The sequence below is a fragment of the Aegilops tauschii genome, chromosome 7 (assembly GCF_002575655.3).
Source record: "Aegilops tauschii subsp. strangulata cultivar AL8/78 chromosome 7, Aet v6.0, whole genome shotgun sequence".
In the NCBI taxonomy this organism is placed as follows: Eukaryota; Viridiplantae; Streptophyta; class Magnoliopsida; order Poales; family Poaceae; genus Aegilops; species Aegilops tauschii.
The window spans coordinates 78388331-78460419 of NC_053041.3; the positions used below are offsets into that span (position 1 = coordinate 78388331).

Genomic DNA, 72089 nt, shown 5'->3' on the forward strand with positions numbered 1-72089 from the left:
ACTTTCTCACTCGTAGCGATGCTAAGAGTCTGTTAGAATTATATTAGCAGTTACTGCATTATTTATGAAATCTTGCAGATAGGATGTCAAAACATTGTTTCCTCGACGATTTTCTTGAGGAAAGGTTGTATGTGATACAACCAGAAGGTTTTGTCAATCTTGAAAGATGCTCACAAGTATGCAAAGCTCCAGCAATCCTTCTAAGGATTGGAGTAAGCATCTCGGAGTTGGAATGAACGCTTTGATGAGATGATCAAAGATTTTGGGTTTATACAAAGTTCATGAGAAACTTGTATTTCCAAAGAAGTGAGTGGGAGCACTATAGAATTTTTGATGAGTATATGTTGTTAACATATTGTTGATCAGAAATGATGTAGAATTTCTGGAAAGCATCCAGGGTTATTTGAAAAGTGCTTTTAATGGAAAACCTGGATTAAGCTACTTGAACATTGAGCATCAAGATCTATAACGATAGATCAAAAATGCTTAATAGTACTTTCAAATGAATACATACCGTGATAAGATTTTGAAGGAGTTCCAAATAGATCAGCAAAGAAGGAATTCTTGGCTGTGTTACAAGGTGTGAGTATTGAGTAAGACTCAAGACCTGACCACGGCAGAAGAAAGAGAAAGGATGAAGGTCGTCCCCTATGCTTTAGACGTAGCCTCTACAATATGCTATGCTGTGTACCGCACCTGAAGTGTGCCTTGCCATGAGTTAGTCAAGGGGTACAATAGTGATCCAGGAAGGGATCACATGACAGCGGTCGAACTTATCCTTAGTATCTAGTGGACTAAGGAATTTTATCGATTATGGAGGTGGAAAGGGGGTTCGTCGTAAAGGGTTACGTCGATGCAAACTTTGACACTAATCCGGATGACTCTGAGTAGTGAACCGGATTCACATAGTAGAGCAGTTATTTGGAATAGCTCCAAGTAGCGCGTGGTAGCTGCATCTACAAGATGACATAGAGATTTGTAAAGCACACACGGATCTGAATGTTGCAGACCCTTTGACTAAAACCTCTCTTGTAAGCATAACATGATCAAACCCTAGAACTCATTGAGTGTTAATCAGATGGTGATGTGAACTAGATTATTGACTCTAGTAAACTCTTGGGTATTAGTCACATGGCGATGTGAACTTTGAGTGTTAATCACATGGTGATGTGAACTAGATTATTGACTCTAGTGCAAGTGGGAGACTGTTGGAAATATGCCCTAGAGGCAATAATAAAATGGTTATTATTGTATTTCCTTTTTCATGATAATTGTCTGTTGTTCATGCTATAATTGTATTAACTGGAAACCGTAATACATGTGTGAATACATAGACCAGTTCATGTCCCTAGTAAGCCTCTAGTTGACTAGCTCGTTGATCAATAGATGGTAATGGTTTCCTGACCATGGACATTGGATGTCATTGATAACGGGATCACATCATTAGGAGAATGATGTGATGGACAAGACCCAATCCTAAGCATAGCACAAGATCGTGTAGTTCGTTTGCTAGAGCTTTTTTAATGTCAAGTATCATTTCCTTAGACCATGAGATTGTGCAACTCCCGGATACCGTAGGAATGCTTTGGGTGTACCAAACGTCACAACGTAACTGGGTGGCTATAAAGGTGCACTACAGGTATCTTCGAAAGTGTCTGTTGGGTTGGCACGAATCAAGACTGGGATTTGTCACTCCGTATGACGGAGAGGTATCTCTGGGCCCACTCGGTAATGCATCATCATAATGAGCTCAATGTGACTAAGGAGTTAGCCACGGGATCATGCGTTACGGTACGAGTAAAGTGACTTGCCGGTAACGAGATTGAACAAGGTATTGGGATACCGACGATCGAATCTCGGGCAAGTAACGTACCGATTGACAAAGGGAATTGTATACGGGATTGATTGAATCCTCGACATCGTGGTTCCTCCGATGAGATCATCGTGGAACATGTGGGAGCCAACATGGGTATCCAGATCCTGCTGTTGGTTATTGACCGGAGAGTCGTCTCGGTCATGTCTGCATGTCTCCCGAACCCGTAGGGTCTACACACTTAAGGTTCGGTGACGCTAGAGTTGTAGAGATATTAGTATGCGGTTAACCGAAAGTTGTTCGGAGTCCTGGATGAGATCCCGGACGTCACGAGGAGTTCCGAAATGGTCCGGAGGTAAAGATTTATATATGGGAAGTCCTATTTTGGCCACCGGAAAATGTTCGGGATTTTTCGGTATTGTACCGGGAAGGTTCTAGAAGGTTCCGAAGTGGGGCCCACCTGCATGGGGGGACCCACATGAACGTGGGTAGTGGGGTCAAGGCGCACCAAGATCCCACCTTAGAAGGAATAAGATCATATCCCGAAGGGATAAGATCAAGATCCCTAAAAAAGGGGGATAACAATCGGTGGGGAAGGGAAATGATGGGATTTCTTTCCCCCACCTTTGCCAACACCGCAATGGACTTGGAGGGCAAGAAACCAGCCCCCTCCACCCCTATATATAGTGGGGAGGCGCATGGGAGCAGCACCCCAAGCCCTGGTGCCTCCCTCCCTCCCGTGACACCTCTTCCTCCCCGCTTGCGCTTGGCGAAGCCCTGCCGGGATCCCGCTACTTCCACCACCACGCCGTGGTGCTGCTGGATCTCCATCAACTTCTCCTCCCACCTTGCTGGATCAAGAAGGAGGAGACGTCCCCACTCCGTACGTGTGTTGAACGCGGAGGTGCCGTCCGTTCGGCGCTAGGATCATCGGTGATTTGGATCACGATGAGTACGACTCCATCAACCCCGTTCTCTTGAACGCTTCCGCTCGCGATCTACAAGGGTATGTAGATGCACTCCTCCCCTCTTGTTGCTAGCATCTCCTAGATTGATCTTGGTGACACGTAGGTAAATTTTGAATTTCTGCTACGTTCCCCAACACCTCTCTCTGACGCCATGGGCCTCTCATGCTCCTCAGGTTCGGCGAGGTTTCGGTGATCGTCGCCTCCACGGCGGAAGCTTCCAAGGAGATCACCAAGACGTACGACCACATCTTCTGCACGAGGCCGCTGAGCGCGTCCGTGAAGGTCCTCAGCGAGCGCGGCAAGGGGATTGCGTTCGCCCCGTACGGTGGCGAATGGCGGCAGCTTCGCAAGATCTGCAAGTACCCTCTTAGAATTTTGCTCCATGTCAAATGCGGTGCTGCTCTGGCTCATATCAGTGGACCGATCACCTCCTTGCGAGGGGATCCTCTGGCCGAAACGTGATGGAAAACATGGTCGCCTGGCGTGGAGGCGGAGTGGGCGCGATGGGGCGGTGACCTGATTGGATTCCGGCGGCGGTTGTGCCTCCACGGCTGCGGGGGTAGCGTGGGGCCGGCCATGGCGGCTGGCGGCGGCAGATCTAGGGCCCCCACCCCAGATCGGTTCCCCTCCAGATGGTGTGGGCTCGGGCGCCGGCCTGGCGGCCCTGAGTGGCGGTGGGCGCTCGCCGAGGTTGCCCCCCTCACTGGCGTGGTTGGGGGTGGCCAGAGGTGTGTGCGTAAGGCCGACATCGTTCGGAGTTGGCTCTGACGTGCACGGCGGTGGGAATCTGGCAGGCGGCAGCCGGCTGTGAATCCCGGTAGCGTCATCTCCGACTCAATCTGCTCCAGTTCGTGCTAGTTCCAATACCTACCCAGTGCTGGCTAGACGGATCTGGCGGGTGGGCATGGATCTAGGGGAAACTCCAGACCGGCTTGGCGGCCGCACCAAAGTCGACGCCCTCAGCGCCGATTCTGTTCTTGGAGGCATCAGTGTGGATCCTACGCCCCCACCTCTGCCATGAGTGCAGGCGAAAGCCTCTGTTCCTCTGTTTGGGTGATGATGGCACTTTGATGTCGTGTTCCTTCCTGAAGGCGTCGGCCGGGGACTGCTCAGGGTGGTGGAGTTGCTGGTAGTTCGGAGTCGACGCGAGATGGCATGTAGGTGGAGCGGTGTGGCGTCAAAAGTATCATCGACGGTGGGTCTCGGCGGCATGGCACAGTGGAGACTCGGTGTCCGATGCGCGGAGGTGGACTCGCGCAGGAGGAGGAAGTTGTCTGTCGTCATGGTGGCATTGATGCCAGAGAGGCCTGGCATTGTCGGTGCATCAGTTCTGCTCCGAGGATGGACCGATGGAAGATGGAGGGACGGCCCTTGCAGCGTGCGGTGCTCACTAGGAGTGTGCCGGACCGGTGTGTGCCCCAATCTAGGTAGTGGCTTGGATGGGACACCCGGCTTTAGATGTTAGGTTTTGGTGCGATGTCTGTTTGGTATTAGGCCCGGACATTCGGCACACCTTCATCAACGGGATATGAGTAGCAACAGCGTTGCCAAGATGGTGGCTTCAGGCTTATTGATGTATCACCTTGTATGGTCTTTGTGAATAATTAATAATATGACTGCATGCATCGTTCAGATGCAGAGGCCGGGGGTACATCCTCCTTTTCTAAAAAAATAAAATAAATAAATAATGCAGATATGAACTACTTACATGCTTCTGACCCTTGGAGGGCTTGCATTGGCATAGAGTCAGAAGTCAGTGTATCCCATCCAGAAATAAGAGATGAAAGCTCCTACGAGGCTCCTCAGAGCTCAGCGACTCTCGGCCGTCGGATCGAATTTTTGATGCGTTCTGGACCATTGGATATCGCTCCCGATAGATCTCGTCCGTCGGATCAAAAAAAGTTACTGCTGGAATGAATAGTTACCGTCTCGTTCGTGCCATCGCGCGTAATTACGCTGCCTCGCCGATGGCATTTTCGTCATTTCGCTCACAGGGGGTATAAAAGGGCCGGCTCCCGTGGTGAACCCTAGCCTCCTCCTCTCCCCTCCCACGCGCCTCCTCTCCCTATCTCTCTTTCGTTCCCCTCCCCTCCCACGCGCCTCCTCTCCCTCTCTCTCGTTCCCCTCCCCTCCCCTCCCGCGCGCCGCTCTCCTCCCGCCCACATCGCCGCCGCCACCCACCACCTAGAACCACGCCGTCGGCATCCATCCGCTGCTTCGGCGGTGGCCAGATGCGCTGCAACAGAGCCCTCATCCCTCTCTCTCGTCTGCTCCATGTAAGTCGCCTGATTCCGGCGAGCCCCGACATCTCCGCCACCGCGCAGCACAGCGCTGAGCTCGCCTCGGTCCGCTGCGTCCTCTCCTCCTGCCGGATTTGCCGCTCATGGCCCCCACCCGTGACCCTGCCCCGTGGTTAGGGTTTCGGGTGTTGGCTCCAACGCCGGCGGCTATGTCTGGTGATTTCATCCCCTCCCCTCCTTCCTCCTCCTCACCTCTCTCTTCCTCTCTCTATCTCTTGTTCTGTAGCAGCAAAGGACGAGTTGGCTGAGGGGATGATCATGGTGGCGGCCAGATCCGCCAAGGCTATAGCAACTGCCACCTCTCAACTGATTTTGGGTGTGCAAGAGGTAGTCAGATTTTTGGCCATGGTCTTGGAGTAGATATTGCATTAGGTCATGAACTAATTGTTCTTCTAGCTTTACTACTGGTTATCGATCAGAAACCAAATTGCAGGTTTATTGATTAGAAACTAATTTAGTTTAAATATGATCTCCAATTGCAGGTTCAAGGAATTGGGAAAGATAATGCAGAGGGTTGGAAGTAAATTGCAGTGTCTCTGATAGCACCAATTGCCATTTACGGATCCAAGGTAAGATATTTAGTTTTCTAAAATGATATGCATCATTGTTAAATGTTGGAATTAGGCAGTCCAGCAAGAAACTTGATGGCAACATGCCTCCTAGGAATAATAAGGACATTCTTTATATAGAGGGAAAGCAAAGACATAATTGCTTCTTCTGGTTTATTGTTACTTATTATATGTTGAGGCATGACTAAATCATTTATGAAATGCCATGATAAACCTTTTATTTCTTACTATAGAAAGATAAAAAGGTTCACCGTTAAGCACAAAACAGTCTGTCTTGGGATTGACAATTAGGGTGCAGAAGCATACTCAGCCATGGCACCTTGCTGAATGAAAATATTATTTTAGACTCCTAGTAATATATGCTTCCTTGCATTTGTTGCAAATTTTCCCACTTATGCCTTGCATTTATTGATTCCCCCCTATGGTGTGGGTTGTAGTTGCTGCTGTATGATGCTTTTGTGGCTTAGGGATCGATGCTACTCCCTTTAAGATTGTTGCTTCCTGATTTTTCTTACCAGGGGTTGTCATCTAAAGTTGATTTTTATAGGAATCAGAATCTATTCTTTTTTCTTCACCAGGAACTGGTTCCTAATTTGGCTGATGATCCTTTTCTTCCTATGGTATGCAGGCTCGTCGACGGGGCAGTGCAAGGCGTAACTCCGACGTGGTTCCTCGCTGGTTTGATGGTGTTCAGGCGCAACCCGGTGCCCACCGAGTACTGCCTCGGCTACAACCTCCCTTGGTGAGCTCCATCTTCCTCCTGCTCATCTGCTTCGGCTACTGCATTGGACATGGCCGTGCCTATATTGATGTGGTGCTCGTCTGGTTGATGCTCTATTCCCTGCTCATGCATCGGTTCCTACTTGAGCTCTTTAGTCATAGATGCATGCTATTCTAGGGTTTGCCGGCTGAGTTCATGTTTGGTTTCTATCATAGGAGTTCCTGCGATGATCTGGTTTACATGTGGATGCTCTGGTTGTATAGCTATGCTCCTGGATTTGCTAAATTGATCAGTAGTGTTCGTGCTAGGGCAATGATGATTAACCTTGACTGAAATAAGTGTGCCTTTGAGCAATCGAGGCACCCGTGGGTATCAAGCTGGATCCTCCCTCTTGTCTCTAGAGTCCTTTTTCATCCTGTGATACTTGTTGTTCTATCCTTGGATGGTCATTCTTGTTGAGTGATAACCAGGGCAGCTCCACTGTATATGATAAGAGATGATGGGGGTAGCTTATATGATCGAGGAAAGGCGAATCTGAGCCCACTATATCCAGAATCAAGAGACGGGAGGAGCACCGGGCGTTCTCAGAGTTTAGCGACTCTCGGCCATCCGATCGACTCCTTGATGCGTTTTCGGCCGTAGGATCTCGCTCCCGATCGATCTCGTCCGTCAGATCGAAACTGAGACCGTTTATGTGCCCCGGTCGTGCGCGCCTTGCGCGAATAGCCTGCCCAGCCGAGGGCATTTTCGTCATTTCACGCTTATGCGTATAAAAGGCGGCCGCTCCCGTGGAGATGACCTAGCCGCCTCTATCCTCGGCTATAGCCTCCCTTGGGGAGCTCCATCTTCCTCCTGCTCCTCTGCTTCGCCTACTGTGTGGCACATGCCCGTGGCTGTGGTGCTCGTCTGGTTGATGCTCTATGCCCTACTCATGCATCGGTTCCTACTTGAGTTCTGTAGTTGTGGATCCATGCTATTTTAGGTTTTGCAGGCTGTTGTTCATGTTTAGTTGCTATCATAGGAGCTCATGTGATGCTCTGGTTTACATGTGGATGCCCTGGTCCAATAGCTATGCTCCTGGATTTGCTAAATTGATCAGTGGCGTTTGTGCTAGGGCGATGATCATTAACCGTGGCTGAAATAAGTGTGCCTTTGAGCAATCCATACACTTGTGGGTATCAAGTTGGATCCTCCCTCTTGTCTCTAGAATCCGTTTTGATCTTGTGATACTTATTGTTCTGTCCTAGGATGGTCATTCTTGTTGGGTGATAACCAGGGCAGCTCCATTGTATAAACAGATTGATCTGTGATAAGAGATGACGGGGGTAGGTTATATGATCGAGGAAAGCCGAATCTGAGCCCACTATGCAATGAACCCTGAACTATTTTTATTTGTATTTAAATGTGTTACTTATTTATGCTCCGATGGCTTTCGTGCTGGGGCGATGATGATTAGCCATGTATGAAATAAGTGTGCCTTCGAGCAATCGAGGCACCTGTGGGTATCAAGTTGAATCCTCCCTCTTGTCTCTAGAATCCTTTTTGATCCTATGATACTTGTTGCTCTGTCCTTGGATGGTCATTCTTGTTGAGTGATAACCAGGGGAGCTCCACTGTATAAACAGATTGATCTGGTGATAAGAGACGGGGTAGGTTATATGATCGAGGAAAGTCAGATCTGAGCCCACTATGCAATGAACCCTAGATCCTTTTTATTTGTATTTAAAGGTATTGCTTATTTATGCTCCGGTGTTTATAGTCGTCTTATGTAAAGATTTCTTCTCTCTCATACCTTTATTGCATATGAGTTGTTCTTGATCTTTTATTGTTTGTTGTTGGTCCTTGATTTAATCTGGTCAAGAGTAAGATGCACTTTGTTATACTAGAAAGACATGCTCCCAGCAAGTTATAGGGGCCTCTCTTGCTGCCTTAAGTTTGTATGGTAAAGTATGCATCATGTGTGCCTCTGTTTTGTTTCCGTCTTGTATTCCTATGTCTTGCTTCACATATCATGGCACTTGATATATGCATGGTTGTTGGCGATCGGACGCCACCACCGCCGCCGATGCCATCGTGGTTCTTGCCGCCATCAAACATTAAGTAAGTCGTGACCTTCTCTTTTTTTGCTTAGTGATATGCGCATGGTTGCAACTACTCTACTGATTACAAAAGAAACATGAGCATGGCAGACATTGATTACAAAAGTTGTCTTCGTTCTTTCATGTGGAAGTCAGTGGCAGTACCTTGCGAGTTAAATTACCTTCTTTCCTATTAGAAAGCAGTGTATGCTCTCTAGCTACTTAATGTTTTCTTTCTTGGCTGTAGTTTATTTCATATTTGTAGTTTCAAAATGATATGTCAAACATGCTCTAATTTTTCATGCCATTAGTGATTTCGGCTCATATTACTTCCTCTATGTTTATGGTTGGGTAGTGGTGCTTTACTGATTAGGTATTCTCAATCATGTATCATATCTACGTTCAAAAATATGTTGGAGTTAGTAGCTGTGACCGTAGTTCGGCCTGCAATTCTTGTTGGCTATGCTGATGGCCCTACCGCTGTGATTGACACCGATGTCCTTCTGTAGTGACAGATGTTGCACGCCAGATAGGTCTCCACGGCGTGCAATATTTAGTTTTAGCTTTATTGTGTGAGTTTTTTGTGTTTTTCTGGTTTTCCATTGGTCCTAAATTGTACATCGAAATCAGTGTAGATGTATTAAGAGAGATGAGCTACTATGTAGGCATTATTTGTTTTTGTTATGTACCTGGTTACTTAATAATCGTTCTTAATATTCAAAAGGGACAGAAATAAGCTGAGTATTTGATCTGACTTGGTAGTGTTTGCCGGTTAACACATCTATGTCATTAGACCAGTTCTTTTTTCTTCTCACAGTTTGTCATTTAGAATGATTTTTTAGAGGAACCAGGAACTGGTTCCTGATTCACTTTGTCCTGTTTGTTGATGATCCTTTTCTTCCTATGGTTATGCAGGCTTGAGTCTCAGTTTGATCTTACGGTTCTACGGCTCAAAGGTTGATGACTGCCATGAGGCACTACCCAGTTAAATCTTCGTAAGTTGTTGAGCATGAACTTTTCTTCTTAATTATTTTCATCTTCTTAGCCTTGCCACATCATCTCTTCAAAATAGTTTGAATCCATCAACTGTGTGCTCTACCTAGGAAATTCATTGAACCGTAAGATTAAAACCTTCATAAGGTGTAGCCCTGTCTCCAACTACCTTCTGAATATTAACATTTTTGTTGGAAAAAGAAGAAAGATTGAATCATAGTTTGCACTAAATGAAAATGAGTTTTTTTTACATTTTATTCACTCACTAGGAGGGTCACTATTTATATGCTTGCTTCAACTTTTTCCGGATCACCATGTAAATCATTTGTACAGGAGCTCTGGAACAAGAAAAATAATAATCACAAGGATGGAGGCTTAACATGTATTTTGTTTGCCATCTGGTGTTTATCTAATTTTTTGATGGTGTGACCAAAACCAGATTACCTTTTCTAATGTTAGTATTGGAGTGTTATCTGCAATGGCATCTACTATATATACTGAAAGTAGTTTTGTTTATCTTTAGAACTTGATATATTTTCTAAAACCACTTATTATGCTTCTATTTGTATCTATGACTTCTGAAGCAAGTCAACACCCACACAGGCAAACAAACCAAACTGCCGGTAGAGTCACTATATATAAGGAAATTTACTTTGCTTCCAGTAGTGGGTTTAGGCTTGATAGAAGCTTGGTTGTTTATATTTTCAGAAAACTGGATCTATCATGATTAAGATATTGTCAACATGTATATATTTGGTTCTACGGTGCCCTCCAGTGTTGCTTACCAATGTGATTTCTTAATGATTACTACGACATATCTTGCTAGGTCCAAGCTGACAACAATCCTCTTGGTCTTAAAAATTTTGTCGAGGCGGCAGGGATCAAAGAATAACAGATCTGGGTCTTCGCCTTCCAAGATTAGAAGGGGGAAACCATCGCTCACTGTCCATATGCTTTAAAAGCAAATCTCAAGTGCATTGCTTATACAAAATAATTTTGTGGTCATCTATCTCACAAACTATTCACAGCAAGTTCATATGCAATGGCACTCACGGAGGCAATTGAACCAAGCTATCTATTGTATGCCTAACTATGGCTTTGTAGTTTTATCGCCTCCATTGCCATTGTTGTCTTTTTCTCTCTTATGTTTCTGCTCATATTACTGAACTTAATGTTAGCTAATTAGTTTTCTATTCGTATGACCGTAGTGGATGCTGCCTTGCTTCTGGCACGGGTTAACTTTGATAGTCTCATGCCCATGTTTAACTTGATGATGTTACTCTTCTGACACATATTGAATGTTTCTTCTTACTCTTGAACCGGCCAGATAATCGGTTCTTCTGTTACATGTGCTAAAACTTGCCTTCATACTGATACATCATGCCGTTTGATCTTCCATCGGTTGACCATATCGTTGGGACCGGCACCCTCGCGATAAGGCGCGTTGCCGATCTAGTACCTTATTATTAGGAACGCATGGGTCACCCATCCAGTTCTTCAGCACTTTATACTTTGTCTTGATCGCAGCCATGGTAGACACTGCAGTTAGTAGCACCAATTGTTTGGTTCACATTTGCTAATTCTCCGTTGCCTTAAAACATATGAAAACTTACATACTACTAAGCCTAATGATGAGGACATCACTAACAAAGTTACACCCACAGCCCCTACTGATACATATACAGGACCAATTACTAGAGCTCGCGCACGCAATTAAATTACCAGGTACTTTCGTTTCTTGGTAATGATTCTAATGTCCATGAGAATATGATGCTGCCTAAATTGGATACATTTGTCTTGCTTGCGAATGAAGGGCCTAGCTTGGACAAGAAGGATGATCATTGGAGCAAGACCAAGCATGCAGATGATGGCGTGCGCAAGGGGAACAAGAACAGAGTTACAAGTGATGATTTCAGGACTTTGAAGCCACCATAATGAGTGCGTGAAGCCTTGGACGGAATATACAAGATGCCACTTCATAAATTTCGTCCAGAGGCTATCATAGGTGCTGCGTCACCTTATTATTGGGCCAGGCTCATGTAATTTCGAAATACTTGAGTATAGGCTGTTTTTAGAGTCCGTATGTGTGGGGAAACAAGAGTTAGGGATGGTTTCAGACCCCTCCTCCAAGGGCCACGAAATTCCCCCCTCTTCCTCCATATATACACAGCCCTTAGGGCATCGTTTAGACTTTGGGTTTTGTTTAGATTAAAAGTTCGCCATAGCTGCAACTTCGCGTACTTCGTTTGTGTTCAACGACCAGACAAAGGCGTCACAAAACCACACCTTCATTAATAAAGCTTTCCTCTTTTATTCGCAATATCCAGATTGCAATCTCAGTTTCTTGCTTGTTCTGTGTTTGCTCGCAGCTCGTGGTCAGGTTGATCGTGCTCCGGCGTGGTCAATAACCCCCCAGAAGTTGGTTTAGCGATTGCTAAGGCGCGACGTCTTCGCACGTTCGTAGTCGGATCGTCAAAGTCGACTCCCACAGAAAACGATTGCTATCTCATCGAAACATCGGGACACCTTCGCCTCTATCAAGTGGTATCAGATTTCCAGGTTGTTCGGTGAGATTTTACAGTTTTTCATAGTTTAGATCGAGTATGTTCTTCATACCTACAGTCCACGAAAAAGCCAAAAAAAAATTTAGGGTTAGTTTATCATATCCGAACCAGTCTGAGCCTTTGCATAGTCTTTTCAATATTTTGCTTTGTTGAATTTGCGGTTTGCATCGTCGTGTCAAGTTGCTGGTCTTAGCGTCTAGTTTCCCTTAGAGTTTCGAGTTCTATTCACAAGTTGTCGCGCCGCCGCCGCCACACCATCTCCATCGCTCCTGCCATCTACCACCACCGCTTATCCGCCACCAATCCGTATCCATATATCATCACCAATCTGTATCCATATACCATCACCAATCCGTATCCATATACCACCACCAATCCGTATCCATATACCACCACCGCTACCATATACCACCACCGCTGTCATATCTTATCATCATATATCCACCACCAATCCGAGTTCTTCTCATATTAGGTTTGTTTTCGAGATCCATCTATTTTCCGATTCGTGTTTCCTTGCCTGAGTAGGTTTCAAAAAAAAAAGTCTAGAGACCCCCTGGCAGTTTTTAGGCCAAAATTTCGGCGACCGGAAATATTTTCCCTATCCTATTTTTAGGTCCCAGGGAGTGTTTTGAGACATTCGCCATCATAGTGATTTTTTGTCGCACTTTTTCTTCATCGCAGCCCTGATTTCCGAAAAAATAAATTCCAAAAAATTTCGTGCCTATACTATTAGTTTGACTTGGGAAGAGTTTTGAGACACTCGCCATTATAGTGATTTTTCGAAAAAAAAGAGGCGCAAAAAAAAAGAGGAGCGCAAAAAAAAGAGCAAAAAATAAAATTTCAGAGTGTGCTTTTCCCTTGGTTACGTGCAGCGCCGTGATTTTGTTAGTGTCCTAGGTTCGCGTCTCTAGGACGGTCTAGCCTAGGACCAGCACAGTACCGTCGTTGAGCATTTATTCAACTTTGCATCTCTGAATTGATTATTTCTGACCTTTTTTGCTACCATATTATAAGCCTTCCCAGCTCCACATACATTTACGTTGTGCGTTTGACTCTCCGTGGTAATCGCTTTATCCAAGTTTTGAGAGTTTTGACTACAAAGGTTGCCTATCACCTCCTGCTGCTGGGGTAAGAACTGTTAAGAATTTGAGATTTGCTTGACGGATTTGTGACCCACTGCCACTCTCTAGTAGTCTGTAGGATCATATTCTTGTTTGTTTCTATTGCTGCTAACCATGGCAGGATCACAAGCCGACGAGACTGACTGGGAGAACATGACGAACAAGGAGCTTCATGATAAGTTTCAGCAAATGATGAGTGGACAGGTGGAAGATGTGCTAAACAGATTTGAAGAGGCCATGGAGAAGATAGATGGCATTGAGAAGGCATTCGAAACAAAGCTCGATAACAAGTTCAATGAATTGCTCGCGCGTCTTCCACCGCCTGCTACACCTGTCGCACCTCTACAACAACAACAACAACAACAACATCGCCTTGCAAATCAAGTGGGACGAGCACAACGCGTTCCCCTTGAGCCTGGTCAAACTTCTGGTGCCGGTGTACCTACTATTGATGCTTCTGTAGCTCCTGCTGCTACTGCAAAGGTGGAGGACCATTACGAGGATGAGGTTGATCAAAATCAGAACTACGTGCAACCACCAGCACCACCACCACCAGGTCGTCCTCATGCATATCATCGCAACGGTATGGCTGCACCACCACCTGAGGTACAAGCTCATGACCATCTTCCTAAACTAAAATTGAATATTCCACCATTTGAGGGTAGATATGTTCCTGATATATATCTTACTTGGGAGTTAGAAACTGAACAACGGTTTACATGTTTACAATATCCTGAGGAGAGACGTGTTCCCGCTGCTGTTTGTGCTTTCACTAGTTTTGCATGTGTTTGGTGGTCTGAATATTGTAGATTATATCCCATTCCAGCTACTTGGGCTGCTTTGAAAACTGCTATACGTACTTGTTGGGTTCCACCTTATTATTAACGTGAATTACTTCAAAAATTGCAGCGCTTAAGACAAGGAAAAAATTCTGTAGAAGAATATTATCAGGAATTACAAACTGGCATGATTAGATGTGGTATTGTTGAGGAGAATGAAGCTATGCTTGCACGTTTTATGGGTGGATTAAATAGAGAGATTCAGACCATTCTAGAGTATAAGAAGTATAATAATATCACTTGTTTGTTCCATCTTGCTTGTAAAGCTGAACGTGAAGTGCAGGATCGACAGGCATTGGCGCGGACTAACTTTTCTGCAGGTCGACCTTCATCATGGACACCGCGTGCATCCTCTACTTCCACACAGTCTACTGCACCGACATCTCCATCAGCTGCCACCTCCAGCCGTGATACAAGGAAGCAGGCACAACCACCACTATCTGCCAAGAGCACACCTATTGGGGCTGCACAGAGTTCTTCTTCTTCCATGGCATCAACAGGGCACACAAGTGATACTACTTGTCGTTGTTGTAAGGGACGAGGTCATTACACGAGAGAATGCAAATCTCAGCGTGTGATGATTGCTACTGAGGATGGTGGGTATGAGTCCGCTAATGACTATGATGAGGAGACTTTGGCTCTTATTACATGTGACGAACACGGTGGAGATGATTCTGATCATGAGACGCAATATATGGCTCCTGAAGACGCTGACATGTATGAATGTTTAGTTGCTCAACGTGTTTTGAGTGTGCAGGTCACACAAGCTGAGCAAAATCAGAGGCATAATTTGTTCCATACAAAGGAAGTAGTGAAGGAACGTTCTGTTGGCGTCATCATAGATGGAGGGAGCTGCAACAACTTGGCTAGCATGGAGATGGTGGAGAAGCTATCTCTCACCACACGACCACATCCACATCCTTACTACATCCAATGGTTCAACAACAGCGACAAGGTTAAGGTAACACGTATTGTTCGTGTGCATTTTAGTATCTCTACATATGCTGATTATGTTGATTGTGATATGGTACCTATGCAAGCATGTTCCTTATTACTTGGTAGACCATGACAATTTGATAAAAATTCTGTACACCATGGTAGAAACAATCAGTATACTCTTGTTCATAAGGATAAACATATCACTTTACTTCCTATGTCTCCCGATTCCATTTTGAAAGATGATATTAATAGAGCTAATAAAGCAAAACAGGAGAAAAATAAGAGTGAAAATCAGATTGTGGAAAAAGAATTTGAGCAACAAATGCAGCCTGATAATAAACCATCTAGTGTTGCTTCTGAAATTAAATTGAAAAGTGCATGTTACTTGCCACCAAATCTGATATTGATGATCTAGATTTCAGCAAATCTGTTTGTTATGCTTTTGTGTGCAAAGAGGCATTATTTTCATTCGAGGACGTACCTTCCTCTTTGCCTCCTGCTGTTACTAACATTTTGCAGGAGTTCGCTGACGTCTTTTCACAAGACGTGCCACCGGGGTTACCACCTATTCGAGGGATTGAGTATCAGATTGACTTAATTCCCGGTGCTTCGCTACCCAACCGTGCACCATACCGTACCAATCCAGATTCGTCGTTAACATGGAACAAGTATACCTGTGATATTGGTGTGCAGAATTGTAAAGAAGGGAGAACATGGAACAAGTTCGTCGTTAACGATGGATTTGTGTTTCGTGCTAACAAGCTATGCATTCCAGCTAGGTCCGTTCGTCTTTTGTTGTTGCAGGATGCGCATGGAGGAGGATTAATGGGACACTTTGGCGTGAAGAAGACAGAGGATATACTTGCTACACATTTTTTTGGCCAAAGATGATACGGGATTTTGAGCGCTTTGTTGCTCGCTACACTACATGTCAAAAAGCTAAGTCACGACTCAATCCTCATGGTTTATATATGCCTTTGCCTGTACCTAGTATTCCTTGGGAGGATATATCTATGGACTTTGTTTTAGGTTTACCTTGAACAAAGAAGGGGAGGGATAGCATATTTGTTGTCCTGGATAGGTTCTCGAAAATGGCACACTTTATACCATGTCATAAAAGCGATGATGCTGTTAATGTTGCTGATTTGTTCTTTCGTGAAATTATTCGCTTGCATGGTGTGCCAAATACTATTGTTTCAGATCGTGATACTAAAATTTTTAGCCACTTTTGGAGATGTTTATGGGCTAAGTTGGGGACTAAACTGCTTTTTAGTACTACTTGTCGCCCCCAAACTGATGGACAAACTGAATTAGTCAATAGAACATTGTCTACTATGCTTAGGGCTGTTTTGAAGAATAATAAGAAAATGTGGGAGGAATGCTTGCCTCATATTGAATTTGCTTATAATCGTTCATTGCATTCTACTACTAAGATGTGCCCTTTTGAAATTGTGTATGGTTTTCTACCTCATGCACCTATTGATTTGTTGCCTCTTCCATCTTCGGAGAAGGTTAATTTTGATGCTAAACAACGTGCTGATTTGATCTTAAAAATGCATGAGTTAACTAAGAAAAACATTGAGCGTATGAATGCTAAATATAAACTTGCTGGAGATAAGGGTAGAAAACATGTTGTCTTTGTACCTGCAGATCTTGTTTGGTTACATTTGCGTAAGGATAAGATTCCTAATTTGCGCAAATCAAAACTAATGCCACGTGCCGATGGTCCTTTCAAGATGTTAGAGAAAATAAATGATAATGCATATAAACTTGAGTTGCCTACAGATTTTGGGGTTAGCCCCACTTTTAACATTGCAGATTTGAAGCCTTACTTGGGTGAGGAAGATGAGTTTCCGTCGAGGACGACTTCAATTCAAGAAGGGGAGGATGATGAGGACATCACTAACAAAGTTACACCCACAGCCCCTACTGATACATATACATGACCAATTACTAGAGCTCGCGCACGCCAATTAAATTACCAGGTACTTTCGTTTCTTGGTAATGATTCTAATGTTCATGAGAATATGATGCTGCCTAAATTGCATACATTTGTCTTGCTTGCAAATGAAGGGCCTAGCTTGGACAAGAAGGATGATCATTGGAGCAAGATCAAGCATGGAGATGATGGCGTGCGCAAGGGGAACAAAAACGAAGTTACAAGTGATGATTTCAGGACTTTGAAGCCACAATAATGAGTGCGTGAAGCCTTGGACAAAATATACAAGATGCCACTTCATAAATTTCGTCCAGAGGCTATTATAGGTGCTGCGTCAGCTTATTATTGGGCCAGGCCCATGTAATTTTGAAATACTTGAGTATAGGCTGTTTTTAGAGTCCGTATGTGTGGGGAAACAAGAGTTAGGGATGATTTCGGACCCCTCCTTCAAGGGCCACGAAATCCCCCCCGGCTCTTCCTCCATATATACAACTCTTAGGGCGTCGTTTAGACTTTAGGTTTTGTTTATATTAAAAGTTCGCCATAGCTGCAACTTCGCGTACTTTGTTTGTGTTCAACGACCAGACAAAGGCGTCACAGAACCCACCTTCATTAATAAAGCTTTCCTCTTTTATTCGCAATATCCAGATTGCAATCTTAGTTTCTTACTTGTTCTTTGTTTGTTCGCAGGAAATAGACCCTCATGGTCAGGTTGATTGTGCTCCGGCGTGGTCAATAATCCCTCGGAAGTTGGTTTAGCGATTGCTAAGGCGCGACGTCTTCGCACGTTCGTAGTCAGATCGTCAAAGTCGACTCCCACAGAAAACGATTGCTATCTCATCAAAACATCGGGACACCTTTGCCCCTATCACCTAAAAATTGCACTCTCTAGCTTTATTGTAACTGCAATTTTAAGTCAGTAGTAGTATAATGTTATATATGGAGTGACTTGAGAGGAGGCTGGTTAGATGTCGATCAAAAAACTTTGAGACGATACTGATCCGGTTTGACAATAATTTTAGGAAAATTGTGATTTAATTTTCTTTTTTAGGCGTGCACTATTGTGGTCATGTACATATTTTATACGTGTCTATACAGAATGCACATACCATCCCTGGAGTCTGTGCCGATGATTGTAGTAGGGATGACGGAGAACACCTCGAGAGCATTGATTACAGGTGGCAGTGTTGAGTTGGGTGCGGCGATGATGGAGACGTACTCGCTCTTCCGAGAGGGCAAGCTATTGTAAGTGGCGCTGCCATAGAGGTACTTGGGTGTGAAGCCGTTTGGGTGCCATGGCTCGCCGATGATGCTGACGAAGAACTCACGCATGCAGTTGCTTGAGAGGAGCTGCAGCTCGGAGAAGTGCATGATGGCGATATACCCTGGCGATGGGTCGCTGGACTGCGCCACGGGATCCCGTTCCGCCGCGGCATGATTGCCGTTTGCATCACCGTAGTCGGCACTTCGAATAAGTCGCCTTCTTCGTGTTGCACCGTGTTCGTCGTTGTTATCTCGGTCCAGGTTGCCGAGTTGACCCGAGGGACCCATATTCTATCGTGTGGGTCGTCCGGATACCTGATCAATTGTGTCACGTAGGGTTAGTGCCATTGAAGAAATGAAAACTTAGAGGAAAACAATGGATGTTCAAAATGGAGGCCAAGCTAGTCCACATACCCTGGGTGGACAGGAAATTTGAAAGAAAAAAAATCAATAATTTTCTATTTTGTTACAACAAACATGTTGTGCCTTAACTGCATGCGATCTTTTTGGAAGAAATGGCATATTTTGATCTAGGCAAAAAAAAACAAGAAAGATTATTTTTTCCTTTTTCTCCAGATCACAAAATACGTCTTTTCTTCATTACAATTTGTACGCAGAGTTGCAGATAGAAGACATGAACATGTTTATTTCCCACAACCTTTATTATATTGTTTTGATTTTTGTTACTGGTTTCTCAAATTTGTTGTTCACCCGGGAACATATGCTTGGGAGGCAAAAACCGGAGAAAAACTTTGATTGGTATCTGATTCACCTGATGACATTGTTTTCGCTAGTTGGGCCGAAGTTGAGCCTGGACGAGAGGACGAGGCCCTGCGTCGTGGTTGCCTGCGGGTAGAGTGTCCTGTGCAGCAGCCTGAGCTCCAGGCTAGAGATGAAGGGCGTCCCGGCGCCGGTGTTCACCAGGCAGACGTGCAAGAAGTCGTCCGGCACCACAATAATAACCTCTGTGGACACCATCCCTTCCGGGCCCGTGATGTTTACCGTCGTCCACAGGTTGACGCCAACATAGAGGTCAAACACGGGTGGCCTGTCAAGGCCGTCGTAGTTTCCATACATGAACTTGGCTCGGACGAGGTACTTGAGACCGGACATGAGAGAGAGGAGCGTGTAGCAATTGCGCGGGCCAGTGGCGAAGCTTCGCAGATTGTGCCAGCTCCTGCCGGTTGACGGGGTTAAATACTCGGCCGAGATGTTGTGGTTGGTGCCGGTGTCGGTGAAGCCGGCATCTGGAGTATAGGGGAGTTTGGTGGTGTCTTCCACGTAGCTCGTCTTGCCTGGAAGACCGCAATCTATGCTTATGAACCCTTCAGTACAAACAACATGCGATGAATCCATCAATCACGCACAGACACAACGTGTACACAGTTCGACTGTGCATGCCTACGATCCATACGTTGCAAAAGAAAATGAAAATTTTCCGCAGCAAGAAATGTAAGAGAATGTAAAATTGTGTTGTGAACATGGGATCAATATTAGAAAATACCGTTGCTGTCAGGCTGGGCGCGAGCTTGGAGTACGCCACCCGCCGCACCGGCGAGGCAGATAAGCAGTAGCCACCGTGTTGGCGCCATTGTTCGGGGCGTTGATCGCTCCATTGCACAAACAAGCCGGCAATGCAGCACAATATATATGTTCGCTACCAGTTCGTGTAAAGGTAGGATAGAGATAGTATATATTTGATTCTAGGTGCTCCATCCATGTCTCGTTCACTGGGCCTACTTGTCGTAAACCGTCACTTGTACGGTTGTGTAAGGCCGGAAGTTGACTTGCCTGCCTATGAACTTGTCATCGTCCTTGCTCTTCTCACACTATTATAAGCACGAGTTGGGGGGCTGGTTCGGTAGCTCTTCTGACTTTATAGCTCTGGAACTGGCCGACGGAGATTGTGCATATGTACCTTATTTGGGAACTCCAATTCCATAGGTTTACCCTCGATCGCCTAATATAAACAAAGATGTGGTGATAGAAACATGGCAACTGACACCGCCAGAAGCTCCTTCACCCTTCGTCTAAAAGCTAACCAAGTTGAAATGAGCGAAATACAAGTTGAGTATCACGTGCGATTCATGGCGGTGAAAACTCCAGATTCTTCCACATGTCTGCCTCACAACGGATGCGTAAGAACAAGATCTTCTCCCTCACCTGAGACGGCTCGGTTTTTACCTCACACCAACAAAAAGCTGACATCTTGCGAGAGTTCTTTGTTACGTTAATCGGCTCTACTACCTCCACAACCTGCCCATTTGACCTAGAATCGATCTATCCTCACCCCGTGCTTGGGCTCCATGCTCTTGATGCACATTTCACTGAAGAAGAGATCAAACATGCCTTCTTTCAAATGAAAACACAAGCAAGCCCTGGCCCCGATGGTTTTGGCCCGTCCTTCTATAAAACTTTCTGGCCCTCTATCAAACAGGAAATTTTCTCCTTCTTCGCACAGTTCCACCAGGGTGTTGCAGATACGGAGCGTCTAAACCGTGCCCACATTGCCCTCCTCCCAAAATCTACCTCTGCAACCTCACCTGATGCCTTCAGGCCCATATCCATGCAAAACTGCCCGGTCAAAGCCATTGCCAAGGTTCTCACATCGCGACTTCAACCCTTCATCCCACTTCTAGTACACGGTAATCAAACTTTCATTCCTAGGAGGAACATTGCCGAAAACTATGTCTTTGCAACAGATCTCATCAGCTCTTGCCACTCTCGCAAACGCCCCACCATGACCTTCAAACTTGACTTCAGGAAAGCCTTCGACTCGGTTGCCTAGAACGCCCTAGACAAAATCCTGGATGTCCGTGGCTTCTCCCAAACTTTTCGTAACTGGATTCAGAATATGCTCAACACTGGCAAGACTACCATCCTCCTAAACGGCATCCCAGGTCGATGGATTCCATGTAAGAATGGACTGCGCCAGGGAGACCCGGCCTCCCCCTACCTTTTCCTAATTGTTGCTGATCTGCTCCAACAACTTATCCTTCAAAACCCTGATCCTAATCTTCACCATCCCATCTTCACCCACCTGCCCCCTACCATTCTTCAATACGCTGACGACATGTTGATCGTTGTTGCTGCCTCACCCAACACTTCTGCCACACTCAAGAATATACTCCAGCACTTTGCCCAGGCTACTGGCCTCACCATAAACTTCTCAAAAACCACCCTAGCAACCCTGCATACAAATGAAACCCTAGCTGCCAGCATTGCCCTTGCCATGGATTGCACGCGTGCCTCCCTTCTTCAAACCTACCTCGGCCTCCCCCTCGCCCGACCAAGCCACCATCCAATGCATTCGCCCTGCTGATTGAACGTACTCGCAAACTTCTCACCGGCTGGCGAGCAAAGCTACTAGACAGGGGCGATCGCCTCATAATCATCTCCGCAGTCCTCGACTCCATTCTTACGTACTTTATGTCTATCTTTCGAATCCCCAAGAAAACCCTAAAGCTCATTGATTCCCTGAGAAGATCTTTTTCTTTGGGCTGGTGAGGACGCCTGCTCGGGAGCTAAATGCCTGATTGCGTGGAAAAATGTGTGTACGCCAAAAAAATTCGGTGGTTTAGGGTTGAAGAACCTATAGGTTCAAAATAACTGTCTACTAATGAAGTTTGCTGTCAAAGCTCTATCATCCACAGAATCACCATGGCTAGACTGGCTAGAGCTACAACATCCCAATGCCCTAGTTTCTTCGGGAACCCAAACATCCTTTCTATGCCGCAACGATTTCGCAACAAATCCCAACCCTACAATCAATCTCCTTCATTTTGACAAACAGTGGAACACATACATATTTCTGGTTAGATACCTGGCTCACCCCAAAACCCCTAGCTACCACCTACCCACACCTCTTCTCACACTCAACACAAAAGCTGGTAAAAGTGGCTAACATCTTGCGTTTCGGCATTGAAACAAACCTCCGTAATCGTCTCTCTCTCACAGCAGAAACAAAGCTGGTTTCGCTTTTGGCTATTTTGCAGGACTTCGTGCCATCGCTAGAAGAAGATCAACGGTTCCTCCTTCCGGGTCATGCCTTCTCCACCAAGCAGGCCTACGACACCATCATGGCTAGGCCAGAAACGGACCTCAATGCACCACTCATCTGGAACACCAAGGCTCCTCGTAAGACAAAAATCTTCGCTTGGCTTCTTTTCAAAGATCGCCTAAGCACCGCCGTCAATCTTGCCCACAAGAATATAATCTCCTCCGACTTATGCACACGGTGTGCTATGCTACCCGAAGACTCCACTCACCTCTTCATCACATGCCCCCTTGCCAACAGAATTTGGCAACGAATGGGTGTTCTGCCACACGAAGCTGACCTTAATGAACTTTGGGATGCTCCACTACCTCAACACCTGCCCAAAAATGCATGGCCCCTAGTCCTCCTCGCGCTACTCTCAAATATTTGGGCAGCGCGAAATGACATGCTCTTTAGGAATGTTGATCAATGTTCTGTAATAACAATTAGGAATATTCTATCGGACATGGATCTCTGGTCACACCGTCTTGTTGATACGGGTGACAAGGAGGACGTTTCCTCGTGGCGTTCCTACCTCTCTGCACGATGCATCGTGCCTATGTAATCTGGACCTGCTGTCTCTACAGCCGTTTTGAGCAATATATTCAGGTGGGGAACTCCCCCTTGTGATTCTCAAAAAAAAAGTTGAGTATACCAAACTTTATAAATTGATCAATTGGACACTTCTTTAAAACAAACTTGGAATTAATAATCTATAAACTTGATCAATTCGCTATGGGCTTATTCAATGTTACAACAAATGGGTATCAATAAGTTCGAGTTATTATCAGGATATTTATGTCTCAACATGGGTGGTGTGAACAGGCGGTGTAGCAATGGACTTTGTAATACCTCTTTTATCTTTTGTTTCTTTTGTAAGACTTGACAAAATAAGACAACTCCCTTCAAAAAAGTTTTAAAGAGTGCTTTAATTTTCTTTAACCTGCAGAGCAAGTGTGCAAAGTCCGATTACCTAAAACTACATGTTTTATAATTTTTCTTCTCTTATTTCTCTGTTGTGTGTCCATATAAACCATACTTTATTTTAAATTTTACATCAATGTGTAATACATAGAAGCTAACTGAGCGTAGCACAGATGGTTAAGTTACTCATGGGAAATAGTCCACCAGGGTTCAAGTCCTACATGACTCGCCATTGGTGTTTGCATTTTCTTTGATTTATTTCGGACTTTTCGGTGATGTTCGTTTGTGTATGTGAGTACCTACGATTGTGTTGGGGAAAGTAGCTTGTAATTTCAGAAAATTTCCTACGATCACGCAAGATCTATCTAGAAGATGCATAGCAACGAGAGGGGAAGAGTGTGTCCATGTACCCTCGTAGACCGAAAACGGAAGCGTTAGGTTAACACAATTGATGTAGTCGAACGTCTTCGCGATCCAACCGATCAAGTACCGAACATACGACACCTCCGAGTTCTGCACACGTTCAGCTCGATGACGTCCCTCGAACTCTTGATCCACCAAAGTGTCGAGGGAGAGTTCCGTCAGCACGACGACGTGGTGACGGTGATGGTGATGTGATCCGCACAGGGCTTCGCCTAAGCACTACGTGAATATGACCGGAGGAGTAAACCGTGGAGGGAGACGCCGCACATGGCTTGGAACAATTGGTGTGTCTCCAAGGGGTACCCTGCCCACGTATATAAAGGAGGGAGAGGGAGGAAGCCGGCCCTAGGGGGCGCGCCATAAGGGGGGAGTCCTGCTAGGACTCCTAGTCCTAGTAGGATTCGCCCCCCCCCTCTTTTCCTTCTCATGGAGGTGGAAAGGGGGAAGGAGAGGGAGTATGATGTAGGGTGGAACCCTAGGTGGCCGATCTTTCACGAAAGGAGTGGATCCCTACGAAGAACGTGATGAACACGAGGGGAAACACGAGGGAAACACGAGGGGAACACGAGAGAAATCACTCAACCAACAAGAATACATCACACATGTGCTAGATCGATGAACACAAAGGTAAGATACAAGATCCAAATCCAACAAAGGACGATACAAGAGGTAACCGGTTCTTCTCCGTAAGGAGGTCTTGATGGGGGTCTTCTCCGTGAGGAGGTCTTGAATCCAAGGTGGATCTTCTCCGAAGAGGGGCCGCGGTCTCTCTCGTGGAGTAGATCCGATATGGATGAGCAAAGCTCTATCTCTAAATGAGCTAATCCTTTGCTAACCCTAACTAGGAGGAGGTGGGGGAGTATATATAGTCTAAGGGATGAAGGGGTACATGGGCCTCGGCCCAGATGCACTGCACGCAGGCAGGGGGGCCGGATGTCCGGGCGACGGGCCGGATGTCCGGGCCTTCCCGAGACGCCGGATGTCCGGGCACTTGGGCCGGATGTCCGGGCTGGCAGGGTCCAGCTTCTGTGATGGGGCGCCGGATTTCCGGGCTGGTGCCGGATGTCCGGGCTTGCGGGAGGGGCCGGATGTCCGGGCCGGGGCCGGATGTCCGAGTCCTGTAGCCTTTCTCCGGTTCCTCTCGTCGTGCTCCTTCATCCTTGTACTTGGGGACTTGTCCATCGTTCCGAGCATCTCCGAGAGGGTCTCCTTGGTACCTAGGCATGTGTAGTTTCCTTGCATTAGGTAGCAACCATGTCTCACATGAATGGAAAGGAGAAGCATTTAGGAGCGGGTTCACCTTAGGTCCAATGGCGTAGGCTCGAGTGTACATGGGGATGATCGTAGGATGCTCCGCATCATCTCCCCTCCCTTGGGAAAGATCCGTCCTCGGATCGAAATCCTCATCACCATGGAAACGATTGTCGTGGACGGACTTGAAGTTGGACGGAGTTGAAGACATTGCGCAAGCCATGTACTCCAAGATGTCTCCGAAGTGGTATACATGCAAAAATAGCAAACACAAACGACACTCGGAAATACAATGGTTAGCGCACACAAGGTGTCCATCAAGTAAGTATGAGTTCGTCCGAAGGAATTGTTCATGAAAAGGCATGAGATGCTTATCCAAATGATGTAAAATGACATGTAAAGCATTCATGGGAGCAAAAGCATTCATTGTGCACACAAATGTATTGTGAATGTGATCAATGCAACCGTGGTGCAAAATGATGTCATAGTGAGACAGTTTATCAATAGCATGAATATGGCAATGGATGCTCAATATGATTATGTTATCATGCAATTGATGGTAGGCAATATGATCATGATGTATGAATATGCCATCAAGAAAGATCACAACAAATTTGCTAAGAAAATGCACAAGCTCATATATCATGGATGACATGGGAATAGGTGCAACAAGACAAGCATAATGTGTGTCAATCCATGCATAAGATGCAAATTTGTCATGTGTGGTGTTGTACCATAGCTCGATGTCGTGGTAGAAGTGTTGGTCCGGTGGTGCATCCACTAAGTCCGGGCACTCCTCAACTTGAAGGTCCAAAGGGTCCATATCCAATGTCGGTCCTCCATCCAATATATGTATCATGTAGACAAGAAGAAGGAAACAACAATGAAAGTATGGCCCATCCAATATGCATATTTGAGAATGGCTCAAAGGGAATGAGTTCACCTTTATGAGGATGTCGAAAATGTTGGTGTTGCACATCATGTACGCCTTCACATGACCAATATGTCTCGCGATGGTACCGCCTTGTGAATTCCTCAAAATGAAAGAACATGACAAACACTCGGAAAAACAAATGAGGTTAGTGCAAATGTAGCACCTATCATTCGAGTGATAAGATACCCAACAAGTGTTCTCATCATTCTTATCATAAGAAAGGACAAGGTGTGGTATGGTATGAAAGCATAAGATGCAACTACAACCAAAGACAATAGGCTTAAACAAGCAAGCATGCATCACAAGTAATATGTCCAAGTCTCCACGATTAATAAGCATAGCATGGGTGCACTCACTACAATGGCATATGAGAGGTGCAACTAATGGAGACAAGTGACAGAGATCAAGATATATCACGTGAGAGGCATGAACATATATGTCATCAACCCAAGAAAGCAAGTAATAATGGAACATGGGTGATGCAACCAAGCAAGTAATCATAGTGATCAAGTCAAGCAAGCTAGTAGTGCGAAGATGCAACGTACTAGAGGTAATCATGTCAATCATGTCATGTGTGCAAATAGTGGGCATGAATAATTCACATGACATATCACAAGCATGAAAACAAGATATGGGAAAAATAGCATCAATGTATTGGCGAGAGGCCATATGTAAATAGCAATGGGACATCATGACTCTCCCAACACAACAGTCATCAATAGCATGAGGTACAAGGAAAACATGGCAATAGCAACAAGGATCTCCACCAAGCATGCAAATACACATAGAAGTGGCATAATGGTGTATCATGGGTGAATGCAATCAAGGGTCACAATTGCATGGCAAAGTCATGTAAAGAGGCATAACATGCAAAGTGAACACGATAGAATGGGCATAAGGTGACAAGTGGTGAATAGCCCAAGCCGTGTGAGAGCCAAGTAAAATAGATGCGCGAAGTCGTTGCGCGAAGGGAATGGTGGGAAGGACAATCCACGGGATCCCAAATCGTCGTTGCTCTCAAGAGCTCGTTTCGTCAACTCTTGGGATTGAGAGGTTGACGAGTATACATGAGTACCTACACAAAACAAAGACAAAGGAAAAATTGTGTGTGCGTGGTAGATGTACACATCATCCATCATGATGCGCACGTGCATGTGTTGGTTAGCACAAAATAGCCAATGCTCAAATAAATGAGATGCGTGATATAGAAACATGTCATCCATCATGAGAGGTTTGTTGTTATGTATGGCATAATGGAGACTCAAATTGTGTAATGCATCATGAGAAATATCTAGAGCATTGTTATTCATGGTATGCATATGGTGCAAGCAATTATGGGAATCATGCAAAGTATGGAATGCATCAAAATCTCCTAATATGTATGAGGGAAATATGGGGGTCTCCTCATGTGCATTAGTAGAGACATCACATGGAGAATATTGACAACATCCACAACAAAGCATATTTGGAACAATGTGATCATGGCATGGTATATTAGATGAATTGCGCAAATCATGTAAAGGAAGCCTAGCAATATCATCACACGAAAAACAAAAGCCAATGACCATCATCTCGTCATCTATGCCATAAGTGCAAATGGGATTTATCTTAATGGGGCATGCATAGTTACTATGTTGAGATTGAAATGATGCAATATGGGAGATCTCACTCATAGCATATGACAAGTTCAAAGGATTGTCAAACATGACGTGACCAATAGAATTTTCACAAGATATCCTATGGAGCATAGCATCCCAACTAGGCAACTCAACATGCTCATCATCATATTCATCATAAATTGGTAAGTCATGACATGAAGAAGTCGCACTAGCATGAAGCATGGGAATAGGTGGATCAACATCATGCACGCAATCATTCGTGAGATAGTCCACTAGTGGGACAAGAGAAGCACCATCACCTATGTTACCTTTGGAGCATCGCTCATGTGTTGTAGGTGAGGTGTCGAAGACCAAGTCACGGTCATCTTCATCTTGATGGAACCATGTGGGGGGTGTATCACCGTCCACCATGGCCATCGTTGTTTCCATTGGAGGTATGGACTCATCGAGGATAGGCATGTCATCATGTAGGAGACCTGGCACCAAGGAAAACACACTCGGAGTAGAGGTTAAGTTGTTAGAAATCAAAGTGGCCTCACATGCCGTGTCAACTATCTCACTCACTAAGTGTTGTGGCTCACTCACTCCCGGTAAGATGCTCTCACTCATATGGTTGGTGGAGTCACTCAAATGGCTCTCAACCTCACATAGGATGTGTGGTATGCTCTCAAGTGTGGGGCTAGTGGTGGTCACACTCATCCTCTCATAGGAAATGCACTCAATGTCACGTATGGTGGAGTCACTCATCGCACTCATGGGTTGGTGGCTCTCCTCACATGGCAATTGGGTCATCTCATGATATGTGGGTGTCGGAGATATGTTGGTGCAAATGTCTCCATGCTCAACTCCTATCGCCGCCTTGGTTGAAGGGATAGTCCCATGCTCAACCTTCTTGTCGCCGTCTTGTTGTTGGAGGCCCATATGATGTGGCACCTCGTAGCTCGTCTCCATGACCGAAGGGAATTTCCCATGCTCGTCCATCTTCCTTGAGGGGCTTCCGAAGATGGAAGTGTCGCCCTCACTTGTAGGTGGTCGCCTTGGACTTGATGAAGTCGCTGTAGGCGTACTCGTGGGAAGTAGGCGAAGATGCCGTACGTCCAAAGGCGAAGATGCCTTGAGAACACTTGGCGAAGATGCTGAAGTGGTTGGTGTAGCCGTAGCTCCGTTTTGGTGGTGCTCATCTCGCGGTCTTCTCTTATGCTCATGAAGCTTGGACTTGTACGTTTGCGCTTGTGGAGCATCTTCATGTTGATGGTGTCGTTGTCGCACTTGAGCTCGTAGTAGATGTCGTTCGTCGTCGTTGTGCACATGATTCTTGGAGGTGTCTTTCCCTTCATGACGATGTTGATCACGAATGTGATGGTGGTCGCCATGTATATCTGGACGTGGACGACTTGCGCTTGCGTCGCGTGGGCGTTCCGAAGATGATCGACTTGCTCGCCGCCGCCTTGAGGATGATGAAGGGGAAGAAGACTTGTAGTTGGCCACCATGTCGCGTAGTTGATCCTTTAGCTTGCCCAACTTGGTGTCGATGTAGTCCCTTTTCCTTGCTTCGGAGTGTTGTATGTCGATGGCGAGTTTGTCGAGGAGCTCTCGCAAGGTAGATTGTGTGCCTTGCATTTGTCGTTGTAGATCGAAGATGGACGCTTTGGTGATGTAGTTGTTCACGCCGTCTTTGTTGTCGAAGACCGGAGATGAAATGCCTTGCCTATCCATCACAAGACTCGAGCAAATATGAGTGGGAGAAAGAGAAGAACTATACCAAATGTACCTTGACCGATGTTGAAAATGGATCAATGATCACTCAATGTGTAACAAGGAAATAGCACAATTGGTACCAATTCTTGTCGGTTTCTCACACCTACACAAATAAGGCTTATGGTGGAGCTTGGTGAGGATAGTGGCACAGAAATTTGATGCAAAATGTTAGCAAGAGTCAATAATGTTGAAAGAGATTCACAAATTCGCAAGTGAAACAAGTAGACCAATAGCAAAGAATGGCACACGGAAACACACACACGGATAGATAAATGGGGTCGTGCAACCAAGGAATGAGCACAAAATGTGGAGTCCACGGAAAACGCTCGTGTTGCACAACTCAAGAGAGACGCTAGCACGATTGCTCTATAGGCGGATACGACACTTGTGCACAACCGATGATATGCAAAATGGATAAACTTCTATCCCAAGTATGCTATATATGTATGGTTCCCGGTGTTTCTCTCAAGATGATTCAAGATGATCGGATATGACAATCTTATATGCAATGTGGTATGATGCTATGGCACTTGCTTACAAGCTTCTTTGCTCTTTCGCTTTTGCTTAAAAGCTTATTCTCTCTCTTTTTTATATATAGCCACGATGCACAAACGAAGATAGCAATTGTATATATGCGGGAACAAACTTGTGGCACAAGAGATGATATGATGATACCAATATGATGTGGTATGTATGCAAGGGAAGGTGTAGATCACTAATGTGCACAAGTAGCGTTGTCGGCAATACTCAAATGGCTAGTCTCGATAGGCAAGTGACGCAAAATGGGCTAGGGGTTAACAATGCAATGTGCAAGGGAATATACAATGGAGGGATACCACGATACCAAGATGATATGGAGGTTACCGTCCGAGGTGATGATGAGTGGCGGTGATCTTGATGGAGATACCAAGATGATGGATACTCGTCCCTAAGTAGCCGAAACACCTTAGGAAACGGAAAAACCGCGAACTCAAAATCTCAAATGTCAAATGTCAAATGATGGTAGCGGGAATGCGGTGGTGTTTTTGCGTAAGTGCAATGGGATTGCGGAAATGCAATGATGGGTTTTGAGACGCAATGCGGAAGTGGAGGGTTAGGTGGTGAACTATACACGGTGTCGGAATTGGAAGCACGGTCCCTAAGTAGCCGAAACACCTTAGGAGACACAACTCACAACACAAGCAAAATTGGGTTAAGTTGAGGTGGCGGAAGTGTATGGTGGGCAAGCCTATGCGGAAGTTATGGTGGTGGTTGATGAAGAAGCAACCGTCCCTAAGTAGCCTAAACACCTTAGGAGACTCGAATCACAACTCAAACAACCACAAATGCTATAAGGAACAAAATTGGTTAGGTTGCGGAAGGCTATGGTGGTGGCAATGCGGAAGTTATGGTGGAAGCCCTAGGCAAAGATTCCAAAGTTCCAAAAATTTGATGGAGTCAAATGGTGATGGAACCTATCTATATGGATAGAGTATGTCAATAGCTACTCAACGAGCTAAAGAACGCGAAAATCGGACTCCGGATGTGAAAGTTATGGACAAAACGGTGAAACGGGACAGGCTGAATTCCCAGGGGCCGGACATCCGGGGCTCAGGCCGGATTTCCGGGAACTGATGTCCAGAACCGCGCGCGAAAATGCGCTCCAGGAGACGGATGTGCGGGCCACGGGCCGGATGTCCGGGGGGCCAGATGTCCGGGGCTACGGGTCGGATGTCCAGGGGGCCAGATGTTCGGGGCTACGGGCCGGATGTCCGGCCTCCAAATCCGAGGATGAACTCGAGGAACTCAATTTTGTGGGCGAAAATTGATGATTTCGGAGGCAAAATTGCGGAGATTTCGTGGATGGAAAGTGGGGAAAATTGGGGGAAAGCTAGATCCACTAGTAACATAGCAAATCCATGGATCAAATCCCACAAAACATCATCAAACCAACAAATCACAAAAAAAAAATTAGGGGCTATTTTTGGTGGGGATTTACAAATTTAGGACAAAATCAACAAAACTAGTCTAGAAAACACAACGGGGAGGCTCCGAAATCGTGATCAACGTGGCCCATGATACCAAGATGATGTAGGGTGGAACCCTAGGTGGCCGATCTTTCACGAAAGGAGCGGATCCCTACGAAGAACGTGATGAACACGAGGGGAAACACGAGGGAAACACGAGGGGAACACGAGAGAAATTACTCAACCAACAAGAATACATCACACATGCGCTAGATCGATGAACACAAAGGTAAGATACAAGATCCAAATCCAACAAAGGACGATACAAGAGGTAACCGGTTCTTCTCCGTAAGGAGGTCTTGATGGGGGTCTTCTCCGTGAGGAGGTCTTGAATCCAAGGTGGATCTTCTCCGAAGAGGGGCCGCGGTCTCTCTCGTGGAGTAGATCCGATATCGATGAGCAAAGCTCTATCTCTAAATGAGCTAATCCTTTGCTAACCCTCACTAGGAGGAGGTGGGGGAGTATATATAGTCTAAGGAACGAAGGGGTACATGGGCCTCGGCCCAGATGCACTGCACGCAGGCAGGGGGGCCGGATGTCCGGGCGACGGGCCGGATGTCCGGGCCTTCCCGAGATGCCGGATGTCCGGGCTGGCAGGGTCCAGCTTCTGTGATGGGGCGCCGGATTTCCGGGCTGGTGCCGGATGTCCGGGCTTGCGGGAGGGGCCGGATGTCCGGGCCGGGGCCGGATGTCCGGGTCCTGTAGCCTTTCTCCGGTTCCTCTCGTCGTGCTCCTTCATCCTTGTACTTGGGGACTTGTCCATCATTCCGAGCATCTCCGAGAGGGTCTCCTTGGTATCTAGGCATGTGTAGTGTCCTTGCATTAGGTAGCAACCATGTCTCACATGAATGGAAAGGAGAAGCATTTAGGAGCGGGTTCACCTTAGGTCCAATGACGTAGGCTCGAGTGTGCATGGGGATGACCGTAGGATGCTCCGCATCAGAGTAGGAGAAGGAAAGGGGGGTGGCGCCCCCTTCCCTAAACCAATTCGGCCTACTCCCTTGTGGGGGGCGCACTAGCCCCTTGTGGGCTGGTTAGCCTCCCTCCTATGGCCCATATGGCCCATGTCTTTCCCCGGGGGGGCGGGGGGGGGGGGGGTTCCGGTAACCCCTCCGGTACTCTGGTATGTACCCGATACACTCCGGAACCCTTCCGGTGTTCGAATACTGCCTTCCAATATATCAATCTTTACCTCTTGACCATTTCGAGACTCCTCGTCATATCCGTGATCTCATCCGGGACTCCGAACAAACTTCGGTCACCAAAACAAATAACTCATAATACAAATCGTCATCGAACGTTAAGCGTGCGGACCCTACAGGTTCGAGAACTATGTAGACATGCATAACCGAGACACATCTCCGGTCAATAACCAATAGCGGAACCTGGTGAAGGAAATATGCCCTAGTGGCAATAATAAAGTTATTATTTATTTCCTTATATCATGATAAATGTTTATTATTCATGCTAGAATTGTATTAACCGAAAACTTAGTACATGTGTGAATACATAGACAAACAGAGTGTCACTAGTATGCCTCTACTTGACTAGCTCGTTGAATCAAAGATGGTTAAGTTTCCTACCCATAGGCATGAGTTGTCATTTGATTAACGGGATCACATCATTAGAGAATGATGTGATTGACTTGAACCATTCCGTTAGCTTAGCACTTGATCGTTTAGTATGTTGCTATTGCTTTCTTCATGACTTATACATGTTCCTATGACTATGAGATTATGCAACTCCCGAATACCGGAGGAACACCTTGTGTGCTATCAAACGTCACAACGTAACTGGGTGATTATAAAGATGCTCTACAGGTGTCTCCGAAGGTGTTTGTTGGGTTGGCATAGATCGAGATTAGGATTTGTCACTCCGAGTATCGGAGAGGTATCTCTGGGCCCTCTCGGTAATGCACATCACTATAAGCCTTGCAAGCAATGTAACTAATGAATTAGTTGCGGGATGATGCATTACGGAACGAGTAAAGAGACTTGCCGGAAACGAGATTGAACTAGGTATTGAGATACCGACGATCGAATCTCGGGCAAGTAACATACCGATGACAAAGGGAACAACGTATGTTGTTATGCGGTTTGACCGATAAAGATCTTCGTAGAATATGTGGGAGCCAATACAAGCATCCAGGTTCCACTATTGGTTATTGACCGGAGAAGTGTCTCGGTCATGTCTACATAGTTCTCGAACCCGTAGGGTCCGCACGCTTAACGTTCGGTGACGATCGGTAATATGAGTTTATGTGTTTGGATGTACCGAAGGTAGTTCGCAGTCCCGGATATGATCACAGACAGGACGAGGAGGCTCGAAATGGTCGAGACATAAAGATCGATATATTGGATGACTATGTTTGGACTTCGGAAGGGTTCCGAGTGAGTTTGGACAAATACCGGAGTATCGGGGGGTTACCGGAACCACCCAGGGAGTGTAATGGGCCTCATGGGCCTTGGTGGAGAGAGGAAGGGGCGGCCAGGGCAGGCCGCGCGCCCCCTCCCCCTCTAGTCCGAATTGGACAAGGAAGGGGGGCGGCACCCCCCTTTTCCTTCCCCCTCTCTCCTCCTTCCTTCCCTCCTACTCCTACTCTTGGAAGGGGTGGAATCCTACTCCCGGTGGGAGTAGGACTCCCCTTGGGGCGCGCCTAGGAGGCTGGCCTCCTCCCCCTCCTCCACTCCTTTATATACGGGGGAAGGGGGCACCCCATAGACACACAAGTTGATAATTGATCTTTTAGACGTGTGCGGTGCCCCTCTCCACCATAATCCACCGCAGTCATATCGTAGCGGTGCTTAGGCGAAGCCCTGCATTGGTAGCTTCATCATCACCGTCATCACGCCGTCGTGCTGACAAAGCTCTCCCTCGAAGCTCTACTGGATCGTGAGTTCATGGGACGTTGCCGAGCTGAACGTGTGCAGATCGCGGAGGTGCCGTACGTTCGGTACTAGGATCGGTCGATCGTGAATACGTACGACTACATCAACCGCGTTGTCATAACGCTTCCGCTTTTGGTCTACGAGGGTAGGTGGACAACACTCTCCCCTCTCGTTGCTATGCATTGCTATGTCTCCAACATATCTATAATTTATGACGTATTCATGCTATTATATTATCCATCTTGGATGTTTAATGGGCTTTACTATGCACTTTTATATTATTTTTGGGACTAACCTATTAACCCAGAGCCCAGTGCCAGTTTCTTTTTTCCCTTCTTTCAGTGTTTCACAGAAAACGAATATCAAACGGAGTCCAAACGGAATGAAAACTTCGGGAGAGTTATTTTTGGAACGGAAGATCCAGAAGACTTGGAGTATACGTAAGGGAAGCAACGAGGAAGGCGCGAGGCAGGGGGCGCGCCCACCCCCCTGGGCGCGCCCTCGACCCTCGTGGGCCCCTCGTGGCTCCCCTGACCGACTTCTTTCGCCTATATATATATCCATATACCCCAAAACCATCGGGGAACAGAGTAGATCGGGAGTTCTGCCGCCACAATCCTCTGTAGCCACCAAAAACCAATCGGGACCCTGTTCCCGCACCCTGCCGGAGGGGGAATCCCTCACCAGTGGCCATCTTCATCACCCCGGCGCTCTCCATGACGAGGAGGGAGTAGTTCACCCTCGGGCTGAGGGTATGTACCAGTAGCTATGTGTTTGATCTCTCTCATGTTCTTGATTTGGCACGATCTTGATGTATCGCGAGCTTTGCTATTATAGTTGGACCTTATGATGATTCTCCCCCTATACTCTCTTGTAATGGATTGACGTTTGAAGTTATCTTATCGGATTGAGTCTTAAGGATTTGAGAACACTTGATGTGTGTCTTGCGTGGGATACCCGTGGTGACAATGGGGTATTCTATTGATTCACTTGATGTATGTTTTGGTGATCAACTTGCGGGTTCCGCCCATGAACCTATGCATAGGGGTTGGCACACGTTTTCGTCTTGACTCTTCGGTAGAAACTTTGGGGCACTCTTTGAAGTACTTTGTGTTGGTTTGAATAGATGAATCTGAGATTGTGTGATGCATATCGTATAATCATACCCACGGATACTTGAGGTGACATTGGAGTATCTAGGTGACATTAGGGTTTTGGTTGATATGTGTCTTGTGGTGTTATTCTAGTACGAACTCTTGAATAGATCGATGCGAAAGAATAACTTTGAGGTGGTTTCGTACCCTACCATAATCTCTTTGTTTGTTCTCCGCTATTATTGACTTTGGAGTGACACTTTTTTGCATGTTGAGGGATTGTTATATGATCCAATTATGTTATTATTGTTGAGAGAACTTGCACAAGTGAAAGTATGAACCCTAGGCCTTGTTTCCTAGCATTGCAATACCGTCTACGCTCACTTTTATCATTAGTTACCTTGCTGTTTTTATATTTTCAGATTACAAATACTCATATCTGTCATCCATATTGCACTTGTATCACCATCTCTTCGCCGAACTAGTGCACCTATACAATTTACCATTGTATTTGGTGTGTTGGGGGACACAAGAGACTCTTTGTTATTTGGTTGCAGGGTTGTTTGAGAGAGACCATCTTCGTCCTACGCCTCCCACGGATTGATAAACCTTAGGTCATCCACTTGAGGGAAATGTGCTACTCTCCTACAAACCTCTGCACTTGGAGGCCCAACAACGTCTACAAGGAGAAGGTTGCGTAGTAGACATCAAGCTCTTTTCTGGCGCCATTGCCGGGGAGGCGAGGAAAGCGGCACTAACACCCCGTCAACTATGCTCTTTTCTGGCGCCGTTGCCGGGGAGGTGAGTGCTTGAAGGTATATCTTTAGATCTTGCAATCGAATCTTTTAGTTTCTTGTTTTGTCACTAGTTTAGTCTATAAAAGAAAATTACAAAAAAAATTGGAATTGAGTTTGTCTCATACGCTTCATCTTTTTAATATATTTCGTGAGTATGATGGAAAGGAAAATTGTGCCAAAGTGTTAGAAGAAGAATGCATTAAAATGTTTGGCACTAAATCTTTGAATGATGAGCATGATTGTAATGTTGTTAGTATGAACTCTTTGAATATCCATAGTACTAATGATGATTGCACTAGTCATGATGAAAATGTCTCTTATAAGCATGTTGATTTTTGTGGAGTGCATAGAGTTTGCAAATACATACCAAAAAGGGAAGATAGATTTTGTAAGAGGCATAAGTACTTAGAAACTAAATGGTTGCAAGAAAGGCTAGATGTTTGTGCTGAAAATTTAAATTTTCTTAGCCATACTTGTGAACTTTGCAATGAACGTGATCATTTAACTATCCGATGCAAATTGTTTCATGATCTAATCGTGTCCAAAAATTGTGTTGACTTGATTTCCCTTGCACATCATAATGAACTTAGTTTGATTATGGGTTACGAAGAAATGAAACGTATAACTGAGTATCTTCCAGACTTTGCCCGTTATAAACTTCTTGATTTTGATCTAGAGGAAATTAATATGTATTGTGCGGTGAATTGCATTGAAAATCCTTATATTGCCAATTACATAAAGAAAAGAAAACAAATAGAAGATGAAGAGAATACTAACGAAAGGGAAGAGACTTCCCAATATTCTCCTATTATTTCTTATGATGAATCAGGTAACGAGGAGGAGCCTTCTATCCAACCAATTCCATCAATAAGGAGCTCAAAAAAGAGGGTTAAACCCACACATGATGTGAAGAAGAAAAAGAAAAGACGGAGAAGCAAAGGTAGAAAGGTATCTCTCCCAAATGATGTTGCTCCTATTACTCATTGTGATGATGATAATTGCTATACTACTGGTGCTATCTATACTATTAATGATGAGAATGATTATGCTTATGATATGAAAAGGCCCAAGCTTGGGGATGCCATGTTTGATGAAGATGATGTTTTTGAGAATATATTTGCTGCAATTAATGTTTATCCCAAGCTTGGGGATGCTACGTTTAATGAAGATGATATTTTTAGTCTCCCAATTTTTGATATGCAAATTTATAATGATGATAGCATGCCTCCTACTTATGATTATTATATTGATGAAAGTGGGTTTGGAGGAGTGTCAAATTTAGAAGTAATGATCCCACTATTTTGGAGGATGTTGAATCTTATTGTGATAATTACGAAAGTGGATTTGGAGAGGTCATGACTTTATTTAGTAATCATTCCACTATCTTGGAAGAGGTTTCAATCGATTATGATGAGAACAAAGTTGCTACCTATGATGATTATTGTGATGATACTTATGCTATAAAGAGTAGTGATGATTATATTTGTAAAACTTGTCATGATTATGATCACCCTTTTTCTGAACATTACTCTTTTAATGTGGAAACAATTTATAGTATTCAAGTCTCTTATGATACTCCCACTATTCCAATTGAGAAGAATTTTGCTTATGTGGAGAGTAATAAAATCCCTATGCTTGTAGATCATGAAAAGAATGCTTTAGGTGCTGGTTATATTGTTGAATTCATTCATGATGCTACTGAAAATTATTATGAGGGAGGAATATATGCTTGTAGGAATTGCAATAATACCAAGTTTCCTCTCTATGTGCTTAAAGTTTCGCAGTTATGCTTGTTTTACCTTCCTATGCAAGTTGATTCTTGTTCCCATAAATTGTTTGCTCACAAAATCCCTATGCATAGGAAGTGGGTTAGACTTAAATGTGCTAGTCATATTCTTCATGATGCTCTCTTTATGTTTCAATTCTTATCTTTTATGTGAGCATCATTGAAATCATCATGCCTAGCTAGGGGCGTTAAACGTTAGCGCTTGTTGGGAGGCAACCCAATTTTTATTTTTGTTCTTTCTTTTTGGTTCCGTTTAGTAATAAATGAATCATCTAGCCTCTGGTTCGGTGTGGTTTTATGTTTTAGTTAGTGTTTGTGCCAAGTAAGACCTATAGGATCTTCTTGGATGATAGTTATTTGATCTTGCTGAAAATTCCAGAAACTTTCTGTTCACGAAAAAAATTGTTTAAAATCACAAGAACGTGATAAAATACTGATTCCAATTGCAGAAGATCAATAAACAAATTATCTAGGTCGTCCTATTTTGGTAGAATTGTTTCAGTTCCAGAAGTTTGCGTTAGTTACAGATTACTACAGACTGTTCTGTTTTTGACATATTCTGTTTTTCGTGTGTTGTTTGCTTATTTTGATGAATCTATGGCTAGTAAAATAGTTTATAAACCATAGAGAAGTTGGGATACAGTAGGTTTAACACCAATACAAATAAAGAATGAGTTCATTACAGTAGCTTGAAGTGGTGTTTTCTTTTCTTTCGCTAACGGAGCTCACGAGTTTTCTGTTGAGTTTTGTGTTGTGAAGTTTTCAAGTTTCGGGTAAAGATTCGATGGACTATGGAATAAGGAGTGGCAAGAGCCTAAGCTTGGGGATGCCCAAGGCACCCCAAGGTAATATTCAAGGACAACCAAGAGCCTAAGCATGGGGATGCCCCGGATGGCATCCCCTCTTTTGTCTTCGTTCATCGGTAACTTTACTTGGAGCTATATTTTTATTCACCACATGATATGTGTTTTGCTTGGAGCGTCATTTTATTTTATTTAGCTTTGCTTGCTGTTTGAATAAAATACCAAGATCTGAAATTCTTAAATGAGAGAGAGTCTTCACAAAGCTACATAATTATTTAACTACTCATTGATCTTCACTTATATCTTTTTTGGAGTAGTTTGTCATTTACTCGTGTGCTTCACTTATATCCTATGAGTAAATGGTTGAATGATTTGAATGTCATAAATCTGAAATTATATATGTTTCATATGCCTTTCCCATGGGGAGTAATGCCTTCACATATAAGAAGTAGAGGTGGTAAATTTTTTGAAGGTTAGCAAACATTGTATTGGTCACTTGAACAATTCATGAAAGAATATTGAAGGAAGATAGATTTCAAATATAAATATATTATCTTGGACATCTTCTATGATTGTGAGCCCCATTAATTATTTTCAAACCTGAGCAAATTAGTTGAAGTTGGACAAGGAAGACAACATAATGAGTTATGCTTGGGTATATTTGTATAGAAGTTATATTGTTATGGATCCTCTAACATGTGGTGCTTGCTATTTAGAATCCTTTGCTAGCCAAAATATCTGTACTAAGCGGGAATACTGCTTGTGCATCGAAATTCCTTGAACCAAGTTTCTTTCATGAGTGTCCACCATATCTACCTATATGCGGTATTTACCTGCCATTCCAAGTAAATTTGCATGTGCCAAACTCTAAACCTTCAAATAATAATCTGTTTTGTATGCCCGAATCGCTCATGTAGCGACTAGGGGCTGTCAGGATCTTCCATGCTAGGTGGGTTATTCTCATGATGAGTGGACTCCGCTCATCATTCACGAGAAAATGGCTGGTAACTGGGATGCCCAGTCCTATGATCAAAAGATCAAAAAAATTCACAAATAATTTAAACAAAACTCCCGCAGGAATGTTGATAGTTGGATGGCACCCGTTGTTTTGGACAAGCCGTGGAGTGTGAATGTTGGTGGAGGGGGAGTAAAAACTTTACCTTTCTACGTGGGAACCGCCTATAATGTATGTAGTATGGAAGATATTGGGAACTCTTGGTCGTTATGTTGACAATGAAAGCATACCTCTCAAAATTATTTTCATCTCTGTTTTTGCTTCGAGCTCTGGCACCTCTGCAAATCCCTGCTTCCCTCTGCGAAGGGCTTGTCTTTTACTTTTATGCAAGAGTCAGTAGTATTCCTTCTCATTCCAACCTACTCTTTAGTTGGCAAGCATCATGTGATGGAAAGATCTAAGCATATACGGTCATTCAAATATATTTGAGCATGAATTATTATTGTTGACATTACCCTTGAGGTAAAAGGTTGGGAGGCGAAACATTAAGCCCCTATCTTTCTCTGTGTTCGATGAATACTATTTGTTCTAAAAATATGCTTTGAGTGGTAGCAATCATGGAAGACTAAATGATAGTTGAGTATGTGAAGTTTGCTGAATCAAAGCTCTGACATAGACTCTTCCTGAAAATAAGATGAATTGTAATTGTTTGATGACTAATAGCACGGTTTGTTAGTTTTCAAGAAAGTTTATGATCTATACTTTAACATGTGTGTTGACACACGAACACGTCACGTGTACCCTCGACGCCGGGGGTGATGCACCGCAGGTCACGTCAAAGGAGACCCGACCGACAGCGCGATACGCAAGACAGTCAGCGGGCGCTTTTGCAGACCCGAAAACCCCACACCCCCGGGAGGGACGCCGTCAGGGAATGCGGCGGCTATGGGCTGCCCTAGGTCGATTCGCTCGCCCCTAGAGCCTCGGGATTCGCAGCTCTCAAACACGAAGAACAGCAAAGAACGAGAGAGAAAACGGTGAAGAGATAAAACGTAGATGAAAAAGTAGTATATTGATTTGTTTGATTGTGTGTTGTTCAATCGGCCATCAGCCCCAATATATATAAGAGGCGGCTGGACTCCCCGTACAAGTAAAGGATTCATCTAGGCTTTCCTTACAAGAAATTACATCAATTCACGTCCTAGAGTCCCAGTTCTATTCCAACTCGAATTCAGTCTGAATCTGGCCCAACTTCTGTCTTCCTCCTTGTGCGGGCTGCCGAGCTTGCGTATGATCCCTGATCAAGACGGCCCAAATATCAAACTTGTGCGCCTCTACGATACGAACAACCCTCATGTTGATAACTTCTTGAAATAAGGCCATCTTGAATACTTTTCAAGGTCATCTTTACCTTCCAGTCGGACTCGGTCTTGCAGTAGACTGGATTATCCGAGTCTCGTAGTGAATTTGCAGGCCATATACTATCTCTGATGATGATGACTCCAAAACCAAAGATTACCGTCTTGATGATACGCACAACTTCTGTATTGAACACTTCTTCATCCGAGGTCATCTTGATAAACTTTCGGGCACATGTTCAGTTTCACTCGGATTCGAGCTCATCCACTCGGATATTAGAGACTTTCACTCGGATCGTCCGACTGGACTTTTTCGCTCGGAAGACAATCTTTCACTCGGATGACTATATTTCCACTCGGATGACTATATTTCCACTCGGAAGGCAATATCTTACTCGATCGGCAAGTTTTCGTTCCGATGGCAATCTTTTCACTCGGAATATTTTCACCTGGAAGACAATATCTTATTCGATCGGCAAGTTTTCGTTCCGATGGTAATCTTTTCACTCGGAATTCCGACTGAAAACATAGCCTGATCTTGTCTTGTCTCTCCAAGCCTCATACGTCCTCGGATTGAGACGAAGTATATATGAAAATCGATCGGCTCGACAAGACGAAACTTTTCTGTGTTGAAGGTTTTTCGATTCAAGGCCGTCTTGAGGGCCGAATTGCTCATGCATTGCATCAGACACTCATGAACATGTGTCTGGTGTCAAGCGTAATATTTTGGTCTCTGGCCTGTCCAAACCGTATTGACCGTAACTTTTGCATATGAACTCGGATTAAGATGATTTATATATGAAAATCAATTGCCTTGACGAGACGAAGACAATTCCTTTAAAGTGCTCCTTCATCTGAGGTCATAATGAGGGCATAATCGGCCGAAAAGCACTCAGAACACTAAATTTTGTCACTCGGGGTACAGCTTCGGCCACTGAGATGAGGTCGAATGGCGATAGCCTAAACATCAAAGTTGTTCCACTCGACGATGTGAAACTTTCTCATGCTAAAAACCCTTTCACTCTGTATCTTGCCAAAATTAGGTGTCAACAATGTGAATAGCTTGTTACTTGATCATGAAAACTTCTATGAGTTGAGCTACTGTTATGACATATGATGATGCTAGAAAAGGTGATTGAAATTATCACTGATCAAACTTGTGCACCTGCTAGCATTCACACTTCATAAATTATTTCTTTTATCATTTACCTACTCGAGGAAGAGCAGGAATTAAGCTTGGGGATGCTGATACGTCTCCAACGTATCTATAATTTACGAAGTATTCATGCTATTATATTATCCATCTTGGATGTTTAATGAGCTTTACTATGCACTTTTATATTATTTTTGGGACTAACCTATTAACCCAGAGCCCAGTGCCAGTTTCTGTTTTTCCCTTGTTTCAGTGTTTCGCAGAAAAGGAATATCATACGGAGTCCAAATGGAATGAAACCTTCGGGAGAGTTATTTTCGTAACGGAAGCAATCCAGAAGACTTGGAGTATACGTAAGGGAATCAACGAGGCAGGGGGCACGCCCTCCACCCTCGTGGGCCCCTCGTGGCTCACCTGACTGACTTCTTTCGCCTATATATATCCATATACCCTAAAACCATCGGGGAACAGAATAGATCGGGAGTTCCGCCCCCGCAAGCCTCTGTAGCCACCAAAAACCATCGGGACCCTGTTCCAGTACCCTGTAGGAGGGGGAATCCCTCACCGGTGGCCATCTTCCCGGCGCTCTCCATGACGAGGAGGGAGTAGTTCACCCACGGGGCTGAAGGTATGTACCAGTAGCTATGTGTTTGATCTCTCTCTCTCTCGTGTTCTTGATTTGGCACGATCTTGATGTATCGCAAGCTTTGCTATTATAGTTGGATCTTATGATGTTTCTCCCCCTCTACTCTCTTGTAATGGATTGAGTTTTCCCTTTGAAGTTATCTTATCAGATTGAGTCTTTAAGGATTTGAGAACACTTGATGTATGTCTGGCGTGGGATACCCGTGGTGACAATGGGGTATTCTATTGATTCACTTGATGTATGTTTTGGTGATCAACTTGCGGGTTCAGTGACCTTGTGAACTTATGCATAGGGTTTGCCACACGTTTTCGTCTTGACTCTCCGGTAGAAACTTTGGGGCACTCTTTGAAGTACTTTGTGTTGGTTTGAATAGATGAATCTGAGATTGTCTGATGCATATCGTATAATCATACCCACGGATACTTGAGGTGACATTGGAGTATCTAGGTGACATTAGGGTTTTGGTTGATATGTGTCTTAAGGTGTTATTCTAGTACAAACTCTTGAATAGATCGATGCGAAAGAATAACTTTGAGGTGGTTTCGTACCCTTCCATAATCTCTTCGTTTGTTCTCCGCTATTAGTGACTTTGGAGTGACTCTTTGTTGCATGTTCGGGGACTGTTATATGATCCAATTATGTTATTATTGTTGAGAGAACTTGCACTAGTGAAAGTATGAACCCTAGGCCTTGTTTCCTAGCATTGCAATACCGTTTACGCTCACTTTTATCATTAGTTACCTTGCTGTTTTTATATTTTCAGATTACAAATACTCATATCTATCATCCATATTGCACTTGTATCACCATCTCTTCGCCGAACTAGTGCACCTATGCAATTTACCATTGTATTGGGTCTGTTGGGGACACAAGAGACTCTTTGTTATTTGGTTGCAGGGTTGTTTGAGAGAGACCATCCTCATCCTACGCCTCCCACGGATTGATAAACCTTAGGTCATCCACTTGAGGGAAATTTGCTACTGTCCTACAAACCTCTGCACTTGGAGGCCCAACAACGTCTACAAGGAGAAGGTTGCATAGTAGACATCATGCATCACCATGATCTTACGTGTGCGTAGGAATTTTTTTGAAATTACTACGTTCCCCAACAGTGGCATCCGAGCCAGGTTTATGCGTAGATGTTATATGCACGAGTAGAACACAAGTGAGTTGTGGGCGATACTAGTCATACTGCTTACCAGCATGTCATACTTTGATTCGGCGGTATTGTTGGATGAAGCGGCCCGGACCGACATTACGCGTACGCTTACGCGAGACTGTTCTACCGACGTGCTTCGCACACAGGTGGCTGGCGGGTGTCAGTTTCTCCAACTTTAGTTGAATCGAGTGTGGCTACGCCCGGTCCTTGTGAAGGTTAAAACATCACATACTTGACGAAATATCTTTGTGGTTTTGATGCGTAGGTAAGAACGGTTCTTGCTCAGCCCGCAGCAGCCACGTAAATACTTGCAACAACAAAGTAGAGGACGTCTAACTTGTTTTTGCAGGGCACGTTGTGATGTGATATGGTCAAGACATGATGCTAAATTTTATTGTATGAGATGATCATGTTTTGTAACAAAGTTATCGGCAACTGGCTGGAGCCATATGGTTCTCGCTTTATTGTATGAAATGCAATCGCCATGTAATTGCTTTACTTTATCACTAAGCGGTAGCGATAGTCGTAGAAGCAATAGTTGGCGAGACAACAACGATGCTACGATGGAGATCAAGGTGTCGCGCCGGTGATGATGGTGATCATGACAGTGCTTTGGAGATGGAGATCAAAGGCACAAGATGATGATGGCCATATCATATCACTTATATTGATTGCATGTGATGTTTATCTTTTATGCATCTTATTTTACTTAGTTTGGCGGTAGCATTATAAGATGATCTCTCACTAAATTTCAAAGTACAAGTGTTCTCCCTGAGTATGCACCGTTGCGAAAGTTCGTCGTGTCGAGACACCACGTGATGATCGGGTGTGATATGCTCTATGTTCACATACAACGGGTGCAAGCCAGTTTTGCACACGCAGAATACTCGGGTTAAACTTGATGAGCCTAGCATATGCAGATATGGCCTCGGAACACTGAGACCGAAAGGTCGAGCGTGAATCATATGGTAGATATGATCAACATAGCGATGTTCACCATTGAAAACTACTCCATCTCACGTGATGATCAGCCATGGTTTAGTTGATATGGATCAAGTGATCACTTAGATGATTAGAGGGATGTCTATCTAAGTGGGAGTTCTTTAGTAATATGATTAATTGAACTTTAATTTATCATGAACTTAGTACGCGATAGTATTTTGCATGTCTATGTTGTTGTAGATAGATGGCCCGTGCTGTTGTTCCGTTGAATTTCAATGCGTTCCTTGAGAAAGCTAAGTTGAAAGATGATGGTAGCAACTACACGGACTAGGTCCGTAACTTGAGGATTATCCTCATTGCTGCACAGAAGAATTACATCTTGGAAGCTCCGCTAGGTGCCAAACCCGCTGCAGGAGCAACGCCAGATGTTATGAACGTCTGGCAGAGCAAAGCTGATGACTACTCGATAGTTCAGTGTGCCATGCTTTACGGCTTAGAACCGGGTCTTCAACGACGTTTTGAACGTCATGGAGCATATGAGATGTTCCAGGAGTTGAAGTTAATATTTCAAGCAAATGCCCGGATTGAGAGATATGAAGTCTCCAATAAGTTCTACAGCAGCAAGATGGAGGAGAATAGTTCTGTCAGTGAGCATATACTCAAAATGTCTGGGTATAACAATCACTTGATTCAACTGGGAGTTAATCTTCCGGATGATAGTGTAATTGACAGAATTCTTCAATCACTGCCACCAAGCTACAAGAGCTTCATGATGAACTATAACATGCAAGGGATGGATAAGACAATTCCCGAGCTCTTCGCGATGCTAAAGGCTGCGGAGGTAGAAATCAAGAAGGAGCGTCAAGTGTTGATGGTCAACAAGACCACTAGTTTCAAGAAAAAGGGTAAAGGGAAGAAGGGGAACTTCAAGAAGAACATCAAGCAAGTTGCGGCTCAAGTGAAGAAACCCAAGTCTGGACCTAAGCCTGAGACTGAGTGCTTCTACTGCAAAGGGACTGGTCACAGGAAGCGGAACTGCCCCAAGTATTTGGCGGATAAGAAGGATGACAAGGTGAACAAAGGTATATGTGATATACATGTTATTGATGTGTACCTTACTAATGCTCACAGTAGCACCTGGGTATTTGATACTGGTTCTGTTGCTAATATTTGCAACTCGAAATAGGGACTACGGATTAAGCGAAGATTGGCTAAGGACGAGGTGACGATGCGCGTGGGAAATGGTTCCAAAGTCAATGTGATCGCGGTCGGCACGCTACCTCTACATCTACCGTCGGGATTAGTTTTAGACCTGAATAATTGTTATTTGGTGCCAGCATTGAGCATGAACATTATATCTGGATCTTGTTTGATGCGAGACGGTTATTCATTTAAATCTGAGAATAATGGTTATTCTATTTATATGAGTAATATCTTTTATGGTCATGCACCCTTGAAGAGTGGTCTATTTTTGATGAATCTCGATAGTAGTGATACACATATTCATAATATTGAAGCCAAAAGATGCAAAGTTAATAATGATAGTGCAACTTATTTGTGGCACTGCCGTTTAGGTCATATTGGTGTAAAGCGCATGAAGAAACTCTATGCTGATGGGATTTTGGAATCACTTGATTATGAATCACTTGATGCTTGCGAACCATGCCTGATGGGCAAGACGACTAAGACTCCGTTCAATGGAACAATGGAGCGAGCAACTGACTTATTGGAAATAATACATACTGATGTATGCGATCCGATGAGTGTTGAGGCTCGCGACGGGTATCGTTATTTTCTGACCTTCACATATGATTTGAGCAGATATGGGTATATCTACTTGATGAAACATAATTCAGAAACATTTGAAAAGTTCATATAATTTCAGAGTGAAGTGGAAAATCATCGTAACAAGAAAATAAAGTTTCTACGATCGGATCTTGGAGGAGAATATTGGAGTTACGAGTTTGGTCTTCATTTGAAACAATGTGGAATAGTTTCGTAACTCATGCCACCTGGAACACCACAGCGTAATGGTGTGTCCGAACATCGTAACCGTACTTTATTAGATATGGTGCAATCTATGATGTCTCTTACCGATTTACCACTATTGTTTGGGGTTATGCATTAGAGACAGCTGCATTCACGTTAAATAGGGCACCATCTAAATCCGTTGAGACGACACCATATGAACTGTGGTTTGGCAAGAAACCAAAGTTGTCGTTTCTTAAAGTTTGGGGTTGCGATGCTTATGTAAAATAGTTTCATCCTGATAAGCTCAAACCCAAATCAGAGAAATGTGTCTTCATAGGATACCCAAAGGAGACAGTTGGGTACACCTTCTATCACAGATCCGAAGGAAAGACATTCGTTGCTAAGAATGGATCCTTTCTAGAGAAGGAGTTTCTCTCGAAAGAAGTGAGTGGGAGGAAAGTAGAACTTGATGAGGTAACTATACATGCTCCCTTATTGGAAAGTAGTTCATCATAGAAATATGTTCCTGTGACTCCTACACCAATTAGTGAGGAAGCTAATGATGATGATCATATAACTTCAGATCAAGTTACTACTGAACCTCGTAGATCAACCAGAGTGAGATCCGCACCAGAGTGGTACGGTAATCCTGCTCTGGAGGTCATGTTACTTGACCATGACGAACCTACGAACTATGAGGAAGCGATGATGAGCCAGATTCCGCAAGATGGCTTGATGCCATGAAATCTGAGATGGGATCCATGTATGAGAACAAAGTGTGGACTTTGGTTGACTTGCCCGATGATCGGCAAGCCATAGAAAATAAATGGATCTTCAGGAGGAAGACGGACGCTGATAGTAGTGTTACTATCTACAAAGCTAGACTTGTCGAAAAAGGTTTTTGACAAAGTTCAAGGTGTTGACTATGATGAGATTTTCTCACTCGTAGCGATGGTTAAGTCTGTCCGAATCATGTTAACAAATTGATACATTTTATGAAATCTGGCAAATGGATGTCAAAACTACATTCCTTAATGGATTTCTTAAAGAAGAGTTGTATATGATGCAACCAGAAGGTTTTGTCGATCCTAAAGGTGCTAACAAAATGTGCAAGCTCCAGCGATCCATCTATGGATTGGTGCAAGCATCTCGGAGGTGGAATATACGCTTTGATGAGTTGATCAAATCATATAGTTTTATACAGACTTGCAGTGAAGCCTGTATTTACAAGAAAGTGAGTGGGAGCACTACATAATTTCTGATAAGTATATGTGAATGACATATTGTGGATCGGAAATAATGTAGAATTTTCTGGAAAGCATAAAGGAGTATTTGAAAGGAGTTTTTCAAAGAAAGACCTCGGTGAAGCTACTTACATATTGAGCATCAAGATCTATAGAGATAGATCAAGACGCTTGATAAGTTTTTTCAATGAGTACATACCTTGACAAGATTTTGAAGTACTTCAAAATGGAACAGTCAAAGAAAGAGTTGTTGCCTGTGTTGCAAGGTGTAAAATTGAGTAAGACTCAAAGCTCGACCACGGCAGAAGATAGAAAGAGAATGAAAGTCATTCCCTATGCCTCAGCCATAGGTTCTATAAAGTATGCCATGCTGTGTACCAGATCTATTGTATACCCTACACTGAGTTTGGCAAGGGAGTACAATAGTGATTTAGGAGTAGATCACTGGACATCGGTCAAAGTTATCCTTAGTGGAATAAGGATATGTTTCTCGATTATGGAGGTGACAAAAGGTTCGTCGTAAAGGGTTGCGACGATGCAAGTTTTGACACTGATCTAGATGACTCTAAGTCTCAATCTGAATACATATTGAAAGTGGGAACAATTAGCTAGAGTAGCTCCGTGCAGAGCATTGTTGACATAGAAATTTGCAAAATACATACGGATCTGAGGCAGACCCGTTGACTAAACTTCTCTCACAAGCAAAACATGATCACACCTTAGTACTCTTTTGGTGTTAATCACATGGCGATGTGAACTAAGATTACTAACTCTAGTAAACCCTTTGAGTGTTGGTCACATGGCGATGTGAACTATGGGTGTTAATCACATGGTGATGTGAACTATTGGTGTCAAATCACATGGCGATGTGAACTAGATTATTGACTCTAGTGCAAGTGGGAGACTAAAGGAAATATGCCCTAGAGGCAATAATAAAGTTATTATTTATTTCCTTAGATCATGATAAATGTTTATTATTCATGCTAGAATTGTATTAACCGGAAACTTAGTACATGTGTGAATACATAGACAAACAGAGTGTCACTAGTATGCCTCTACTTGACTAGCTCGTTGAATCAAAGATGGTTAAGTTTCCTACCCATATATAGACATAAGTTTTCATTTGATTAACTGGATTACATCATTAGAGAATGATGTGATTGACTTGACCCATTCCGTTAGCTTAGAACTTGATCGTTTAGTATGTTGCTATTGCTTTCTTCATGACCTATACATGTTCCTATGACTATGAGATTATGCAACTCCCGAATACCGGAGGAACACCTTGTGTGCTATCAAACGTCACAACGTAACTGGGTGATTATAAAGATGCTCTACAGGTGTCTCCGAAGGTGTTTGTTGGGTTGGCATAGATCGAGATTAGGATTTGTCACTCAGAGTATCGGAGAGGTATCTCTGGGCCCTTTCGGTAATGCACATAACTATAAGCCTTGCAAGCAATGTAACTAATGAGTTAGTTGCGGGATTATGCATTACGGAACAAGTAAAGATACTTGCCAGCAACGAGATTGAACTAGGTATTGAGATACCGACGATCGAATCTCGGGCAAGTAACATACCGATGACAAAGGGAACAACGTATATTGTTATGCGGTTTGACCGATAAAGATCTTCGTAGAATATGTGGGAGACAATATGAGCATCCAGGTTCCGCTATTGGTTATTGACCGGAGACGTGTCTCGGTCATGTCTACATAGTTCTCGAACCCGTAGGGTCCTCACGCTTAACGTTCGGTGACGATCGGTAATATGAGTTTATGTGTTTTGATGTACCGAAGGTAGTTCGGAGTCCCGGATATGATCACGGACATGACGATGAGTCTCTAAATGGTCGAGACATAAAGATCGATATATTGGATGACTATGTTTGGATTTCGGAAGGGTTCCGAGTGAGTTTTGACAAATACCGAAGTACCGGGGGGTTACCGGAACCCCCCGGGGAGTGTAATGGGCCTCATGGGCCTTGGTGGAGAGAGGAAGGGGAGGCCAGGGCAGGCCGCGCGCCCCCTCCCCCTCTAGTCCGAATTGGACAAGGAAGGGGGGGGGGGGCGGCGCCCCCTTTTTCCTTCCCCCTCTCTCCTCCTTCCTTCCCTCCTACTCCTACTCTTGGAATGGGTGGAATCCTACTCCCGGTGGGAGTAGGACTCCCCTTGGGACGCGCCTAGGAGGCTGGCCTCCTCCCCCTCCTCCACTCCTTTATATACGGGGGAAGGGGGCACCCCATAGACACACAAGTTGATAATTGATCTTTTAGCCGTGTGCGGTGCCCCCCTCCACCATAATCCACCTCGGTCATATCGTAGCGGTGCTTAGGCGAAGCCCTGCGTCGGTATCTTCATCATCACCGTCATCACGCCGTCGTGCTGACGAAGCTCTCCCTCGAAGCTCTACTGGATCGTGAGTTCGTGGGACGTCGCCGAGCTGAACGTGTGCAGATCGCGAAGGTGCCGTACGTTCGGTACTAGGATCAGTCGATCGTGAAGACGTACGACTACATCAACCGCGTTGTCATAACGCTTCCGCTTTTGGTCTACGAGGGTACGTGGACAACACTCTCCCCTCTTGTTGCTATGCATCACCATGGTCTTGCGTGTGCGTAGGATTTTTTTTTGAAATTACAACGTTCCCCAACACCTGGATGCTCATATTGGTTCTTAAATATTCTACGAAGATCTTTATCGGTCAAACCGCAATAACAACATATGTTATTACCTTTGTCATCGGTATGTTACTTGCCTGAGATTTGATCATCGGTATCATCATACCTAATCCAATCTCCTTACCGGCAAGTCTCTTTACCCGTTCCGTAATGCATCATCCCGTAACTAACTCATTAGTCACATTGCTTGCAAGGCTTATAGTGATGTGCATTACCAAGAGGGCCCAGAGATACCTCTCCGATACTCGGAGTGACAAATCATAATCTTGATCTATGCCAACCCAACAAACACCTTCGGAGACACCTGTAGAGCATCTTTATAATCACCCAGTTACATTGTGACGTTTGATAGCACAAAAGGTGTTCCTCCAGTATTCGGGAGTTGCATAATCTCATAGTCAGAGGAATATGCATAAGTCATGAAGAAAGCAAGCAATAAAACTTAACGATCATTATGCTTAGCTAACGGATGGGTCTTCTCCATCACATGATTCTCTAATGATGTGATCCCGTTCATCAAATGACAACACATGTCTATGGTTAGGAAACTTAACCATCTTTGATTAACGAGCTAGCCAAGTAGAGGCATACCCGGGACACTCTGTTTTGTCTATGTATTCACACATGTACTAAGTTTTCGGTTAATACAATTCTAGCATGAATAATAAACATTTATCATGATATAAGGAAATATAAATAACAACTTTATTATTGCCTCTAGGGCATATTTCCTTCAGTCTCCCACTTGCACTAGAGTCAATAATCTAGTTCACATCGCCATGCGATTTAACACCAATAGTTCATATCATCATATGACTAATAACCATAGTTCACATCGCCATGTGACCAACACCCAAAGGGTTTACTAGAGTCAGTAATCTAGTTCACATTGACATGTGATTAACACCCAAAGAGTACTAAGGAGTGATCATGTTTTGCTTGTGAGAGAGGTTTAGTCAACGGGTCTGCCACATTCAGATCCGTATGTATTTTGCAAATTTCTATGTCTACAATGCTCTGCACGGAGCTACTCTAGCTAAATGCTCCTACTTTCAATATGTATCCAGATCGAGACTCAGAGGCATCCAGATTGGTGTTAAAGCTTGCATCGACGTAAATCTTTATGACGAACTCTTTTATCACCTCCATAACCGAGAAATATTTCCTTAGTCCTCTAAGGATAATTTTGACCGTTGTCTAGTGATCTACTCCTAGATCACTATTGTACTCCCTTGCCAAACTCATGCTAAGTTATACAATAGGTCTGGTACACAGCATGGCATAGTTTATAGAACCTATGGCTAAGGCATAGGGAATGACTTTCATTCTCTCTCTATCTTCTGTCGGGGTCGGGCTTTTGAGTCTTACTCAACTTCACACCTTGCAACACAGGCAACAACTCCTTCTTTGACTGTTCCATTTTGAAGTACTTCAAAATCTTGTCAAGGTATATACTCATTGAAAAATCTTATCAAGCATCTTGATCTAGATCTCGATGCTCAATATGTAAGTAGCTCACCGAGGTCTTTCTTTGAAAAAAATTCCTTTCAAACACTCCTTTATGCTTTCCAGAAAATTCTACATCATTTCCGATCAACAATATGTCATTCACATATACTTATCAGAAAGGCTGTAGTGCTCCCACTCACTTTCTTGTAAATACAGGCTTCACCGCAAGTATGTATAAAACTATATGCTTTGATCAATTCATCAAAACGTATATTCCAACTCCCAGATGCTTGCACCATACCATAGATGGATCACTGGAGCTTGCACACTTGTTAGCACCTTTAGGATTCAGAAAACCTTCTGGTTGCATCATATACAACAAATCCATTAATGAATGCAGTTTTGACATCCATCTGCCAGATTTCATAAAATGTGGCAATTGCTAACATGATTCGGACGGACTTTAAGCATCGCTACGAGTGAGAAAATCTCATCATAGTCAACACCTTGAACTTGTCAAAAACCTTTTGCGACAAGTCGAGCTTTGTAGATAGTAACACTACCATCAGCGTCCGTCTTCCTCTTGAAGATCAATTTATTATCAATGGCTTGCCGATCATCGGGCAAGTCCACCAAAGTCCGCACTTTGTTCTCATACATGGATCCTATCTCAGATTTCATGGCCTCAAACCATTCTGTGGAATCTGGGCTCATCATCGCTTCCTCATAGTTCGTATGTTCGTCATGGTCTAGTAACTTGACTTCCAGAATAGGATTACCGTACCAGTCTGGTGCGGAACGTGCTCTGGTTGACCTACGAGGTTCGGTAGTAACTTGATCTGAAGTTTCATGATCATTATCATTAGCTTCCTCACTAATTGGTGTAGGCATCACTAGAACTGATTTCTGTGAGGAACCACTTTCCAATTCGGGAGAAGCTACAATTACCTCATCAAGTTCTACTTTCCTCCCACTCACTTCTTTCGAGAGAAACTCCTTCTCTAGAAAGGATCCATTCTTAGCAACGAATATCTTGCCTTCGGATCTGTGATAGAAGGTGTACCCAACAGTTTCCTTTGGGTATCCTATGAAGACGCATTTCTCCGATTTGGGTTCGACCTTATCAGCTTGAAGCTTTTTCACATAAGCGTCGCAGCCCCAAACTTTAAGAGACGACAACTTAGGTTTCTTGCCAAACCACAGTTCATACGGTGTCATCTCAACGGATTTAGATGGTGCCCTATTTAACGTGAATGCAGCTGTCTCTAATGCATAACCCCGAAACGATAGTGGTAAATCAGTAAGAGACATCATAGATAGCACCATATCTAATAAACTACGGTTACGATGTTCGGACACACCATTACGCTGTGGTGTTCCAGGTAGCGTGAGTTGTGAAACTATTCCACATTGTTTTAAATGAAGGCCAAACTCGTAACTCAAATATTCGCCTCCGCGATCAGATCGTAGAAACTTTATTTTCTTGTGACGATGATTCTCAACTTCACTCTGAAATTCTTTTAACTTTTCAAATGTTTCAGACTTGTGTTTCATTAAGTAGATATACCCATGTCTGCTCAAATCATCTGTGAACGTCAGAAACTAACGATACCCGCCGCGAGCCTCAACACTCATCGGACCGCATACATCGGTATGTATTATTTCCAATAAGTCAGTGGCTCGCTCCATTGTTCCGGAGAACGGAGTCTTAGTCATCGTGCCCATGAGGCATGGTTCGCAAGCATCAAATGATTCATTATCAAGTGATTCCAAAAGTCCATCCACATGGAGTTTCTTCACGCGCTTTACACCAATATGACCTAAACGGAAGTGCCACTAGTATGTTGCACTATCATTATTAACTTTGCATCTTTTGGTATCAATTTTATGAATATGTGTCTCACTACGATCGAGATTCAATAAACCATTCACCTTGGGTGTATAACCACAGAAGGTTTTATTCATGTAAACAGAATAACAATTATTCTTTGACTTAAATGAATAGCCTATTGCAATAAACATGATCCAATCATATTATGCTCAACGGAAACACCAAATAACATTTATTTTAGGTTCAACACTAATCCCGAAGGTAAAGGGAGTGTGCGATGGTGATCTTATCAACCTTGGAATCACTTCCAACACACATCATCACCTCGCCCTGAACTAGTATCTGTTCATTTTGCAACTCCTCTTTCGAGTTACAAATCTTTACAACTGAACCGGTATGAAATATCGAGGGGCTACTATGAACACTAGTAAAGCACACATCAATAACATGTATATCAAATACACCTTTGCTCACTTTGCCATCCTTCTTATCCGCCAAGTATTTGGGGCAGTTCCACTTCCAGTGACCATTTCCTTTGCAGTAGAAGCACTCAGTTTCAGGCTTGGGTCTATCTTTGGGCTTCTTCATGGGAGTGGCAACTTGCTTGCCATTCTTCTTGAAGTTCCCTTTCTTTTTCTTGCCCTTTTACTTGAAACTAGTGGTCTTGTCAACCATCACCACTTGATGCTTTTCTTGATTTCTACCTTCGCTGATTTCAGCATCGCGAAGAGCTCGAAAATTGTTTTCGTCATCCCTTACATATTATAGTTCATCATGAAGTTCTAGTAACTTGGTGATAGTGACCAGAGAACTCTGTCAATCACTATCTTATTTGGAAGATTAACTCCCACTTGATTCAAGCGATTGTAGTACTTAGACAATCTGAGCACATGCTCAGAGGTCTCATACCTCTTAACACGGGCATGAGTCTGAAATATCATTTTGAGCTCTTGGAACATCTCATATGCTCCATGCCATTCAAAACATTTTTTAAATCCCGGTTCTAAGCCGTAAAGCATGGTGCACTAAACTATCAAGTAGTCATCACATCGAGCTTGTCAAACGTTCATAACGTCTGCATCTGCTCCTACAATAGGTCTGTCACCTAGTTGTGCATCAAGGGCATAATTCTTCTGTGCAGCAATGAGGATAATCCTCAGATCACAGACCCAGTCCGCATCATTGCTACTATCATCTTTCAACTTAGTTTTCTCTAGGAACATATCAAAAATAAAACAGGGGAGCTATACGCGACCTATTGATCTACAACATAGATATGCAAATACTATCAGGACTAAGTTCATGATAAATTTAAGTTCAATTAATCATACTCCCTCCGTCCCAAAATTCTTGTCTTAGATTTTTCTAAATATAGATGTATCAAGTCACGTTTTAGTATTAGGTGCATCCGTATCTTCACAAGTCTAAGACTAGAATTTTGGAAGGAGGGAGTATTACTTAAGAACTCCCACTTAGATAGATATCCCTCTAGTTATCTAAATGATCACGTGATCCATATCAACTAAACCATTTTCGATCATCACGTGATATGGAGTAGTTTTCAATGGTGAACATCTCTTTGTTGATCATATCTACTATATGATTCACGTTCGACCTTTCGGTCTCAGTGTTCCGAGACCATATCTACATATGCTAGGCTCGTCAAGTTTAACCCGAGTATTCTGCACGTGCAAAACTGTCTTGCACCCGTTGTATGTGAATGTAGATCTTATCAAACCCAATCATCATGTGGTGTCTCGGCACGACGAACTGTAGCAATGGTGCATACTCAGGGAGAACACTTATACCTTGAAATTTAGTGAGGGATCATCTTATAATGCTACCGCCGTACTAAGAAAAATAAGATGCATAAAATATAAACATCACATGCAATCAAAATATGTGACATGATATGGCCATCATCATCTTGTGCTTTTGATCTCCATCTCCAAAGCACCGTCATGATCTCCAATGTCACCGGCTTGACACCTTGATCTCCATCGTAGCGTCGTTGTCGTCTCGCCAACTATTGCTTCTACGACTATCGCTACCGCTTAGTGACAAAGTAAAGTAGTTACATGGCGATTGCATTTCATACAATAAAGCGACAACCATAAGGCTCCTGCCAATTGCCGATAACTTCTACAAAACATGATCATCTCATACAATAACGTATATCACATCATGCCTTGACAATATCACACCACAACATGTCGTGCAAAAACAAGTTAGACGTCCTCTACTTTGTTGTTGCAAGTTTTACGTGGTTGCTACGAGCTTCTAGCAAGAACCGCTCTTACCTACGCATCAAAACCACAACGATTTTTCATTTTTAACCTTCAACATGGACCGGCCGTAGTCAAACTCGACTCAACTAAAGTTGGAGAAACAGACACCCGCTAGCCACCTGTGTGCAAAGCACGTCGGTAGAACCGGTCTCATGAACGTGGTCATGTAATGTTGTCCGGACCGCTTCATCCAACAATACCGCCGAATCAAAGTAAGACGTTGGTGGTAAGCAGTATGACTATTATCGCCCACAACTCTTTGTGTTCTACTCGTGCATATCATCTACGCATAGACCTGACTCGGATGCCACTGTTGGGGAACGTAGCATGTAATTTCAAAAAAATTCCTACGATCACGCAAGATCTATCTAGGAGATGCATAGCAACGAGAGGGGGAGAGTGTGTCCACGTACCCTCGTAGACCGAAAACGGAAGCGTTAGGTTAACGCGGTTGATGTAGTCGAACGTCTTCGCGATCCAACCGATCAAGTACTGAATGTACGGCACCTCCGAGTTCTGCACACGTTCAGCTCGATGATGTCCCTCAAACTCTTGATCCAGCAAAGTGTCGAGGGAGAGTTCCGTCAGCACGACGGCGTGGTGACGGTGATGGTGATCTGATCCGCGCAGGGCTTCACCTAAGCACTACGTGAATATGACCGGAGGAGTAAACCGTGGAGGGAGACGCCGCACACGGCTTGGAACAATTGGTGTGTCTCCAAGGGGTGCCCTGCCCACGTATATAAAGGAGGGAGAGGGAGGAGGCCGGCCCTAGGAGGCGCGCCATAAGGGGGGAGTCCTACTAGGACTCCTAGTCCTAGTAGGATTCGGCCCCCCTCTTTTCTTTCTCATGGAGGTGGAAAGGGGGGAGGAGAGGGAGTAGGAGAAGGAAAGGGGGGGGGGCCTACTTCCCTAAACCAATTCGGCCTCCTCCCTTGTGGGGGGCGCACCAGCCCCTTGTGGGCTGGTTAGCCTCCCTCATATGGCCCATATGGCCCATATCTTTCCCCGAGGGGTTCCGGTAACCCCTCCGGTACTCTGATATGTACCCGATACACTCCAGAACCCTTCCGGTGTCCGAATACTATCTTCCAATATATTAATCTTTACCTCTCGACCATTTCTAAAATGCATCGTCCAGATGCAGAGGTCGGGGGTCCTCTTCCTTTTCTAAAAAAGAGAACTTTGTTTGCCCCAGCGTGGCTGGCATGTGTCGGAAAGAAAGAAAGGGCATCTTACACTAAATAGTGCTATCCTCAACGCATCACAAACCATATCCTCAATCCATCAGAAACCATATTGATTCTCAACGCATGCACTAGACAGTTGGCATAATTGTTTATACATTTTTTTAACAAAGACCCACGTCGCTATTTTGGTAGATACAAATATATAAATCTTTAATAGCAATCACCGTTTAGATTTGTGTAACCATGTAATTGTGCTTTTGCAATCCTCATTACGAGGTGTTATCTTCTCATTTCTTCCGATCGTCACCAGATGTTCTGGGCATTGCTTTGCCATCGTCGCATGATCCCTCCATTCGGTTGTCTTCTAAAATTCCCCTGAACCTCTACAAGATGAGGAAACTACTATGAAATCAATATCACCACAATCTTTATAATCGCGGGCTTATGGATTTCCTTGAGAAAACAAGAAAGGTATTTAGTACATGAGTTGTGAACAGTGAACAAATCAGACATTTTCGGAAACAGTTGCTAGAGCAGAAACTATCAAGTCTGCACTAACCGTTGGCATAATTGTTTATACATTTTTTTAACAAAGGTCCAAGTCAAGGAAAGAAAAAGCTGAAGCGTCCCACGTCGCTCCCCGTGGGCAGCTCGGGCGCGCACCCTAGCCACCACCAAAAAACCACCCCACCGCCGCCAGCAACCGCCGCCGGGCAAATCCTGGACGGCGGCGGCGGCGGGCTCTCCCTTTCCCGCTCGTGAGGTGTGCTGCGCGGGGCAGCTTCGCCAAGAGAAGGCGCTGGAAATGGCGGCGCCGGGCCGGTGCTGACAAGCGCGCCCGAAAGGTGCGGGAGCGCGTGCTCGCCGCAGAGTGAGGTGGTTGCGGCCAGGATGCGCGACAGTTTAGCGGGGAGGCGGCTTCCAGCTCGAGCGGCGATCTCGCTGGGTCTCTGTCCAGATTCGTCGCTTTGGTGGTTGGTGGCTCAGCGGCTACTCGGACGCGCCTGTTAGGTCCTCGGGGCATTTGGCGTCGACCTCGTCAGGATCCGGTGGCTCGTTCTACTGGAGGCTTCTCCTCAGATGGGGTGGTTGCGTGCAGTGCCCCGCGATGTTGGATCGGCTCGGCTGTTGCCTCTTCGTGGCGCCGCAAGGCACTGCAGTTGTGCGGCAGTGGCTAGGGAAAGGCGGGGCATGGCGGTGGTGCTAGATCCACAAGCGGCATGTTCGAATATGGGTTCCTATAGGCCTACGACGGAGGGCCCTTGCTACCAGGCGTGTCTGGGCTAAGCAGTGTCCAGATGGAGACCTGGGCCCCGGCGCCCAGATCTGAAGGTGGTTGCGGCGATCGTTGGGCGCGTGGGGCCAGCGGCGTCACTACTAAAAAAGGCTATAGCTAATATGGAAATTAATGGCACACCATGTATGTGGTGCGCCACTCTATATTATTGACATATTGCAGTGGCGCACCAGATACAGATACGCCATTATTGACATATTACTAATGGCGCACCTGGTGTGTGGTGTGTCATTACTAGTTTTGAAAAAAAAATAAAAAAAATTGTTAGCAGTGGCGCACCAGGGGATAGTGCGCCATTACTAGTTGACATAGTAATGGCGTACCTGTACAAAGTGCGCCATTGCTATCTGTATGACTGGGTCAAACCTTGGTCAAACTTAGTAATGACGCACTTTGCATAGGTGCGCCATTACTACGTCAAACTTAGTAATGGCGCACCTACACAAAGTGCGCCATTACTAACTTTGACCAAGTCATACACATAGTAATGACGCACTTTGTGAAGGTGCGCCATAACCAAATGCACCCCCGACCGCCTTTTCAGTTAAAAAAAAAGAAAATGATGGAAATGTCAAAAAAAACAGAAGAAAATAAGTTTCCCACGTGATATGTGGTCTAGTTGTTGGGAAAATTTACAAATATGAATTTCGACTTTATTTCAAAATTTCTCTGGATTTTGTAAAATAGGCATAACTTTTTCATACGAACTTGGATTAAAAAATTTTATATGAGAAATCATCAATTCGAAAAGTTACATCCGAATTCAACACGGGGAACCCCGTTGAAGATTTTCAGAATCCCTAAAAACCTAACAGAATAAAAGATACGGGGCTTTTAAGATCTAGAGGGGGGAAATGGAGAAAAAATCAAACTTAGTAATGGCGCACCATTTGCTAGGTGCGCCACTAGTAACAGAAAAAAAATTGGTTTCGAATTTTTTTTGGAAAAAATGTTCAAAATATGATACGTAAGGCCGGGAAGTTTGAAATATTTTTTCAAAATTTCATCACAGTTATGAACATGAACAAAGTCATAGACATCGACAAGGTTTAATAGGATTGATATGACAGATATATCAACAAGTGCTTGTTAAGTGAGCTGGTGCTGGGGTTTGATAGAACTGAGAAGTTAAGCATGCTCGGGCTGGAGTAGTGTGAGGATGGGTGACCTTCCCGGAAGTTTGACAACGGAGTGTGATTTGACTTGAGATTAAGCATATTGACCCGAGATTAAGAAGAAAACAAAAAAAAAATTTAAAAAATCTTAAAAAATATTTGAAAAAAATTCTGAAATTTTTTTTGAAAAAAAAATGTTAGTAATGGCGCACTTCTATGTGGTGCGCCATTACTAAGTCGGATAGTAATGGCGCACTTCTAGGCATAGTTATGGCGCAGCTCAGGTTTGGTGGTTGGAGATGCAGCACTGGGTGAAGACTTTGCTCCTAGTTTTTGGGCCAGGCCGGGCAGGCGACGGCAACGCTTGGGGGCGCCGCTCTCTTCTTGAAGGCGTCACTGAGGCGTTCCTGCTCGCTCCAGTGCGCAAGGATGCCCGGGGGAAACCCTTGATCCCCTAGGATTGGATGATGATGGTGACGTGTATCGCACCTCTTGGGGCATCGTTTCAGGAACTCCTTACCGGCCAGAGGAACCAGTGATAGGTGGGGGATGTCGTTCGTGCTGCTTGGTTGTGTCTGTTAGGCATTGAGGGCGGTTTGGCATCTGTGGCAACGATGACGGTGATGAGCATTGTCGGCGGCATGGCATTGGTCATGGTAGTCGGCTCTTCTCCGGCGTGTCCGTGAGACTAACTCAGCTGCATGTTGCGGTTAAGTCGAAGCTACGGTGCGGGGCATCGGTGGTGTACGATCGATGATGGGCAACAGGTGGTCTGTTCAGTGATCTTCTGCGACACCAACATTGCTTTGTTCTCCGTAGTTTTTCCGCGGGAGTCGGGGTTGTGTTGTCTTTGTTGTGGGTGGATGCGTTGCGCCGTGTAAGTGTAGTGTTGGTCAGCAGCCAATAGGGTTGCAATTTTTCTTTTCTCTTTGATCTTCGAATCGTCCCAATGTTGTTCTTCCGCTACTTTCTGCTAAATCTAATTGAAGCCAGTAATTTACTGGGTCTTACAAAAAAAAATCCGAGTCCCCAAGGGAGTCAATAAGTTCCACAAACATGCACCCTATCTGGTATCCTATATCCTATATTTTTAAAAAGTTCATCCTCGCTACAAGCAATTCTCTTAACATACAGCTTTACACCTCACCAGGTATGTCATGTCAGCATCCACTAACACTATTTTGCATCCATGCACCACATCCATTGCCTTTAACTCTTACAATATGCACTCTCCCACCTCACTAAGTCATGCATGTCTGCCATATCATAATTAGTCATGTGATTATCCATGTCACGCATCTTAGACAAACTCCTGTCATTAGCATCTCATCTTATTTACCCGCAAAAAAAAGCATGTCATCTTATTTATGTGGTATGGAAAATTGACTTGAAATGGAGGTAGGCATTGATCGTTACGATGGATTAAAGAGTCAAAATGTGAATTGAAGAATGCAATACGTGCATAACTCTTCCTATCATTCCCTACAAGTATTGGTTGATGTGTTGTCTTTCCGTAAATACTAAGGGCATCTCCGACGTGGACCCTCAAAACTTCCACAAACTTTCCGACAGAACACTACAAGCCATCCAGCGTGGTACCCCATCAGTCTATGGACGCAATCCTCTCCCTCATGACCGTACCTCCACTCTCCACGTTGCATTCGTGCCGGCCCAGAGCAGAAGCGATCGGTCACTAGATCCGGCATTAAAGTAGCGTGTTGGCCGAGAGCGCCGCCCGTGCCGCTTCTCGGTCTCTCTGCCTGTTCAATGCCGGGGAGACGTGACCTGACCGGACGACGGGGCGTCTATCTACTGCATTGAAGGTTGCCCGTTCGTCCGCATGCCGACATTAAACAGGCGCGACGGCCAAGAAATCCGTCCGGCGCCCGCATTAAAACATCTCGCCACATCACCTGGCTAGTGTCCTCTATTTATACGTGGCCGCGCACGGCACAACCTGCACTGCTCCACGTATGATTTCGTTCCTCCTCCGTGTACCACCTCTGCCATGACAGAGAGCTCTAGAGCGATGTGGGAAAGCCTCCCGGTAGAGCAGAAGCACGAGTTGGCCAGCCTTGCCGCAAATTGACAGGACCATCAAGCGCGACAAATAGAGGCCAGCTTTCCAGCGAGCTCGCCGGAGGAGAGCAAAGACAGCCTAATGATGGAGGAGGTGTTCGACGATGAGCTGGCGCTCCCGCCCGTGCCGGTCCATGCCGACTTCATCATGGAGCCAGCACACTTCAACACCATCATGGCGAAGGAGCAGCCGCCGGTGTCGATGTTCCAGGTGGCGCAAGAGGAGCACTGGTACGACCTCCTCCTCGCGCATCACTGGCTGGTGTGGGCCAAATCTATGACGACTTCGCGGGTGAGGAGGCCGTGGAGGATCTAAACTTCATAGACCTGCGGTGGGTGGTCTATGAGGCCACGCACAACGCTCGTGCCAGCTGCGATGCGATCGCGGCGGAGGTGGGCATGGAGGCGGCACAGGTGATCAAAGACGTGAACGTCGGCAGGTCCGCATCGTTCGTGTCGCTCGCGTGGTTCCCACTAGACCACAACAACCACAGGGTCAGCCCGTCCACGTCTATTGTGGACCTCACCTCAACCGGAGACTTCCAGACGGTGGACTCCGACGAGGGAGAATATGACATGGGATACGGAGGTGCATGAATGAAATATGTTAGGATGTTAAAAAAACTGCCATGTCCGCTTTTGTCAAATGAAATATATATGTTCAAAATGTCATGAATTTGGTTTGTTTTAAATGAAAATTGTCTGGTTTTCATGAAATTTGTCCGGTTTGTTTAAATTTCGTTTGAAATGTGTCTGGACGATTGATTGGTAGGGTTGGATATCTGGCTTCCATATCACTATCCGCTGATGGATATTATGTCCGTTTTAGGGGAAATAATAAAATAAAGAGATACCGAATATTAATCTGAAAGTCTAACTTGACAAGTTTCTTCATCAGAAAATTTTATTTAATTTATTTTGAAAATTCCTTGAATCGTTAAGTTGCTAATTTAAAAAAATAAATGTTAGAATATAGTAATAATATTTCATTGATAGATGTCCCTCAATATTCCGCAACAACGCGCGAGGAACCATCTAGTTAACAATAATGCTTAACAACCGGGGAAAACATGCATGGGAAGAAAAGACAACCTTAATTAGTTTAAGTAAAGGCAAGCTTCACATGATTATAAGACCTCAGTATATGTATAAGCAACTGAACTAAAAAGAAGTATATGTATAAGCAACAGAAACGTGTGGTTCACATTAGCTAATGCCAAGGTATACCAGGTGCCATTCCATCTGGCTGGGGCATTAGATAAGCTAGACTTACGTGTACCACCAGAGCGCGCATGCAGTTGCGCTACAATGGAAACGGCAGTGCAAGCTTTACTCATCCCTTTCCGTGCACGCCATTGTATATATCTTTTGTCTTGTTAATAACGACCTTGCTTTTGAGTGGTTATCGTGTTAATCGGCGCTCCGTTCCTGGCGAGGCGTGGTTCCAGTGAAGCTGAAACGTATATATGTACGCAATGCGCGGCGTGATGCCGGCGGTGGTGGGCTGCGCGAGACCCGCTATTAAACCCCATCGTCTTGCACACATTAGGCATCCACCTCGAAGTGCATCCACCCCCGTTCAACTGTGGCAGAGGCCATGGCAGCTGCAGCAGCGGGTGAGAGCACCAGGTTAATTGGGGTGAGGAAGAAGGGGGAGGACAAGTTCGGTGCGGCGATCATGCACCCGGTGACGAAGACGTTCCTGTGGCTAGGGACGTACTCGTTGCCCGAGGTCGCTGCGTGCGCCTATGACCTCGCAGCTAGGGAGCTGAAGGGCGCAAAGGCAAAGCTCAACTTCCCTTACCCTCCGCCGGCCAGACTGGTTAAGGAGGTGATTGCTGCACCGAGGCACCGCAGCCACGGTCATGAAGCACCGCTCTTTCAGGTCGTTACATTGCCACCAGACCCCACATCACCGCCTCCACCACCGCCTAAGCTCGTGGTTTACTTTCCCTTCCCCATCGAAGTACCCGCCAGCAACCCCCCGCCAGTGCCGGCATACCCGTTCCTGCACATGCCGCGTCCGGCACGAGCACGGCTCAGCCCGCAACCAGCGCACGCGCCCGCTCCAAAGACACAGCCGCCGATCCAACGGATGAACGTCATGGTGCAGGCGGAAAGCTGCTTAAGCTCCTCAAGGGAATCCCTAGGGGCTTCTTCGTCGCGCCGCTTGGTGTTCAAGAAACCCAAGCTGGTCGTAGTTCCCCTTACCCTTAGTGCTCCTACAGAAGGAACAGGTGACAATTTCACCAAGCCGTGGTATTGCCCTGATTTTCCTGTTGTTTAGCCTCGGCCGGGTGAACTATGCACCAAGATCTCATAGTCGTGTGCCATCATGATCCATGGGGGGTCTGAATCACCTATCTTATAAGTTTTTCATTACAACAAGTTGTATTTTCATTAATGTTTTAAGTGTGTCGTACCATATAATATGTTTACTGTCATGTTTGTTTTTACCAATCATATGTAATCAGGTAATCTATGTTGTTTGTTTCATCAACCTTCTCTTGTGTGTTTTTTTTTTGCGAGTACACTCTTTGTCTTATGTTACCATCACCTGTTTTGAGTACAAATCATATATTAATTTAATCCATTAGTTAATTAATATATAGTTCAGTTTGTATTTAAGATTATTGTTTTGAGGTGAAGAGAGAATATGTTCGTCAAACACCGGTGCTGCTACCCTTTTTAATGCAAAGCAAAGAAGCACGAAATACTGCGTATGGAAATTTCAGGAAAAAACAATGTAATCCCCGACTTCTCTACCATATCATGCAGACTCGTTAGCAACCAGGTAAGTTTCTATAGATCTTCTGCTCCCGGACCACCACATGAGAAGTTGGATTGTGTTAGAGTTGGAGAAATATTCTCTATGTAATCTTAACTATCTCAATCTCTTCTATCCCGTATCTGTTTCTATCTCCTTGTAATAGCTGGATTCCAAATCCATCTCTTGTACTTCACGGGTCACGGCAAGGTTCTGCCTCAATAAAATAAACGCCAGCGGCTCTCCCTCGAGGAGAGTAGGAACGCTTCATCGATTCTAATATGGTACGAGAAGCTATCGCGCGCTTTGCCGCGCTGTCCCTCTCTTCTTGGGTCTAATTATCCGTGGATATAAATTGGTCGCTAGGTTGCGGGCAATAGTTATGCTAGACTCGGTGTTTCTTCTTGCAATGGTTTTTGGTGGAGTTACAGTTTGGACGCGAGAAGAAAGACAATGTTAGTTACATACGACACGTAATTTCAATGAAATTCACACAAACGTCGATCACCAAGACAATTGACCATGCCACCCCATCCACCCCCTCCCTTCCCCACCTTGGCGGCGAATAATGTACCAACACCGGGTTGCTTCTGGATTCTTATAGAGTCCAATAGCACTTCCTGGTCTGCTAATTTATATATTGGGCCAACCCATTAATACAGGTTCACCAGCTTTGGTTTCTTTTATTATTTTTAACCCACCCCCCCCCCCCCCTTCTTGATTTGCTTGTTGCAGAAATGGATAATCCGCCACAAGTAATTTGGGAAGGAGGGAGTATTATGTTGCTTTTTTTTGCTTCAATTCTAAAAACAACTAAATGTTTAAGTAATTTCAGAAGGTATTTTATAAAATGTTAATATATTTTTTAAACGTGTTCGTACATTTTAAAATATATTCATGTTTCATAAAGTGTTGACATGATATGTTCACACTTTTTAAAACATGATCATAAATTTAAAAGATCTCCATGCACCATGCTTTAAAAATGTTCGCACATTTGAAAAGTGTTTATGTCACAAACCGTGTCTATGCATTGCTTCTAACATTTAATAAATGCATGAAGTTTTAAAAGTATTCATGTATCTATTAAAATATGTTCATATTTCAGAAAAATGATTCATGAAATGTTAGAATGGTTAGGGCATCTCCAACGGCGACCCGTAAATTTCTTCCCGCATCCGTCAGCGAACACGGATGCAGGAGGCAGACATCCAACTGTAGCCACATACATTTCACAACAACTCGAATCAGCCAGTCAAAATTTGTTCAAACAAGTCCATATTTCATATAAAAATGGCCGGATTTCATATAAACATGGCAGAATTCATATAAACATAACGGATTTCATATAAACATGATAAATTTCATTACAATTACATCAGTGGTGTTAGTCGGGCTCTAATCTAAATGATTGCCGGCGTCTAGTCCTCGTGTCCGGCCATCAGCCCCGAGAACTGAAGCTTCACCATCTCCAGTTCCGCCTCAGCGCTCTCCAGCTCCGCCTCCGGAGCCCCGGGAACTGAAGTTGTCTGGCTCCACGTCACCGCCAAGCGACTAATCGGCCGCCGATGTGATCCCACCAAGCTGGTAGCGAGGAAGAGTAGTGCACAGTAGATCACCGCCTCTCTGGTCCCAGGAAGGCCACCGCTCCTCCCCTCCCATCGACACCAAGCTTGGTGGTGTCGATGGGAGGGGAGGAGCGGTGGCCAGTGTCGATGGGAGGGGAGGAGCGGTGGCCTTCCTGGGCCAGAGAGGCGGTGACCTACTATGCACTACTCTTCCTCGCTACTAGCGGCGCTCACGTACGTGCCGACTTCTTCATGGTTGTGGCGGCAGGGAACGGCCTCGGCGTTGTCCTCCTCCTCCTTGTCGGTCTCGCCGAACACACCCTCGCCTGCCTCCTCGTCGCACTCCTTGCCGATGGCCGCCACCTTCGCACCTGTTGGCGGCACCGCCAGCGGTCAAGGTGGATCTCGCGGGCGGAGCGGTAGGACTCGAGCAGCGCCTCCTGCTCCATGATGTCTGCGTCCGGCGCGACGCCCTACCGATGGCGAGCTGCTCCTCTGCCTACAGATGCTCCTGGAGGAGGTGGTGGTTGTAGGTGGCGTCGGCCTGCGCCTCCTGGAACTGGTCCTCCGGCACCATGTCCATGTAATGGGCACGTGTCTCGCCGATGGTCATGGTGTAATGCACCGGCGAGGGTGGCGCAGAGGAGGAGGTTGTCGCATGCTCGTCGTCGGCAATGTCCTCCACTCAAACGTCGTCATCCTCCGGCAGCCTATCGGCCAGCCAGCCGGCAGCAATGGCAGCCATTTCTTCTTCTGGTCTGGCGTCAGCCCGTCCCAGAGAGTTTTGGCCGGGAGGAATCCATGACGGGAGTTGTGCACAGGGGGATCGGAGGCGGGATGACTGTGGCTATGCCCGGGGCAGCAGTTTATATAGCAATGGCGGGCGGCAGGGGAATGGACGGGTGGCGCCAGAGGAGACGCCTCAGCAATCGTGCGCCATCAATGTGGGCGGTAGACGGACGGACGGACGGATGACAGTCGTGTCATATGAATGCGCCGCAACCATATGCACCGGGAAGCAGTGGAGATGTTGTTCTCTCGGCCAGCACGCCACTTCAATGCTAGCGTCAGTGAGCGGTCATGTCTGCTCTAGCCGGGCATGAATGCGGCCACTGACGCTCAGGAGCGGTGCTGACCGTTTCGGGCGGGAAGCGCGCTCAGAAGGAAGGAGGGCTTTTTGGTGGGCTAGGCGGTTAGAAGCGGGCTTAGGAGCGGTCCGGACCCTCACAAAACCCCCTTATGTTTTTCTCTGGTTTGCGGTAGAAATCGCATCAGAACCGCCCTAGGGATCGACACGTTGGATGGCTTCCGCGGTCCGGACAGGGCGGTCCAAACGCATGCGAGAGGTTTACGGGTCGATGCCCATAGTGAGTCTTTAATTGGTTGGATGTGATAATAGACTTTTTTTTTCTTGACTGGACAAACAAAAAAGCATGGAAACCCACCACGTATACAAGAAAAATAGGCATGCACAGAATCAAGCTGCCAACACAACACGTCCTCCCTATCACCTGGGCCTGGGCCCATGCACCGTTCACACCCCTCAATTCACCGTAGGAACTTATTTCTAGGGAGCTTAGTAACTCTATAGATACAGAGCCTAGCCTCTTCCCATCATCTAGCGATCCCATCATCCAGTGAATAGAAACCCAAACCCAATCATCGCCAGAAACCCAAATCATATCGCCATGGCTGGTTCCAGCGTCGTCGCCCTCAACCTCGGAGCTCCTCCAACAGAAAAGCTCACAAGAGGGAATTATCTTCTCTGGAAAGCGCAGGTGATGCCAGCGCTGCAAGGCGCACAAGTAACCAGCCTCCTCGACGACATAGATGCCGCACCGCCAAGAACGGTGGAGGTCGCGAAGGCAGACAAGACCACGGCCATGGAGCAAAATCATCTGTATGGCCCGTGGCTAGCGAAAGATCAACATGTTCTGAGCTACCTGTTGAATTCGCTCACCCCCGAAATCTTGGCGCGGGTCATTGGTAAGGAAAGTACTAATGATCTATGGAATGCTCTTACCACACTATTTGCTGCGCAGTACCAATCTCGGATAACAAATCTGAGACTTGCATCTCCAACACCAAGAAGGGCAACATGTCAAGCCACTCCTTCATTGCCAAGATGAAGAGTCTCGGAGATGAGCTTGCAGCCGCCGGTCTTCCAGTGACCGACGGCGAGATGGTCGATTACATCCTCGCCGGCCTTGATCGGGACTACAATCCCATCATTGCAGCAGTCGGCGCCATCAAAAATTCGATCACAGTTGATGATCTTTTCTCACAGATTACATCTTTCGATCAAAGGATGGAGATGTTGGGTGACGGACCATCAGGCTTCTTATCATCTGCAAACGCCATGTATAGAGTTCGTGGGCAGGCCCGTGGTAGAGGTCGTGGGCGAGGGAACAGAGGGCGCGGCCGCAGTGGCGATCGTGCCTCTCCCTCTCCTTCTCGCGGCGGTGGAGGCGGCTATCAGCAACGCCAGCAGTGACAACCCCCACAGCAACAACAGCAACAACATGAAGGGGATTATCCGTGCCAAATTTGCTACAAATATCATGCCGGAGGTGCAAGGGCCTACTGGCACCGCTATGATGAGGACCGTGAAGAAAAGAAGAAGGCCAACCTCATCACTAACTCCTACGGGATTGACACAAATTGTTTTGCAGATTCCGGCGCTACCGAGCATATCACGGGGGAACTTGACAAGTTGACGATGCGAGAAAGATATACCACGGTGGTGACCAAGTGCACACGGCAAGTGGAACGGAAATTGCCCAAATTGGTAACTCAATTGTTAAAAGCCCTAAGAAAAATTTGCATCTCAATAATGTCTTACATGTTCCTCATGCATAAAAAAAAATCTTGTCTCAGTTCATCGCTTTACTCTTGATAACCAAGTTTTGGTAATATTCTATCTTATTCTTTTGTCGTTAAGGACTTGGCAATGAGGAGAGTCATTCTTAGAGGAAAGTGTGAGGGAGGCCTCTACCCACTCATATCATCAGTTTCTTCATCATGGTCCAATAAGCAAGCATTGAGTGTCGCCAAACTATCATCGGCAAAGTGGCATCGTCGCTTGGGTCATCCTTCTTCTGCTATCGTTCAACATGTTCTTAGTAGAAATAAACTTCCTTATGAGTCTAGTGTTGAGTCAGTTTGTGATGCGTGTCAACAAGCTAAGATTCATCAATTACCATATCCTATCTTTACCAGTGTGTCTACTGCTCCTTTGCAACTTATTTTTTCAGATGTATGGGGACCAGCTCCAACATCAGTTGGTAGATTCTCATATTATGTAAGCTTCATTGATGATTATAATAAGTTTACTTGGATTTATTTTCTTAAGAAACGATCCGATGTATTTCAAGTCTTTAGCAATTTCCAAAATCTTGTTGAACGCCAGCTAAACTCCAAAATCCTTGCTATGCAAACTGACTGGAGTAGTGAGTATGAGAAACTCAATTTTTTTCCAAAAAAAATAGGAATTTCACATTATGTCTCTTGTCCACATGCTCACCAACATAATGGCTCTGCTGAACGAAAACATCGTCACGTTGTTGAAGTAGGACTCGCCTTGTTAGCTCATGCATCCATGCCTCTCAAATTCTGGGACGAAGCTTTTCTCACCGCCACATATCTTATTAATATTCGTCCTAGCAAAGTCATCAAATTTGAGAATCCTATAACACGTATTTTTGGCATAAATCCAGATTACACATCTCTTCGCATTTTTGGTTGTGCATGTTGGCCGAATCTTAGACCATATAATACACGCAAGCTTGCATTTTGTTCAAAAAAAATGTGTCTTTTTAGGATATAGTCCTATGCACAAAGGGTTTAAATGCCTTGACGTCTCTACTGGCAGGGTCTACATCTCTAGAGATGTTATCTTTGATGAATCAGTCTTCCCTTTTGAGTCTCTTCATCCAAATGCCGGTGCCCTTCTTTGAAAAGAAATACTTCTTCTGGATTTTGATCAAGGGGGTGATAACAATTGTGCTAACCAATTTTATAATAATATTCCTGCCTCTATTCCTAGTATTATGCCTATGCAGATGCCTGGAGAAAACGGTGGCCAAAATGATCAAGATGATCAAAATCATGATCCGGATGAGCCATTATTTCATGTCAATGGAGAAGAAGGTGCTGGCGCAGGACACGAGGAAAATCTGGCGCCTGACATGCCCTTGCGCGTACCAGCCTCGTATCGCGGGGGCGAATCTCCCTCGTGTCGCACCCCTGCAGGCAGCAGCAGTCAGGCGGGCCAGGCCGACTAGGCGGCGGCGGGCCACTCCGAGGGCGCCGTGTCACCGCACGGGAGTGCGCTGGCGACACGCCTGCAGCCCAGGGCAGCGACAGCCGCACCTGTGCGCATGCAGTCGACAACGTCTGCTGAGACCTTCTGCGGGCAAAAATGCTGTGGCCAAGGATAGCGCGAGCTCAGGATCAGACACACAAATGATCATAGGATCGTCTACATCCTCCCAGTCTACATGTTTGGACAGATCTGCTGGATCATCTGCGGACAGTCAAACTGTGCAATCTCCTGTGCGTTCACAACGTCAACCTGCTGCTACTCCAAGGGCGATAACCCGTCTACAAAAAGGTATAAGAAATCCAAAAATAAGAACGGATGGCACTATACCGTATGGCATGTTGTGTATTTCAGGTGAACCAACAAAATTAAGTGATGCACTTGGAGATGCTAAATGGAAAAAGGCTATGGATGAAGAATATGGCACACTCATGGGGAATAAAACTTGGCGCTTGGTACCAAGTCAAAGAGGTAAAAATGTTATTGACTGCAAATGGGTGTATAGAATCAAAAGAAAAGCAGATGGCTCCATTGATAGGTACAAGGCACGTCTAGTTGCTAAACGATTCAAGCAACGCTATGGCATTGATTATGTGGACACTTTTAGTCCTGTTGTTAAAGCTGCTACCATAAGACTTGTGCTAGCCATTGCTGTTTCCAGGGGATGGAGCCTTAGGCAGCTATATGTTCAGAATGCGTTTTTGCATGGTGTTCTGGAAGAGGAGGTCTATATGAGGCAACCACCAGGTTATATAAACAAACAAGCACCTAGTTTGCAAACTTGACAAGGCTCTTTATGGTCTGAAATAGTCCCCTAATGCACGAGAAAAGGGCGGTAATTGGGATTCCCAGTCCCGAACTAAAAAATGCAAATAATTAAACAAAACACCCCCGGGACTGTTGTTGGTATGGACGGCAACCGTTGTTTCGGACAAGCCGTGGAGTGTGATTGATGGTGGAGGGGGAGTAAACCTTTACTTTTATCGCTTGGGAACCGCCACTAGAGTGCTTAGCATGGAAGCTATTGATAACTGATGGTCATGAAGTAAATGAGAAGGGTGCATGTCTCAAAATATCATTTACCTCTGTTTTAAAACTTGAGCTCTGGCACCTCTGCAAATCACTGCTTCCCTCTGCGAAGGGACTATCTATTTATTTTTATGTTGTGTCATCACCTTCTAAAACAAAGCGCCCGAACCTGAGAGCACAACTGTCATGACTTATGCATTGTGTGTAGCTAATGTTGGGTGCATCATGACTGGATCTTTTCTACCATGAATTACAATGTTTAGTCGCTGCTTGAACTTTAGAGGTGCTCTGCATTTATGTTTTGCGGTCTCAGAAAGAGCAAGCGAGATACCACTATTGTCATATTATATCGTGGTTGTTTTGACAACGTGTTGCCGTTTGAGATATCTTATTATTGCTCGCTAGCTGATTATGTCATTGATATGAGTTAATATAATCTTTAAAAGTTATTGTCGGCATGGTTGGTTATAATGATTGGCTGAAAACCTGGGTGCTGTTTAAGCTTATTTATGCAAACAAGAGCAAAAGAGTTCGTAAAAGTTTTTCCTTTTCACTTTCAGTTTATCAACTGAATTGCTTGAGGACAAGCAAAGGTTTAAGCTTGGGGAAGTTGATATGTCT

General features: G+C 44.9%; 2 protein-coding genes and 1 long non-coding RNA gene across 4 annotated transcripts; 2 read left to right on the forward strand and 1 right to left on the reverse strand.

Annotated features, from left to right (window-relative positions):
- Positions 1–4939: 4939 nt before the first annotated feature.
- LOC123494783 (uncharacterized) lies at positions 4940–10753 on the forward strand. Of its 2 annotated transcripts, XR_006666659.2 has the most exons (4): positions 4940–5408; positions 5564–5650; positions 6279–9444; positions 10269–10753. It is a non-coding gene; the product is annotated as an uncharacterized lncRNA (long non-coding RNA). The 2 variants fall into 2 exon arrangements; XR_012189757.1 differs by having other exon boundaries at positions 6279–10753.
- Positions 10754–17425: 6672 nt separating this feature from the next.
- Positions 17426–19776, reverse strand: LOC109754406 (putative leucine-rich repeat receptor-like protein kinase At2g19210). The gene has a single exon (XM_040394247.3). It carries the CDS (start codon positions 19461–19463, stop codon positions 18876–18878), a length of 588 nt encoding a protein of 195 aa, XP_040250181.1. The 5' UTR covers positions 19464–19776; the 3' UTR covers positions 17426–18875.
- A 43516-nt stretch (positions 19777–63292) lies between these two features.
- LOC109754423 (uncharacterized) lies at positions 63293–64283 on the forward strand. Its single transcript, XM_020313332.4, has one exon. The coding sequence runs from the start codon at positions 63381–63383 to the stop codon at positions 64068–64070; it is 690 nt and encodes a 229-aa protein (XP_020168921.1). The 5' UTR covers positions 63293–63380; the 3' UTR covers positions 64071–64283.
- The last annotated feature ends 7806 nt before the right edge of the window (positions 64284–72089 follow it).

Bases quoted from the DNA above. Each gene is read 5' to 3' on its own strand.
- LOC109754406 (XM_040394247.3), bottom strand. From the start codon at position 19,463: ATGGATTCATCGCATGTTGTTTGTACTGAAGGGTTCATAAGCATAGAT.
- LOC109754423 (XM_020313332.4), top strand. From the start codon at position 63,381: ATGGCAGCTGCAGCAGCGGGTGAGAGCACCAGGTTAATTGGGGTGAGG.